This window comes from Dendrobates tinctorius, unplaced genomic scaffold, assembly GCF_039654945.1.
Source record: "Dendrobates tinctorius isolate UK_male_01 unplaced genomic scaffold, ASM3965494v1 ptg000272l, whole genome shotgun sequence".
Taxonomy (NCBI): Eukaryota; Metazoa; Chordata; class Amphibia; order Anura; family Dendrobatidae; genus Dendrobates; species Dendrobates tinctorius.
In genome coordinates, this window is record NW_027361939.1 from 13,604,697 (window position 1) to 13,676,785 (window position 72,089).

General features: G+C 45.2%; 1 protein-coding gene across 1 annotated transcript; it reads right to left on the reverse strand.

The window, feature by feature from the left end:
- Positions 1 to 4,892: 4,892 nt before the first annotated feature.
- SEMA4C (semaphorin 4C) lies at positions 4,893 to 40,125 on the reverse strand. The gene is made up of 15 exons (XM_073559550.1): positions 39,856 to 40,125; positions 16,572 to 16,701; positions 16,138 to 16,289; positions 15,983 to 16,045; positions 15,056 to 15,154; positions 13,926 to 14,022; positions 13,713 to 13,829; positions 11,904 to 12,055; positions 11,329 to 11,504; positions 9,355 to 9,499; positions 8,664 to 8,886; positions 8,463 to 8,578; positions 7,667 to 7,824; positions 7,230 to 7,297; positions 4,893 to 7,142 (listed from the first exon to the last, which is right to left on the reverse strand). Exons 2-15 carry the CDS (start codon positions 16,663 to 16,665, stop codon positions 6,298 to 6,300), a joined length of 2,505 nt encoding a protein of 834 aa, XP_073415651.1. The 5' UTR covers positions 16,666 to 16,701; positions 39,856 to 40,125; the 3' UTR covers positions 4,893 to 6,297.
- Positions 40,126 to 72,089: the final 31,964 nt, after the last annotated feature.

The window sequence follows — 72,089 nt, forward strand, 5'->3', positions numbered from 1 at the left end:
TAGTGTGGGCTCTTCGGATGCTTCCGGATTATCAACGACAAAAGGGGCGGCAAATATTTTGACCGCCCCGGGCGCCACAAACAGTTGCTACGCCACTGACTGTGCTCTGCACCGCACATCACGTTCCACCGGAAGTGACGTGCTGTAAGCTGACCGCTGGAAATGACTGCTGACCTCATTTCCGGCGGTCAGCTTATAGCATGTCACCTCAGGAGGAGGTAATCGTTCGGGACTCCGCAGGAGGACAGAGAATCAGCGGCGGGGCATCAGCGCTCCATACAGCGTTCCATTTTTTTTTCCTGTTTATAATTATTGTTTATGAAACAGTGTGATCAGCAGTGCTAAATGGGTGCGGTTGGGGTGTGGATGTGGGCGTGACTACTAAAATGGGTGTGGCTAGGGGGCATGGCCTAAAATTTGCCACGGTGTGCCGCAGCCTTTGTCCCTCTTTGCCTTCTTCAAAAGTTGGGAGGTATGACCATCTTATCTGCCCCTAATTTACCCAAGGCTGTATTGCTTTTAATGCTATCAATAAGTCTCTCAAAACACAAAAAAAAAATCCTCAATAAACCATCATATACAGGCAGCCAAAAGTGTTATTCCTCATCACTTGGAAGAGCAGTTCTCCTACCCTAGTGGAATGGTTCACCGAGGGTTCACTCCTCAATAGGATGGAACACCTTATTCCACTATCACCTGCAGATGTTGATAGATATTGTGTGATATGGAGTGATTGGATTGAATTCCAAGAAATCAGAGGCATATTATCTTGCTCCAAACTGATCTCCCTTGTCATGAAGTAACATAGTTATTAAGGTTGAAGGAAGACTTTAAGTCCATCTAGTTCAACCCATATTCTATCCTAACTTGCCCTAACATGTGGATCCAGAAGTCCGGAACGTAACCATATTTTACCAATTTATATCCTGTTCTGTGAATCCATGTAGAGGAAAAGGTCGCACTCAACGGGATGAAGTAAATCTCTTTTTTATTGACACATACAATTACATGTCAGGTCAGAGTTAAAGTGGCATGAGTGCTACGGGCTGACAACGGCTGTTTCGCGCTGTTTTAGAGCTTCCACGGACCTTTTCCTCTACATGGATTCAAAGATTTGATTGCTGCGAGGTCAAGCACCCGGGAGTTCCAGACGACTGCATGCTACCTGACGCATACCACCAGCCGGCATATGGTAACAGCGGTGCCGTCCGCTTTTTCTATATTGTTACGTCTATAGCCTGTTCTGTACCCGTCCCACTGATATGGAAGAACAAACACTTTAATAGAATATGGATGTTGATCATGGAATACTTCTCCCAGTCTTCTGTATTTTTCGTATGTCAGATGTTGGAGCTTGCAGCCTATAAGTCAGCCCTAAGGTATATGAAGGAACTCTCCTTAAAGTATAACTAGCATGTGAAGCAAAGGTCTCTGCAACAGTGCCCTAGTTTAGCCACCATTCAGGTGCACTCATCAACATGAAAGCTGTTTGGGTTAGAGGACCTGCTTTACTAAATCGCCTTTCGTGTAACATTCAGGTCCATCGTCGCTTTACCTGGCGAGCCTTGTTGGTTTCACTGGGTATGGTGTAATACTTTGGACATTTGCTGGATTCCCTTCCACATTACAAAGTACATCTGATCTAATGTGACCAAATCATCAGGGGATACTTTCTGACAAAAAACTGATTGTTCAAATCACGCAACCCCTTTAACCTATAGGGAATTACTTGGTGTATAACAAGTAAAAATGTACATCAATCTACCCCCCAAACACACACGGTCATGTGCATCCCAGTTTTATCACTGCCTAGTGAACATGAGAGGTGTCCCAACCTACAGGGGCCCATCCTAAAATTACCTTTAAAGTGGTGGCACATGGTAAGGAGACACCAGAGCTGTAAAAATCTGCTCTACTAAGAATAGGGGCCTGCAGCTGCAGAGCTTTGTGATGGGGGTGCAGCAGGGTCAAATTAGCACCACTTATCACTTTGAAGTTCTCAAAAATGCTCAGCCTGACCTGCAACATGTGGAAGGTTTAATACTTCAGCTGTGTTCATTTGGGGCATCAAGTGGTCGCTCAGCTTTTCAGCTTTTTTTTTTTTTTTTTTAATTTGCTGTCTGAAAAGAACAAAGGAATCATGATCTAATCAGAACTTGACTGATTAATGTTAATCCTCATGGCCATCCGATTTTCTGAAAACAAGGCTTTATGTACACAGAGTCCTTATGGTTCAGAATCTATGACGTGTCCACCTTTCTGCATACCACTATATGGCACTTCCTCCCTGCACCTTTTCCACTGTAAGCAGTGCTTTACAAGGTTAAGCCCATCCTTGTTGTTGGGTATTTTTTTTATGGAGCTTGTAAATTTACAATGTAAATTACACTTTCCAATAGAGCTTGTTAGCACTACACTGAAGCTGGCTAGGATCACCGGAGTGCAGTTAGCTCCTGATCTGCTAACCATCTGTGCCGTTACGCTTCTCCGATGCGGCATCGTCAAAACTGCCTCGTACGGAGTCCTCTCGTCTAACGAGCCATAAATCTGAGTGCACAATATACAGGGCAAGTGTTGGGATGGGATCACTGACAAACTTTTCTGAATTGTCAAGATCTGTCTAACATGGCTGAATATTCGGTTATACAATAAATACTCTTCAGAAGTGGGATGTCCAGTTACCACCTATCAACAGGATAAGTGATAACTTATTGATCAATGAGGGTCCAACCGCTGAGATCTGCACAGATTGGAGAATTTTTAACCCCATCAGCAGATGGAATGTCCAGCAGCAGCTCCATTCCTTCTGTATGGGGCTGCCGGAAAAAACTTCGAAGCCTCATGGGGAATAAATAGAGCAGAAGTTGGAAAAGCGCTCTGCTTCTCCATTCTAAGGGCACAGTCGTATAAATCGGACCGAGATGGGAAGGCAGTGCACGGGCGGGCCATTGGCTCTAACCGGAGCGTTGCAGCTTCATGTATTTCTATGCAGCTACAGTGGCTTGCTGAAGTATTCACCCACTTGTCTTTTTACCCAACCTGTGCTTAAATATTTTTGTAATCTGATGTGTGTGATGCATCAGCAATAAATAGTTTATGTTACTGCAGTGAAAATATAGGCATAAATTAAAATTTATGGGATCAAATAACTAAAATTGGCATGTGCATATGTACTTAACCCTGTTTGCTATGAAGCCCCTAAAAAAAAATCTGGTTAAAGCAAATACCTTCATAAGTCACATTCTTAGTGAAAGGAAGTCCACCTGTGTGCAATCTAAGTGTCACGTGGTCTGTCAGTATACACACTTTACCTTTTCTGAAAGGCCACAGAGGCTGCAGCACCATAAAGCAAGAGGCACCACTAACCAAACACCATGAAGACCAAGGAGATCAACAATTTTGTCAGCAACTTGTTTGAAGTACAAGTTAAGGTTGGGTTATAAAAAAAAATATATATCTCCCAATCTCTGATGATCACCATCAAATACTTTATCATCAACATGGAAAGAACATGGTATCTCAAACGTGTCAAGAGACGACCACCCACCAAAATTTACAGCCTGGGCAAGGAGGGCATTAATCAGACAGGCAGCACAGAGACCAGAAGTAATCGTGAAGGAGCTGCAGAGTTCCAAAGTAGAGACTGGAGTATCTGTCCATACAACCACACTAAGCCGCATACTTCATGGGAGGTGGCCTTTATGGAAGAGTGGGCAGAAAAAAAAAGCCTTTACATACACACAAAAACTGGGAAGCTCGTCTTGAGTTTGCCAAAAGACATGTGGGAGACTTCCAAAATGTATGAAGGAAGGTGCTGAGGTCAGATGAGACAAAAATTGAACTTTTTGGCACCAAGATAAATGCTATGACTGGCATCAAACCAATAGAGCTCATCACCCACAGAACACCTTCCCCACAGTGAAACATGGTGGTGGCAGCATCATGCTATGGGGATGTTTTTCGGTAGCAGGGACTGGGAAAAATGGTCGAGTCGAGTGGAAGAAGGATGGTGCGAAATACAGGGATATTCTTGAGCAAAACCAATTTCAGTCTGCCAGTGATTAAAAGACTGGGATGGAGGTTCACCTTCCTACAAGACAATGACCCAAATATACTGCTAAAGCAACACTTGAGTGGTTTAAGGGCAACGTGTAAATGTTTGAGTGACCTAGTCAATGCCAATATTTTAATCCAAATTGAGAATCTGGTCAGACTTGAAGATAGATGGTTTCCTCTAGTGAACAGCAAACTTGAAGGAGTTGGAGCAGTTTTGCCTTGAGGAATGGGCAAAAATGCAAGTGGCAAGAAGTGGAAATCTCAGAGACTTATCCAAAGAGACTGGTGGCCAAAGGAGGCTCTACAAAAGTACTGACTTTAGGGGAGTGAATAGTTATGCACACGGAAGTTTTCACTTACTTTGTCCTCTTTGTTGTTTTTTACATTTGTGAATCAACAAATGGTCACAGTTGAAGGGATTTTTTTTTATATGAAATGATGCAAAAAAAAAAGTGAAATTCCAGGTCGTCAGGTAGCAAAGCAGGGGGGGGGGGCAGTAAATAATTCCGCAAGCCATTGCATGAATCTCAAATCAAGAGAGCCGCCGGCCAGCCCGTGCACTGCCTTCCGATTTATCCGTCCGTCTAACTGTGCCCTAGCGGTAATAAGTGTGTTCCTTCTTCCAATTGGTGCGGGTCCCGGCGTCAGATCGCCACTGATCAGCAAGTTATCATCTATCTTGTGACTAGGTGATAACATGTTTTCACAGGAGAATTCTTTCATCTAGATAATACTGGAAAACCAATCAAATTACATGGATTTCAATACTGTAAAATGTTCGTATAGCAAAAGGCACATAAAACGAAATCGGCGCAGAAGATTGGGGGGAATTAACATTGTTTAAATTTCCATTTTTATTTTCTCAATATAAAAATACTTATTTACAGGAAATAAATATATTTCAAAACAGACAAATAAATTACACAGTGAACTACAGAATGAGCAGGGGGACAAGGGAAAGAGAGCGTGAGAACAGAGGATCCTATTTACAGAAGAGAATGGAAAAAAAAAATATATATTTTTAGCGTGCAGACCCCCAAGGAGGTTTGGATTTAAAAAAAACGTGAATATGCATATACACAAACACAACTCTCTCGTCCCTCCCTTCCGCCACTCGCAGACCATGTGAAAATTAAAATACAAAAAAAAAAAAAATAATAAAAATTAATGGCATTTGGCAGCGGGAAAAAATAAATCCATGCAAGATCTGGTCTGGTCTATGGATTTCTGAAATGTTCTCATTTATGTTTCACTGTGGAACGATTGACGGGGCTGAGGATACGGAACTGCACGGACACCAAAGAAACAAAATTCTAGAAGGATTGATTGTTCCTGCTTCCAGAAGGACGATATAAAACAAGGAGGGTAGAACTATTAACAGATCCTCACATTCATTATCATGCGTCTAAAAACAAGTCATTTACACGAACACTCAGCAACCAGGCTGGGGCTGCATCACGATTACGTGATTCGAGCAGTCATTTTACATGTGACCCACGTGGGGATGAGGGGGTTAAAAAGGCAAGGTTTGAGCAGGGGAGGACCTAAAATAAAGCCAAACGCTGCCTCCAAGTAAAAAGTGGATATGTCGGAGTCTTACTTTCTTCGGATTTCATACGCACGCACTCCTTTCACTTGCTGTGACACATCAGCCGGCTAAGTTGTAGCTGTTCCTTCCACAAAGGATTGGGGGTATGAGAAAGCACTGTAAACGTTTAGTGTGAAAATGCTATACAAAACGGTAGTGATCTTATTGCCATACACCGGGAAACCTGCTGCAAATCAAGACCGGCAACTAAGTGGTTAAACCATTGATCCCTGCACAGGAATGGACAGAAAGAGTAAACAGGTTGCCAAGTCTTCTGTCTGGTATTGCTCTTCTGGCCAAGGTTTTCAGGAATAGGAGGAGACTGGTTCCTCCATGGCTGTCCGGATCCAACATCACCCTAGAATGCATCAAATCTTACAAGAAAGAGTCACAAAATACTGAAGTTTTACGAGTCACAGAATTGGGAGAAAAATGTGAGAAAAGTACAATGGGATGAAAAGAGAACCATGATGGTCTTCTCCTCGCTTCCATACATCTGCAGTGGAGACAACGGGTGGAAAGAGAAATTAAGTTTTGGCCACATCCTTCCCCCAAATCTCCAGTCCCTGAGGTAGTACAACATAAAAATTAGGTAAAAAAAAAAACTAAAAAACAAAAACCAGTGCAAACTGTGCAGGTGGCAACTTGGGCTGTCAGACAGACGATTCCTCTGGATTGGAGTCCGGCAAGGTCTGCCTCTGCTTCAGTTTCCACCTTAGTTCTTCATTTAGGTCCCCAAGTGGTGGGCGCTCTTCGTTTATTCCTCCACCTAGTGTTAGCCGTATATATCCATTACTGCTGGAGCCCCGGACGCCGGACAGCAGCATATGGTTAGGTGAATGAAGAGGTGGTGAAGGAAGTGGTTGACCAGGGATGCCATTGCCAGATGGAGAGGAGGAACTGGTGCTGTTCTGGCACAATGCGTGGCCTGGGACGATCTTTAGTGATCCATCAGAATAGTAATAGGAGGAAGGATCCCAGAGCTTCTCATCAGAGTCTGCACTGGGCAGGCACTTTGCAATTTTGGGTTGTGATGGTAACTGGATGGGATACACAAGTGTGTTCTCCAGAGTTTTGGAACCTTTCTCCATCTCATCTTGTAGTCTTCTCCTCAGGTAGACTACTGCCAGAAAAAGGGCCAAGCAAACAGCCCCAAGAGCGATGACCATCATCCAGACCAAACCCAAACCATCCATAGGAGCAGAAGACTCCAGAGTCAGAGACGGGGAGGCCACCACATTTAACTGGTAATGTTTAGAAGCAAATTGTGCCCCCTGTTCAACCGAAATGCAACTGTATGTACCAGAGTGGTGAACATTAACTCCGAGGATGACCAGAGCCTGGAGTGTGATGTCATAAAGCACAGAGTCATTATCTTCCTGCCTCAAATCCTGACCATTGAACTTCCATATGGGTTGGGCCAGGTTGGAGGTCAGCTCACAAGGGAGAACCACATTTGTCCCAATGGCCACAGTGAGATTTATTGACGAAGGTTTGGCTGAAATAGAAAAATTGAAAAAAAAAGTCAGAAAATAGTTCTGCTTTCCCCAACAAATCCTAAATCTGACGGAAGATAGAAACTTACATAATTTCATGTACTGAACTTCACACATGGATGTATCGAAGCTCTCAATGTCTTGTAGCAGAACATCCCTGCAAAGACAAACACGTTAGTGCGATGTTTCCTGACATAGGTATGAACATGGCTGGATAGCGGAAATGCAACCAAAATTCTTAATATACAACAACTTTAAGGATGTGATTTTCCAGGTGGTTGAGTCGCGTGTAACCGAAGCCGAAATCAATAGTGAGCGTTGTGCGACCTACAACCAGTGACAGAAAATCCAATATATATGATACATTTCCGACACCATATGTTGCCATAGGAAATCATTGAACCTGATGTTGCAATGCTATGATCTCAAGTGCAAAAGTCGCTTTGCAGCCCTAGCCGAATATTGCATCCTCAGTGCACGGATATACCAACCCAACCGTCTGACCCTGCATATGGCCGCTACTCACCCATCTTGTTGGTCAGACTCAACGCAGCGGCTGGAGCTCAGATTCCAGGCACAGAAGGGATCCCGAGCAAGGATGCAATCAGCACAGGAGCGATATTTACTGCAGTCCGCCATGGGAAGCCGCACTAGCCCAGATGGAGAACCAACGAAGAGAAAAGACTGTGAGAGAAGAGGAAACGTCAGCCCAATCTATAGAGATAGGAAGACTGTTTTACCGCAGGAGTAAGTGCACATGGGTATTTGGGGTGGCAAAAAGCAGTTTACTTTGTTGAACAGTCCCTAAACATGAATAAAACTTGAGGCAAAAAGTGACACGCTGCAGATTCAAAAACCAACAGCCTCTATCAATCTACTCCGAATTTTCTCGCTCATTTTCCACACGAAATGTGTCCCATTTGTACATGCCCTTAGCACCAGGCCAGCTTTGAGCTGTGCATCCGTATCAATTGAAACCCTGGCAACTGTATAATAGCCTAGGGGTGTCAAACTTAAGGCCCATGGGATGAGTCCAAACCTCCACATCATGGTCCGTGAGGTCAGAACACAACAGAACCAGCTCTCCGTATGAGGAAAATGCAGAGCTGGTCCTTCTGAGTCCACCGCCTCTCAGCTTCTTTTAAAAAGCGATGTGGAGGTTTGTGTCGGAGCTCAAAATCCAAGATGGCATTCAGACAGACTGCAATGCGCTGCTCTTATAGCCCCTGGCTAGATAGAGATGCCACATTGACAGGGAGTAAAAATTCTAAGGCGAAAAGCCTGATGAAAGCTTCAGTGACATTAACAACTGTAATCCTTACTTTCCGAGTAGACAGGACCAAGCTGTGGACCGGATATGGCTTGTCAAACATTTGGATTTCCTCAATTAAATGGACACTAGATCCCAAACGTACAGCTTTGTTCAGCCAGCCATTTCCTGCAAAAAAAAAAAAATCATAATGAGCATCTTCCAGAATGATCGCAGACACTCCACCGATTGAGACGACATCAAAAACGCTAACCTGTTCCGATGAAGAGCACATCGTACAACTCGCCGCTCAGCCCTGTGGTCCTGTGCACTGCAAGAGTTGTGAAATTCACTCCCTTCCTGACCAGCAGAGGGCGGCCTTGGACAGACTGAACGGATTCATCCATCAGGGGGTGCTTCTTGGCAAAGTTGAGCGTGTTATCGGGGAGGTCCATCGAGCTGTTCATTCCATGATGCCGGTGGAAATTTGTGATACACTGAAACAAAAGAAGTTTCTTTGAGAAAAGAAAAACTGAAAAAACAAAAACAAACGGGAACCACTATACCAAATAGAGACTTGCATGCCACGTTCTACAACCAGTGACATTTCCTTGTTTGCTGATGTCACCACTACGCTAGAAATTCATTATTTATCTTTCCATCTCCGTGACTTTGTGTAAATGGCATCATGGATGCCTATAATTAGCTACAATACCCAGGTACAAGGTGCCTAGAGGGGTAAGGTGGTGCCGCTAATAATCAGAGGGAGGAATAGGTTATACAATGGCGTTCCCGGACTGTTTTGTGCTGAATTTTTATTCCACCAGAAATAGTCCTTTGTGCTTTAGAAATCTCTCTCTGGCTTGGTCTCCAGGGATCGGCCTGCGCAGCCTCTGCGTGCAGTTCATGCGAGGTTAGCGGATTGCATTACACACTTAGTATGGCTTTAACTGCTCTAAACTTACAGATCCAGGTCGCGGACTGGGCACCGTGTCAGAGTAGCGACCCCATTTCTGGGCTTGCTCGCGGTATTCTTTGTAAGGGCCATCAAAGACCTTCTGAATGTCCTGGATGGCGTACTGGCAAACCGCAGAAACCGAAACATCACCCCTAAGAAAAAAAAAAAAAAAAAAAAAAAAAAAAAAAAAAGGTGTTTATATGTATGTAATAAACAGCTAGCTGCTTCAGCTATAGGCTATTCATACAGCCCTACCAGGGCACATAAAGAACCTGCATCTTGTCTTCCTACACAAGTAAATCACCCATCAGATGGCCAAAGCCGATCGATTTTTGACAGATCAGCTAAACGATGTGTACAGGGGTGTCCAGTACTCCTGATAGCAGATCATATTGGTTCGCAACATCCTCAATCCTTTCTTCCCAAGGCAGTTACGCTACTGCAGGTCCTTCAGCCAACAATTCTCCTCTACACACTTAAAACATGTGCATGCTGAGAATGTTTGAAGCTTAAAAAGGAGTTTTCTGGCTTTGGGAAGACTGCAGACTTGTTAATCGTCACACACTCACATCCTGCATACTTCCGGCCACATTCCAACTAGACGTGCTCAATACACTTGCATTGAGTGAGGATGTGCACGTCTAGTCGGCTCGTGACCGCATGCATGCAAATTGCATACTTTGCAGTCACGCACCGGCCGCAGGCTCCAGAGAATCTTCACAGTGCGTGCAATGTGAGTATTCTCAAGTCTGCAGTCACTCTGAGGCCGGACAACCCCTTTAAAAGACCCTGTATAGTTTACTTTCTATTGATGGACAAGCAACTATACAGCCAATACCAACTACTTCCATATGTAAATATGTGCCGACAAGTCTGGGTCGGCCTCCACTGAGCTGGGGCATAATGGTTGCCAAAGGTCACAGTGGTCTCGACGGCCGTTGGGCAGTCCTAAAAAGGGGAATGTTGTGGAAGGCATGCAGGATCAGCCTGCCTCAATAAGCAATGTCCAGACCTCAGGTGCAACAGGAAGAAAAACCTCACTTTGACTGCAGCAGTTGATGAGGATTACAGCTCTCCATAATTCAGTACACTGGGCTTACAGCCCCTCATTGTTTGATGACCCCGGCTCTTCTCCAGCAATATGTAGCAACTCTCCTCACTCCCGCTGCATATAGTGCTATACATGCACTAAAACTTCTTCTCTCCGCCTAGACCTCGGCATCCATGGCACCTCAGACTAACAGGAAAGTACCTCAGCTCTCTTCCCACCACTGACAACTAAGGATCGTGTCTAGACGCCCATCGTCTGACAGTTGGGCATATCATGAACCAGGCAGGACACTATGTCCCAAGCGGCTGCACAGATTTCGCTGTAGTCCTGCCTGCGACCACAGTAAGGGCACTGGCTTGCCTCCTCCATCTCCAGCACCACCCAATCCCAGGGTTGCCTCTACTGGGCTTAGCACTTTTCCTGCAGGAGCTGCTACCCACCAGACTTCACAATAGCCCTTACACTAATAGCTCGTACGTGCAGACATTTGTGACACCCGTCTTTGCAGGGTGTCACAGACAGGTTCTCTCTAACTCAGCAGTGATAATGTAAAAAGACTGAGATGGTACAAGTTCTCCATAATGGCCTGGAGGGACAAAAATAGACATCTAGATGTAGGTCACCAACTACAAGAATACAGGTATAGTGATTTGTGTTGTAATAGCCTCGATTATCTATTGCACGTGGACCTGCCAATGGGTGTGGGGAAATCTAAATTTTCTATGCTGCACAAAAACAACTAGGTAAAGGGTAATCCAATAGTGATTCTTGGGTTGTGATGAATTACCTAGCACAAACACAGTGAAATGTTCTTTACATCCCCATCTGCCTTATCTCATGATGCAGAAGTTTTGCGGCGCCCGCATATTCCACCATTTGTCAGTTTTATGGTGCACCGGGTGCTTTTGTGTTTTTTTCTTATTGACTTACCAGCGTGCCTGAAAGACGGCGTAGAACTGCGTAGATCGCCAATGATCCGTCCGCAGGGTAAACACAGACTGTAAAAGGTTAAAGTGAAGCTGAAGCTCTGGAATGGAGCACACTAGTCGGGCCTTCAAGAAACTGGTCCACTTCCTCTGTAGAGTTCGAGCCCCTCCTAAGTCTCCCTGAAAGCAAATTACAGTATGGCGTAAGAAACATCTTAATAAACAAGAGGCCACAACGGGAAGAAATCTTTAAAATGAATGATCCATATGGCGAAGCAATAGTACATCAGCTTCTGTATTACACAGCAGGAGGAGCACTTCAGGTCACTGCTAATGGATCTCCATTTCCATTCACTGCCATTATGGGGGAAGGGACGTGACAGCCGCTGCATTAGGAAATTGAATGGAAGGAGTCAATATAATTTGCATTCTAGGTGGTTTGTAATGATGTAATGGGGGACGGACGGCGCTGGTTATAGTCACAAAGGACATAAATATTACAGAAAAAATAATAAACAGAATATAATAAAGTAGTGACCGGGACAATCAAACAAAATGAAACGGGCAAGTGTCACCAACCTTACAGACACGGGCCACCCGGGACACCACCTGCTCACTATAGCAGTCATATTCCAGGGCTCGTTCAGTGAAAAAGAAGTAGATCTTGTCATCGTCGCCCATCTTACTATCCACGCTCTCCGGCATGTGAGTGGAGCCCACAAACTTAGCCTCTAGAAGAAGGAAAGCGACATACTGGCAGATTAGATTATGTGCAAGGGAGTAAACATAATAGAAAGGCAACTAATGTCCATGCGCCATTACTAGGCTGCTCCATTTATAGCATATCTGCCACACGTGTCATAAAAGACTAATCGGTGCGGGTCTAATAATAATAATCTTTATTTATATAGCGCCAACATATTCCGCAGCGCTTTACAGTTTAACAGTTGCAAAACACAAGTCATAAGTAACAACGCTAACAATGCAATAATTAAAGTAAAATAAGACGACCCTGCTCGTGAGAGCGTACAATCTACAATGAGGTGGGGGAGATACAAAGTACAGGTGTGTATTTACAATTGTATATTTACAATGACGGTCCAGCCATCTTGAGGGAGTGAGGGATGGATGGAGATAGTGAATTGGCTACACACGCACACTTACACATAAAATGACTTTGATTAGTGAATGTGATAGGCCGCTCTGAACAAATGTGTTTTGAGGGAGCACCTGAAACTATGAAAATTGTGGATAGTCCTAATTTCTTGGGGTAGAGCATTCCAGAGGATTGGCGCAGTGCAGGAGAAGTCTTGGGTCAGAAGTGGGAGGTACGGATTAGTGCAGAGGTTAGTCAAAAGTCGTTTGCAGAGCGCAGCGGTCGGTTAGGCCGATAGACAGAAATGAGGGAAGAAATGTAAGGGGGTGCCGCACCGTGGAGAGCTTTGTGGGTGAAAACAAGTACTTTGAATTGGATCCTATAATGAATGGGCAGCCAACGTAAGGACTGGCGAAGAGCGGACGCGTCCGAGTACCGATTAGCCAGATAGATGACCCTGGCTGCTGCATTAAGTCTAAGGCTGGGTTCACATTACGTTGAGGCAGTCCGTTAGACGGACTGCGTTTTGTCAGGCGCATCGCGACGCATGCCGTAAAGCGGCACGCGTTCACGATGTGCCGTCATTCAGTGACGGAGCCTCGGACACGGGCTGCAGCGTCTGAGGCTGCGTCACCGCTAGCGCTGATGAATCAACAGCGCTAGTGAGTATAGCATAACGCGATCGCGTTATGCTATACCGTTTAACCAGCCCGTCAACGCTATACGTTGAACAGGCTGGTTAAACGCAATGTGAACCTGGCCTAAGTCATGTGGATGTGCCAGAAACACCCATGGCGCCCTCCGGCTCCCACAGGTGTCATGCACAAAATATTGCCTGTGCAATAATCTGGAAGGGATGTAAATCAGAATTTTTTTTTATCTTGGGGTGAGGGGTTTAAGTAATTTTTGTGTTGCGTTTTTCTTTCTGCATCCGCTGACTATACACAAAATATGTTTGATACTCTGGCGCCAATTCAAAAGAGGCTTAATTTTTTGTGCCATTTTAGATTTGTAAAAATAATAAAAAAAAAAAAAAAAAAGTAATAGCAATCCTTTCAATGGTCTTTTAATTAAATATCTACTGAAGCGCAACTGCACAAAAATGTTGAGGTTTGGAAAAGTTGCAAAGTATAAATCAGCAACAAAAAAAAAACAAAAATAAAGATAAATTACAAAAAGGGTAAAAAAAAATGTAATGAAGCATTTGCAAAAAAGGTGTCCATTAGGAGAATTTCTATATTAAAAAGATTTAACAGTAAATGCAATGATAACGTGGCCCCAGTCTTACTCACCATTCAGCCACGTGGCCAGGTATTCTGTCTTTATACTGTTATGCTGCCCCATACTCCGCTGAATCACCGGCTCTGTACCCAGGAAGTTGAATAATGTGGCAGAGTACAAAATCCCATCTAAAATAGAAATAATGGACACTTACTATATATAATTCTGCCTTACTAGTCCTCCCCGCACCAGTCTAAAAGGGAATTTAGGATCTCTTTACTCACCGACGACAAGCCCCGTGTGGCCCGTGGATGGATCATATGGACATTTTCCCCTTCCATCCTCTAAGCTGACACTATCCAGAGTGAACGTCGACAGCTCCTGGGCAGGAGGAAAGCACGGCTCGTCAGGAGGCAGCCTGGCATGGAGCACACTTATTCTCTAGATGGAATGCATCTCTGACAGCGACACTTATTAAACAATACCACAAGGATATTGGCTGCCGGCCCTGTGTGCAGGGTTCATGACTGTATTCAAGTCAGGGTTTTTCCAAGAAAGTGATACCATTACACAGTAAACTCTCCGCAGTCAGCGTTAGAATCCAAACGTTTGAGCTAAGGGGGTAACAAATCTGAAGACGAGAAGAGAAGATTGCACCGTTTCTCAGCCCCTCTCTGATGTACGCCCCACTTCAGTATTCATTCATTTCATGGTCATCCCCATTACTAGTATTTCTCTCTGTGTAGATACATCAAGTAAGAGACCCGAATGTGGATATTGTCCGATAACCACGGCACACGTTTTTTTTTTTTTCCTTATTACATATATAATCCATTATGGATCAAAAATTACATCAATTTGTTTTTATTATAAACTGTATGCGATTATGCACCCTGAAATAATCTAAGGATGCAAAATATGCTGTCACTTTGCTGTGTAGACTGGGACAGAATCAGCAGAGAGGATGGGTTTAGTGAAAGCAGTATTATATGGCTGAGGTTTAAATAAGGAAGAATATTACAGAGTAATAGAGAGTATAGAGTAATTACAGAGAATATTACAACTTAGATAGTCAACGACAGTATGTTCAATGGGGAGAGGGTAGAAAGCCGCCGGCCAAACACTTCTGTTGTTGGCTTATTTCCCAGTGATACAAAGGGATCAGGCATGTTGAAATCCAACCTGCCAACTCTTTTCTGTCTTAACATCTGTCACTAGGTAGAGTTGGGATACCGCTATACACCCAAGATGGTCAGCCGATCTCCCCAAAAATGAGTTTTGTCTAACATACACATAACGTGTATGGTCACCATACACAGATTAGGCAATTCTTGGCCTCGGGGAGAGAATACAGCATCACTTCTTAGAGACCATGATAATCCAGGACATTTCTTTCTACAGACATAAAACTTACTATATAAGCACACTTGGGCTGGAAGGCGTAGGTCCCACAGGTAAGAAGATGGGTGTCATTATACTTCTGAAGGATACGGATGTAATTGAAACACTCCGTCTGCAAGAAATAATGTTAAACATTAAAGACATTGTCAATTACTTTAACACCGATGACCAGTTTTTAGGATAGAGTAAAACGTGGCACTACCGTGAAGGTACACAAGTATGGTCCCCAGCCAAAAAATAATGTAAAAACTTGGCACTCAACTAAATGTTCAAAAGAACTTTAATGTGGTCCACGATCAGTGCATCAATCGCACAAACGTTTTGGTCATGTCCTGACCTTCTTTAGTGCCACAACCATTGTAACCATGAAGCCTTTTGTCTATACAAGTGCCTTACATAAGCAGTCGGAACACTGAAGAAGGTCAGGACATGACCGAAACGTTTGTGCAATTGATGCACTGATCGTGGACCACATTAAAGTTCTTTTGAACATTGAAGTTGAGTGCCAAGTTCTTTTACGTCAGTTTTCAGGATAGGTCATCACTGTCTGATCGGTAGGGGTATGACACCCGGAATCCCCACCGATCACCTGTTCTAGATGCCAGAAGTGCCCAGTTAATGAGCTTCTGCCGATTGTGGTTGCGGCCGGGTAGTGCTCATCCACCCCCTATTGATGTGAATACGGGGGCGTATGTGCAGCACCCAGCTGTGTCACTATACAGCAGAGGAGCAGCTCCATAACTGAGCACTTCTGGCAGCCACCGGCACCTAGAACAGATGATCGGCGGTGGTGGTAGGGGTGCGACCTCAAAACAATCAGATATTGATGACCTATACTAAGGATAAGCCAACAATGTTAGAGTAGTGGACAACCTCTTTAAGAGAGAAAGTGTTCACTATAAGGAGAAAAAAAAAAAAAAAAAATCTATTTCTGCTTTACCTGATTGCTCTTTCCCTTATTGACACACTCCAGCTTCCTTTCCCCGGGGGCTTCCCATATAATCTAATGGGGGACAGACGCACATTATATCATTTACTCTTCACATATGAATATATAGATTTCAATAGTAAAATCTGTACATATAATTAACCTACCGGTGGCCTCAGCTCCTTTCCAATGTTGTCAACGTCCAGGGAAAATACAATTTCCCGGGCACCTACGTAGAGCGCCCCCCGACTTTCATCCAGCGTCAGAGTCAGGTAGTGGGAGATGCCACCACGCCAGGACTGCCGGTTTTCAGAGAAACCTAAAGACATGTAAATGAGGTGGTTAATGACACTACTAGATGCACAGCATCTTCCATCCATGCTTCTCCCAGCCACGTCGTCTATCGGTCACACGGGGGTAGAAGAGATATAATTACACCATGACATCACCTCCCTAAGGATGACGAACTGCACAAAAACAGGTGACATCAGCCCAAGCCAGGAGGATCACACCGCGGCACAGTGTCATCGGCTTTCCTTTGTCTGCTGACACTCTTTAGGAAAATTTGGTGGAGGGGTGCAGTAGTAACGCGTGGTCTCACCTGAATACCGCACCGTTTTGCGTGGCATCTGATTCCATGCTTTGACTTCGATGCTCATTAAAAGGGCCAAAATACACAACCACCTTGGAATCATCACCTCGTCCGGTCCTCCGACTTACACTCTGGGAGTCTACAAAACAGGGAGCGTGTGTTAGAAGGACACATGGGTCACATTATTCATTTTTCATAACAGCATGGATAGAGGTCAGCCAAGGTTCAGCAAAATTAGGAGGTACGGCTCCATACGATCTATACATTTGTCATAATCCTTCTACCACCCCCTCCTTAATTCTAGAAAATCCACTTCTATTTTCCAGACCGCTGTATCCATTACAGAAAGAAAACCCGCCAGATTCTCATACTCCAGCACTGGGTGAATGTACTTTACTGATGGAAGCTACACGTCACTGTAGGGCCCCATTAAATGACTGCGGGACCCCACTCTTGGCACGAGAAACAGCAAGAGGGGTCAGGAAGTCCAAATAACGATTAGGCAATTGACTAGAAGTTCCCTCTAGTCCTCCATTGTCCGTAAGAAATAGCCCCTCAACCACTAATACTCCCCCCATTTATATGCTGGAAGTTTTTTGTTTTTTTTAATTTTAACTGTATGCCTCCTCCTTTAATTGTCGCTGCTCCACTAACTCTGGAATGTTTTTCCTTCAATACCTCTATTCTAAAGTTATTCCCCCCCCCCCCCCCCCCAGAAATATAGAACTAAAGTTTTCCGTTCAGCCAACTGGGCGTATACCACAGAATGTCTGTGGGCATTTGCATTTTCTCTTCTGATGCTGGCCAATCAGAAATTGGCCGCACCCACATACATTGTGCTATACGCCCAGTTGGTTAAAGGGAAAATTTTAAATCTATATTTTCTAGGGGCATAACATTAGAACAGAGAATCACAGAAGAAAAAAGGAGGCCAGTTCCAGAATCAGTGGAACTGCGACAATTGAAAGAGGCATTCAGTTTATATAAAAAAAAAAAAAAAAAAAAAAAATCTATTGAAAGAAAGTTCCTTGGGGGTTAATTTGCAATTTAATAGGGTTCTAAACCAGCTTGGTGCCGGCACTTAGACCCCTGATGCCGGGTGGAAATCAACTTTTATTCCTCCCGGTAGTGTTCGGGTTTCAGCCACGTGGGTGACAAACACTGACTGTTATCAGTCCCTAAAGATGAGCTGCTCTCAGAGCCAGGGAGCGATTACAGCCGCACTCTCTATACACAGAGCGGTAACTGAACTCGCACCGATGCCACTCCCAATGACAGAAACAGGAACACTACCAGGAGGAATAAAGTTAATTTCCTCCTGGCAGCGGGGCTCTCAGCGCCGGGCAGGTTCAGAACATTATTAACCTGCAGATTAACCCCATATCTCCAAATATATATATTTTACCTCATGTGATAGGCTCCCTTTAAGTCCATTACATAATCTAAAATCACTATTTCCAAACCCGTACAGATTCGCTGCCCAGGGTTACACAACAAGGGCCCATATCTTATAGTAGCAGTGCCACTCATGGTCCAAGTGAATATTACCATTCAAAATGCAAAGTAAGGTACAGAATCAATGACCGGCGTGCCGGCATTTGGATGCCTCAACACCAAGGGTTGGCCTCAGCCTGTTAAACAAAGATCAAAAGTACACAGTTTGGCAGACCGCTCTTCCTTCCAACCCCAACATACAGATGACTGCTCGGCTCAGCCAAACACATGTTCTCACTGGGGAGAGGGACCCGATCCACCTTCCCGCTTTTGTCAGGGGAGGGTCACCCCCAATACAACATTAGCGCATGGTATAAAGTCTATGGCGGCTACTCGACAACGTAGATATCTGCAAGTTCAAGTAGATTGGATTTTTCTTGCTCAAACGTATTGCCCCCTGATGGTATCCATGTATGGCTGGTGGTGAAGAAATCTTATTGGGGTGCTGGTTCTGGTAATTGGCATTTTAAACAAAATCTCATGCCCATGCCCCAAACTTGGTTTCCATTAGGGAACCATGGGACGGGTACTCAGATTGACAATTTTGGATGGAACTACTCAACATACCAATGCTGGTATGGAGATCATGTTCATATAAAGATATGGATGCCAGTACAGAAATTATTTTGAGGGTCTTACGAGAGATTTGTAAACGCACCAGAGTAGCCGGGCTCTGAACTTGGTGGGAGTGAATGCAAGACCGCAAGCTTGGCACGAGTTGCGAAAGTGAATTAGTCACTGGAAAGCAGCTTAATCCACTCGGGGGAAAATGTGGACGTGTGCAGATCCTCCAAAACACACTTCTGTATACATAACATTATCATGCAGGTCATCACTAGCATAGATTGTGCGGGGAGGAGAAGAAAAGGCGCTTACCATCTGAGATAAGTGGATTACGATGCCAGGCGTGCCCACCGTACAGAACGATACGCTAAATACCACCATTACGTTGTGTAATGAAGCATTTCTGCTGAACAATATGGATTAATCCAGGAGATTTGTGTATTAAATTACAGATCTGAGACATTGACCCGTTTTGACAAGGTTATGACTATGAAGTTGCTGATGCGAATCTCTGTAGTGGCAGTTAAAGCGTTAACAGAGTGAGTCAATATACTGTAGAAAAATCAAGGAAAAAAAAAAAAAATTGTGCTGTGCCAAAATCATGGAGGAGGATGGAGCAGCAGAAAGGGACGAGGGTGGGAGTGTAGACAGGATACACTTCCTGGGATCGGAGCAAAGAGGCCGCAGAAAGACACTTCCTCCTGTAAGAAACACAGCTCCATCCGATCCTGCCCTTCCCCCGGTATGGCCCAAATATACAATGAAGGGGCGACGCTCACAGGGACGCTTCCTGCAAATAAGGAATCGGAATTGCGAATTTTTGCCTGTCGGAGGCAAAATAGGAAGTGCTTGGCTTTGTAGTCCCAAAAGTAAAAGGATGGTTGCATTAATCAGGACGACGGATTCTGCTAAGTTGAAAGAGACCATCCTGGACTCGCACCGTATCCTGCCCCACGTGTCGGCAGGTCATCACATGTGATCGGCTGCAGCACTATCGTGTCTAAGTGGCATATGATCGCTGGAGGCTGAGGCAAGGAGACTGGAAGGGGACCACCCTTCTCGGTCAGCATAAATCTCTCCGTTTCGGTCTCAAGAAGAATGACGACGACCATCCAGATGCTGAACAAGAAAGGTTTATTATCACTGACAGCAAGCAGAGAGATCTTGAAAAACTACATTATGCGTTTGTGACAGAATATACAGAAAAAAAAAAAAATTAAAGACGACTTATCAAGTCAGAAGTGGCCAATTTTTGCAATTAACGAATATTCAGTAGAGCAACAGGGATTATATGTGGCCTAAAAAATGACTGTTTTCAGCAGCAGCGCTCTCCATGTATACAGGGAATGTGTTCTTGGCTGTACGAGGACCAGATTGGATTATCAGTGCCTTTATTCGAGCGCTGCGTAACTCATTACAACGTCAGTCGGTGCTCGATATGGCAGAAATGTGTTGTGTAAAAGCACAGGACTATCCACCCACACCATCTAAGAGCACAGGACTATCCACCCACACCATCTAAGAGCACAGGACTATCCACCCACACCATCTAAGAGCACAGGACTATCCACCCACACCATCTAAGAGCACAGGACTATCCACCCACACCATCTAAGAGCACAGGACTATCCACCCACACCATCTAAGAGCACAGGACTATCCACCCACACCATCTAAGAGCACAGGACTATCCACCCACACCATCTAAGAGCACAGGACTATCCACCCACACCATCTAAGAGCACAGGACTATCCACCCACACCATCTAAGAGCACAGGACTATCCACCCACACCATCTAAGAGCACAGGACTATCCACCCACATCATCTAAGAGCACAGGACTATCCACCCACATCATCTAAGAGCACAGGACTATCCACCCACATCATCTAAGAGCACAGGACTATCCACCCACATCATGTAACAGCACAGGACTATCCACCCACATCATCTAAGAGCACAGGACTATCCAGCCACACCATCTAAGAGCACAGGACTATCCAGCCACACCATCTAAGAGCACAGGACTATCCAGCCACACCATCTAAGAGCACAGGACTATCCACCCACATCATCTAAGAGCACAGGACTATCCAGCCACATCATCTAAGAGCACAGGACTATCCACCCACATCATCTAAGAGCACAGGACTATCCACCCACATCATCTAAGAGCACAGGACTATCCACCCACATCATCTAACAGCACAGGACTATCCACCCACATCATCTAACAGCACAGGACTATCCACCCACATCATCTAAGAGCACAGGACTATCCACCCACATCATCTAAGAGCACAGGACTATCCACCCACATCATCTAAGAGCACAGGACTATCCACCCACATCATGTAACAGCACAGGACTATCCAGCCACATCATCTAACAGCACAGGACTATCCAGCCACATCATCTAAGAGCACAGGACTATCCAGCCACATCATCTAAGAGCACAGGACTATCCAGCCACATCATCTAAGAGCACAGGACTATCCAGCCACATCATCTAAGAGCACAGGACTATCCAGCCACATCATCTAACAGCACAGGACTATCCAGCCACATCATCTAAGAGCACAGGACTATCCAGCCACATCATCTAAGAGCACAGGACTATCCAGCCACATCATCTAACAGCACAGGACTATCCAGCCACATCATCTAAGAGCACAGGACTATCCAGCCACATCATCTAAGAGCACAGGACTATCCAGCCACATCATCTAAGAGCACAGGACTATCCACCCACATCATGTAACAGCACAGGACTATCCACCCACATCATGTAACAGCACAGGACTATCCAGCCACATCATCTAAGAGCACAGGACTATCCACCCACATCATCTAAGAGCACAGGACTATCCACCCACATCATGTAACAGCACAGGACTATCCACCCACATCATGTAACAGCACAGGACTATCCACCCACATCATGTAACAGCACAGGACTATCCACCCACATCATGTAACAGCACAGGACTATCCACCCACATCATGTAACAGCACAGGACTATCCAACCACACCATCTAAGAGCACAGGACTATCCACCCACATCATCTAAGAGCACAGGACTATCCACCCACATCATCTAAGAGCACAGGACTATCCACCCACATCATCTAAGAGCACAGGACTATCCACCCACATCATCTAAGAGCACAGGACTATCCACCCACATCATGTAACAGCACAGGACTATCCACCCACATCATGTAACAGCACAGGACTATCCAGCCACATCATCTAAGAGCACAGGACTATCCAGCCACATCATCTAAGAGCACAGGACTATCCACCCACATCATCTAAGAGCACAGGACTATCCACCCACATCATGTAACAGCACAGGACTATCCAGCCACATCATGTAACAGCACAGGACTATCCACCCACATCATGTAACAGCACAGGACTATCCAACCACACCATCTAAGAGCACAGGACTATCCACCCACATCATCTAAGAGCACAGGACTATCCACCCACATCATCTAAGAGCACAGGACTATCCACCCACATCATGTAACAGCACAGGACTATCCACCCACATCATGTAACAGCACAGGACTATCCAACCACACCATCTAAGAGCACAGGACTATCCACCCACATCATCTAAGAGCACAGGACTATCCACCCACATCATCTAAGAGCACAGGACTATCCAGCCACATCATCTAAGAGCACAGGACTATCCAGCCACATCATCTAACAGCACAGGACTATCCAGCCACATCATCTAACAGCACAGGACTATCCAGCCACATCATCTAAGAGCACAGGACTATCCAGCCACATCATCTAACAGCACAGGACTATCCAGCCACATCATCTAACAGCACAGGACTATCCAGCCACATCATCTAACAGCACAGGACTATCCAGCCACATCATCTAACAGCACAGGACTATCCAGCCACATCATCTAACAGCACAGGACTATCCACCCACATCATGTAACAGCACAGAAATATCCACATCATATCTGACCGGCCCAGTCGGATTTTGCTGCCATGGACTCATACGCTTTAAAACAGAAGAAAAGCCAATATATTTTTTTTACTGCCTGTTTCAGTGGAAATAAACATTAGTCATAAAAGGCAGTCCGATATCCCTTTAAATGTCTGCTGCCATAATGGTTTCCGTACAAATTATCTGCTCGTATAAAATATTCATAGACACTGAGCTGGGTTAAACAAGAATGTTACTACATACAGGGAGCCAACATCAACCGGCTCCTCAGATCTAGCACATTGTATATTCTGCGCAAAAAATCGGAGGGCAGCGGGTACGTTGCGGAGCACGCTGAAGCCCACCGTGACAACCAAAACCTGCTGATCATTGCACAGATTTGCTAAAAAACAAGACATGACATGGTCATTCAGGTTTTGGGTGTATCTCTGGATCTAAGGTAAGGGGACAGCACTGTCTCCATCAGGCTCCATTGCAGACAGTAATGGCCAGGAGGCAGATTACTGTAACAGAAACCTCCCTAGGGGGAAGGGAGCGTGACACTCCAGATCCGTTCTTCCAATATTATGACCTCTTACAGAGCATTTTAGTCACTTGCTTGTAAATGTGAGCGGAAGTAAAGAATTATCTAGAACACGAACAGATTTTTAGTATTGGATTTATAGTTCTTGAAAAAGGTGATCAAAATAATAGATACTAGAAGAGCAGCTAGCATATGGATGGTAGGGGGGAGCTCTCAATTTTTTTTCCCCCCCACATTTATGGACTGTCCCTATTGGGGTTCGGTGTCCCGATCCACTGGGGAACTTGGCCCAGTGCCGATCACACCCGCTATGGCCTCGATTCAAAAAGTGTTACACCAGAATTCTAGAATAAAAACTCCTCTAAATGTCGCAAATCAAAAAATTGTGACTTTTCGCATTCTTACATCAGTCCCGTCCAGCTTTGCCAAACTGACGAAGGCCACCCAAAATTAATTACAATTTAGACCATAAAGGAGGAGACGCATGGCAATTGAAAAATGAGCCAAATTCACTAAGAGGAGAACGCATCTTAAAAAAAGCCCTCCTCCCATCAAAAGCTTCATCCTCTTTATATATTGCAGTCATCATATTATATAGCACTGTGCACTCACAATTGCTAATTTTTTCCCTTCTACACAGTTAATTCTTCTCTATTCCATTAGGTCTATGGCATCACGTGATAAAAGGATTCAGCTGGTCAGCTTTTAAAGTTCTTTGTAGAAACAGGAGGTCAATTTTCTCTGCACAAGTCATCAGTGACTGCAAAAGTCTATGATGGATGGGAGCAGCTGGATCAAGAGTTGAAAAGTGGAATGATTTCTGCTGGGGAAAAAAAAAAAAAAAAAAAAAAAAAAAAGACTTCCTGATTCTTCATAGAGCAGAGAAAAGAGGATTAACTAGGTAGAAAGGCAAAATGAGCAATTGTAAGTACATAGGTATATATAATTTGATAACTGCAATATATTAAGAGGATTTGATGGGAGAGCTGCTTTAATGTATCTTACTTCAGAGCTCCTTACATCAAAGGGAATCTGAAACCAGGAAATTGTAGTCCAATCCGCAGGTATCACTCTTGTAGAGCAGGAGGAGCCGAGAAGATGGATCTATCGTTTTGGGAGAAAAGATTCAGTATAAACTGTGTTTTAATCATCCTCTGCTCTGTGGGTTTCAGTTCAGTGGGCGGTCCTATCAGTGACCGACAGCTACCTCTGAATGTACACATATATAAAGAAAGCTGTCAGTCACCGATCGGACCGCCCACTGGACTGAAAAACCACAGATTTAAATGAGCAAATCACAGGTTAGACTGATTTTTTTTTCTTCCAAAACGAGATATAAATCTGATCAGCTCCCCCTGCCCTATAACATGGAGCCTGCAGATCGGACTACAATTTCATGATGACAAGATCACTGTAAGGCCGGGGGTCACACTTGCGAGAAACTCGCACGAGTCTCAATACCCGGCACTGCCACCGGCACTCGGACCAGAGCGTTCAGCTGCATAGAAATACATGCAGCCCCACACTGCGGACCCAAGAGCCGGGTATTGAGACACGAGACTCGTGCGAGTTTCTCACAAGTGTGACCCCCGGCCTAAGGCTGGTATACAAAACTCCAATCTTGATGAATCAGGTCTTACGATTTATACTGCAGCGACATGGACGCAAGTCTTGTTACTACAGTAAAAAGGCTGTGATCCTCCTCCAAGCACCTACCCCCAGGGGTGGGGAACATGCGTTGGGGGGAGCTGCACTATACCGCGTGTGTGTGGGGTTGAGCTGCAATTTATTTAAATCTCTGGATCAAAATAGTTACATTTTTAAGTGAATATATTTATATGGCCCCCGAAAGCCATTATAATATTCCAAATGGCACATGGGGGGGGGGGGGAAGGAAAGAAAAAAAAAAAAAAAAAAAAAAAGGGAAAAGGTTCCCCACCCGTGACCTACCCTAATGACCAGGGCTGTGGAGTCGGAGGACATTTTGATATTCCAGTCAGAGGTTTGACTTACCGAATGCACAGCCCTGGCAGGGCTTTGGAGTAGAAGTCGTGATTCAGAGTCAGAGAGTCCATTTTGGTGGAGTCGGAGTCATGGAAATTGAGGGGTCGGAATCAGAGGTTTGGCTTACTGACTCCACAGCCCTGCTAATGACTGCCATCAATGGTGAAAACCCAAGACCCTTCTTTGTTTGTCGAATTATCATGCTAGGGTGTGTGACCCTAAAACAGTCATCATAGGAAGGCATTTTACCAAAATTACAGTCAGTAGTCCAACATATGATCCTCCTAATGGTGCATTTACACCAGCCGATGCGAAGCATTAAATTACCTCCAGTCGGCAGCAAGTTTGCTGGAAGCAGTCTATTACTAGGCAGTTTAAACAGGCGGCAACACTTCAGATGTGCCTGGTAATACACCATTCAGTGCACACGGGCTGCCACTGTTCTCGGTAGCACAGGTCCCGTTTACACCACAGGTTGTTGCTGAGAACGATGATCTTTTAGGCAAACCAAAACAATTTTATATATACATACATACACACCGTATATCATTTCACCATACGAATAAGTGTTTTATTTGTTCCTCAAGTTATTGTCAACCCGTTTAGACTACACTATCGAGAGTGCCTGGTGTACAATGTAAATGCACCTTAAGCCCAGAATGGCTGATTACTAGGAATAAGATTGCTTTTCATATACCGTACCTCAGCCTGTTTACACCACACTTAATCGGGAAATGAGCCTTCAAACAGTGCTAATCCACGTAAAGGGCTCAGTTTCATCAGTGCTTTGAAAAAAAAAAAAAAAAAAAAAAGATTTTTATCAGTTTTTCCACTGATGAAGGGGGGGGAATCCACAAAAAATGAAGGTTTCTCAAGATTCTCTAAACAGTCCATATACAATGGACAGCACATGGACGGCAATCAGATTGCTGTCAAATTTTTTCCAAGGACCTATAGACTGCCATTGAGGAGTTTGAGCCGAAAACAGTCAGCAAGAATACAAGGACAAGTGCACAGCGCGCCATTTACTAGAATAATTAAGGGTGCAAGACGTGAAAAAACATGAATAGAACTCATGAGAAAAAGGAGCGTTTGAATGAACCATTAGGTTTTATTCTTAGAGTTTTTGACGTGAATCAACTCTTCAAAATGGCTTGTAAAGCTCATCCTATTCATTTAATTTGTCAGCTAAAATGATCTTTTGGTTCGCTGAAGACAATCGTTCTCAGAAGCACATCCTGTGTAAACATCACTTGTGCTGCCGAGAACAATGGCAGCCTATACGCACAGAACTATCGATTACCGATTGTTCTGTGCGCATATTAAAAGGTGGTCGTCTGTCTAAATAGGATTTAAGCGACCACTGATCAGAAAACAAGTAGCCAGTCGGCGGTCATTAGGTGCCACAAGTCAGGTGGTATAAACCCACCTTTAGAATTTGCGTATCCGCAAGCATGAACTTCTGAGGACCCCAAATATTCAGGTCTCAGATATATACATAGGCTTTGAAGAGAAAAAAAAAAAAAAAAAAGACCCCACAAACCTCACCAGAAGAGAGCCCACACCAACTACTGTCCCAGACATGAATCGCCATTATGAAAAATCCAAGTTATCGATTCAGCAGATCAGAGTGGGACGCCTGGTTCAACTCATCATACATAACCAGAGTCCAATGACAAATTCATATCTGCTATAATCTATGACAGAGTTTAGCGCAGACCGGTCTCGCTTTTCCAGTACTGCAAACTCAGAATACATCTATATATTATACACCAAGTCTATCCAACCAGGAAGAGGGCGCAGCGCCCAGGGCGACGCTTTCACTCGGCACGCCGATTATCACCGGTTGATTGAGATTATTTGTAGCCGACTCTCCCATATACCGTAATTAAGAGGATTTCACCCTGTAGAGTAATCACGAGAGCGGCTTAAGGAAAGACGGGAGAGGACTCTGCACAGTGTCATACGATAAACAAGAGGTTTGAAAGCATCTGTGTATGGAGATGACTATTATTACACATTATCACCATTTACAATAAACATTGTACCAAAACCCCATACAGACAATAGCTGCCATTATTCCACCACAGTAATCATCTCCTAGGGTGTGGTTCCCCATTATACCCGCTGGCTGTGAAGACCTGAAATAAAGGCTTTCATCTCAGTGCCTGTGCGTAAGCATAACCGTATCTGCTGGACAGTAACGCATGGTGGTATAAATGTGCACATAGCCATGGTCCTACCGAACCCCTCAGCTCAGCCAAGCAGTGAAGGAGGAGAAGGGAGTAGAGTACAAGCCCCCCATATACATGGGAGAGACCCCGGCCCTAACTGGCCCATATAAAGGAATGCTTGATCAAAAGCTCCCGTGTTGTCCAAGAGCAGATGCAGCTTATTTACAGGGCGAGCAACAGATCAGATCCTTGTCTCCCCTGATATAACACAGGTCAACGAAAAAAAAATTTTTTTCTGGTGTCCAAAATATTTTAATGAATTTGGGGTATTTTTGGGGTGCTGATTCTGAATATGTCATCAGTTTTGCCAGATTGGCTCAAGTTTTTGAGATTTTTGGTATCTTATTTATAGCACTTGTTGGTAAATGCGACGCATCATCTCATTAATTTCTTTGGATTAGTACTTGAACTGAGCAGTTCTCAATATAGTTTTGTGTTAATTAGTGTTCTAAAAGTTTGTTCATAGCTTGATTTTTGCACTAACTTTATGTTGTTGTCTGTTTTCCAGTGAAAAGCATGAACTCATCATGAAGAAGTTGTCTTAACGATCCAGACTCATTCTGTTACATTTGTGGTGAATATACACTGCCAAAACATAGAAGAAACATAACACACTTCGTAAAAAAAGTGTATTTTGCCTATTTTGGGGTTATGCTTGGGGACCAAGACAAGTTTTGGGCACCACACATAGTGTGCAAAGCATGTATCGAATTATTACGAAAATGGAGCAAAGGACAAAGAAAAAGCTTCAAATTTGGTGTTCCAATGGTGTGGAGAGAGCCAAAAAATCATCATGATGACTGTTATTTCTGTGCAGTGCAAGTGCAAGGATTCAATAAGCATAAGAAACGAAAATGGGAGTAACATGGAATCTGCAAGAAGGCCTGTCCCTCATTGTGAAGATGTGCCTGTACCTGTGTTTACCATAAATAACAGTCATCATGATGATTTTTTGGCTCTCTCCACACCATTGGAACACCAAATTTGAAGCTTTTTCTTTGTCCTTTGCTCCATTTTCGTAATAATTCGATACATGCTTTGCACACTATGTGTGGTGCCCAAAACTTGTCTTGGTCCCCAAGCATAACCCCAAAATAGGCAAAATACACTTTTTTTACGAAGTCTGTTATGTTTCTTCTATGTTTTGGCAGTGTGTATTCACCACAAATGTAACAGAATGAGTCTGGATCGTTAAGACAACTTCTTCTTGATGAGTTCATGCTTTTCACTGGAAAACAGACAACAACATAAAGTTAGTGCAAAAATCAAGCTATGAACAAACTTTTAGAACACTAATTAACACAAAACTATATTGAGAACTGCTCAGTTCAAGTACTAATCCAAAGAAATTAATGAGATGATGCGTCGCATTTACCAACAAGTGCTATAAATAAGATACCAAAAATCTCAAAAACTTGAGCCAATCTGGCAAAACTGATGACATATTCAGAATCAGCACCCCAAAAATACCCTAAATTCGATGAAATATCTTTGGCACCAAAAATGCTGTTGACCAGTGTAATCTATCGGGGAGACATGGGAGGTTCCCATACACCACTGCATGATGCCACCTATATAGGCAAGTTTGGCCAACTTTAATCTTTTGCGAATAAGGGCCTTCACCCATAGCAAGACATTTCTAAAAGCACTTACGGTACTTGACCAGAGGATAAATTGGTTTGGCTTGTAGGAACCCAATATGCCTCTCCTTTTTTTCCTCCCGCAATCCTTTCTATTGGTCATTTGGCCAACAGCAATCTTTCCCAACTTCCCTATACACAGAAAAGCCAACAGTGTCTTGTCTCAACGCCAAACAAAAAGGATAAGCCATGGAAATTCAACAGGCCGAATCCTTGGCTCTTAGAATCCACATACACATTAGATGGTTGACTGAGGCTGACTTACTGGGTGTATCTCTAGATGGTCAGCCAGACCCACCGAAGTCAGTCAGTTCAGGCAACATTTATCTGAGGAGTATGGTCACATTTAGGGTTTGTTTACATGGACGCCATGGTTGATCTTTACAATAAATTATACACAAGACTCGACCCAAGAGATGAAGGCGATATGGAATAAGGATTGGGCACGAAGAATTACAACACCCAATCCTTTTTGTTTTCGCATGAGGAAGCCACCGCCAAAGGTATCTGGCAGCAGTCTACTCCGCTCTGCTCCTGAAAAACACTTGAACATTTGGTGGAGCCGATTGTACATGTTTATGGGGGAGTAAGGAGAGATCGCCTTCAAGGAAATCTGCCACATGTAAGCATTATGTTAAGAAAACTAATGTTATCGCCCAGCTATCAATTTAGAGATATGTGATGCTCTGTGCTTTTGTGGCAGCCATGTATTAAAAAAAAAAAGGGTCAACAAGAAGGACAACCATGTTGACAGTAGCTTCTTGGAAAACGGATGGTAAAGTATTTTGTCATATTGTTCAGAGTGAAAATTCACAAAAAAAAGAAGTGTTAAAAGAGTGTGATAGAATAAGGGGTGAAGTTCTGCACTTCTTCACTACGAGGTGGAGAATGCCGTCAAAACGCTTATGTCCTAAGTAGGCTACAATACACATCAGGAACAGGTTTAGCAGACAAGGTCCAATATTACAGGATTTCCACCTTATCAATGGCTGTTGTCTCCTCCACCCCTTATCCATTAACAATACACCCCTCCCCCATCCCAATAGCTTCAAATTGAGCCTAAAGGTCCCGTCTCACATAACGAGATAGTTAACGAGATCGCTGAAACGTCACAGATTTTGTGACGCAACAGCGACCTTGCCAGCAATCTCTGTACGTGTGACACATAGCGGCGACTGGCCCACCCGCTGGATATCGCTGGTCGTGCTCGAATGTCACAGGCCAGTTTTTGATCGTTGGCGTCCCGCTGGCCACCATGCATCGCTGTGTTTGACGCCATAACAACGACGAGCGACCTCGTTGGTGACGCAGAACTCAGGAACACAGGCGTGAGTCATCAGAATAGTTGCTGTGTGACAAGGTCCCAATGACCGCCGAGGTCGTTATACGGATCGCCGGATGGTTGCTGTGTCGTTGACTAGATCTGCCTGTTTGACAGCTTACTAGCGACCATGTAGTGATGCACCAGCGATCCAGGTGGTATCGTTGTCGGGATCGCTGGAGCGTCGCTATGTGAAACGGGACCCTTTATGGCAACGCTAGCTGAGGAGGAAGCTGGTCCGCCTCAAGTGCCAGGTAATCCCACAGCTGTGACCCCCCCCAACTTCAGGCAGACGACAAACCGACATCCTCAATGAGGATCTCATAACAGTAAGGAATCTGACACAAGGGCTGCAAGACTGACGTCAGCCCTGCAGATGGGAGAGGGACAATACAGGCGGCAGGTGACGGATATACACACGCCACCCCGTACCCAGCATCCAAGCCCAAACGTGATCAATGATGTATATTAACACTGTGAAGACACACAGGCCTCCACAAACAAATTTTCATGTAAGAAGTCCTACTAGTCTGGCTACCAAAAAGGCAAATTGGCTTCCAAAATCATCTACATGGCTTCTAAAGTCCACAATGACCCATCGATGAGAAACCAAAAGGGAGTGTTCCCATCTAATAATGTTATGGCATATTGCTAGGATATGCCCTCACCTAATTGGCCTAATTGGTAGGGGTCCTAGCTTTGGGACCCCAACAGTCCTGAAGTAGCCATGTAGATTTCGCCTGGAAAAAAAAAAAAAAAAAAAAAAATTGTTGATGGCTGGGAGCAAGCGCTGGAGGGGTCCCAGCAGGCAGACCCCCACTGATTAGGAAGTGATGATGCATCATGCGGTGGAAAAAAAATCACTTTATATAAAAAAATCCACCTTGTAAATCTGTTAGCGCTAAAAGGAAATAGAGTTTCCCGTTTTAATTACTCATTACTGTAGATTTCTGGCTCCCGAATTAATATTTGTTTCAATCTTCCTGTGTGTTGTTTCAAGAAGAGGACGGCAGTGTAGTAATACTAGCAAGGGCTAAGGTGATGCAATTATCTGTAGCTTTTGAAAGGGGGTTGTTCCTTGCTCAGAATAAGGGGGGGGGGGGGGGCGAAAAAAAAAAACAAAAAAAAAAAAAAAAACACACACACAACTTGGAAATTTAACCCTTACTATAAATCCCCTGTACGCAGAGATTAACAGTGTACAGCTCATTGCTTAGGTTACCAGCCACCCTACAGTCCGAGTGGCCGAATATCTTGACAAGGAACACGAGGAGTTAGACTACCCTTTGAATCTTTTGGACTTTGCACTTTTTTTTGGTCCCAGGGCCAGATTTTCTGATTGTACCAATCCGAGGTATATATCGAAAAGCACAGGTACAAACAGTCAATCATCAGGGAGGCAAACTACTCCCAAAATGCAAAAATCAGGGGACCAGGAGGGGTGCTCTCTCGACAATACACCTTAAGAACACTCCTTTAAAATTTTGACTGAAACACAATGAGTGGATGGAAATACATATACTAGCTAAGGGCTGCCCGGGCATAGGAACTAACTACGGTTAGTTATAACAAGTTTTAATGATATAGATATATAAAGCTGAGTGTAGAGCCCCGCCCACTCCGCATAGCCACATTCACTATAATATCCCACATCATCCCATCAGCCGGAGCTAACTGACTACTACCCCTAATATCCCACATCATCTCACCAGCCAGAGCCGCCGGACTACTACCTCTAATATCCCACATCATCTCACCAGCCAGAGCCGCCGGACTACTACCCCTAATATCCCAAATCCCGTCAGCCAGAGCTAACGGACTACTACCCCTAATATCCCACATCATCCCGTCAGCCAGAGCCACCAGACTACTACCCTTAATATCCCACATCATCCCGTCAGCCAGAGCCACCAGACTACTACCCTTAATATCCCACATCATCCCGTCAGCCAGAGCTAACGGACTACTACCCTTAATATCCCACATCATCCCGTCAGCCAGAGCTAACGGACTACTACCCTTAATATCCCACATCATCCCGTCAGCCAGAGCTAACGGACTACTACCCTTAATATCCCACATCATCCCGTCAGCCAGAGCTAACGGACTACTACCCTTAATATCCCACATCATCCCGTCAGCCAGAGCTAACGGACTACTACCCTTAATATCCCACATCATCCCTTCAGCCAGAGCCACCGGACAACTACCACTAATATTCCACATCATCCCTTCAGCCAGAGCCACCGGACTACTATCCCTAATATCCCACATCGTCCCTTCAGCCAGAGCCACCGGACAACTACCACTAATATCCCACATCATCCCGTCAGCCAGAGCTAACGGACTACTACCCCTAATATCCCACATCATCTCACCAGCCAAAGCCGCCGGACTACTACCCCTAATATCCCACATCATCCCATCAGCCAGAACCACCGGACTACTACCTCTAATATCCCACATCATCCTCTCAAAGCCACTGGACTACTGCCCTTAATATCCCACATCTTCCCGTCAGCCAGAGCCACTGGACTACTACCCCTAATATCCCACATCATCCCTTCAGCCAGAGCCACCGGACAACTACCACTAATATTCCACATCATCCCTTCAGCCAGAGTCACCGGACTACTATCCCTAATATCCCACATTGTCCCTTCAACCAGAGCCACCGGACAACTACCCCTAATATCCCACATCATCCCTTCAGCCAGAGCCACCGGACTACTACCCCTAATATCCCACATCATCCCGTCAGCCAGAGCTAACGGACTACTACCCCTAATATCCCACATCATCTCACCAAACAAAGCCGCCGGACTACTACCCCTAATATCCCACATCATCCCATCAGCCAGCGCTAACGGACTACTACCCTTAATATCCCACATCATCCCTTCAGCCAGAGCCACCGGACTACTACCTCTAATATCCCACATCATCCTGTCAAAGCCACTGGACTACTGCCCTTAATATCCCACATCATCCCGTCAGCTAGAGCCACCGGACAACTACCACTAATATCCCACATCATCCCGTCAAAGCCACCGGACTACTACCACTAATATCCCACATCATCTCATCAGCGAGAGCTGCCAGACTACTACCACTAATATCCCACATCATCTCATCAGCGAGAGCTGCCGGACTACTACCTCTAATATCCCACATCATCCCGTCAGCCTGGGGTCAGAACCAAAGCGCTGGATGGATTTGCCCTGACTTCCATACCGGAGATCCCTTTAAGAAAGGCCTGGGGTCAGTACCAAAGCGCAGAGTGGATTTGCCCTAACTTCAATACCAATGATCTCTTTAAGAGGGAAGATGTGCCTATGGGATGGAGGAAGTGTGATGGGGATATGGACAGGGAGGGGGGGGGGGGGGATTCATTTCTGTCATGTGCTCTCTGCTCCTTTCTGGGGGGCCGCAGACAATGGCTGGGAGCTTATGTTCTCAGAGATGCTAGATTTCTCCCACCATGTCAGTGTCTGCTGAGGTGTTGGCAAGTGGGAAAACTTGCTAATAGCAACCAATCACAGCTCAGCTTCTTTTGAACAGCTCTGGTGAAATGAAAGATGCTTCGTGAGATAAATATAATATTAAAGATATATATATATCTCTCTTTTTTTTTTTTTTTTTTTTTTTTTTTTTTTTTTTTACACACACACACAATGTATGTCATTTTCCTCCAGTTTTGGAGAAAATAAATCACTTTTTTTCCCTTTTTTTAAATCAACCAAAAATCAGGCAAGAACCTGATTTTTGGTTGCTGCCCGGGCATAGTAACTAACTGTGGTTAGTTATAACAAATTATAATTATCCTCCATCCCATAGTCCCGTGCCCATATACCCATCATATATATCCTTCATCCCATAGTCCAGTGCCCATATACCCGTCATACATATCCTCCATCCCATAGTCCCATGCCCATATAACTATCATATATATCCTTCATCCCATAGTGCAGTGCCCATACACCCATCATACATATTCTCCATCCCATAGTCGAGTGCCCATATACCCATCACACATTCTTCATCTCATAGTCCCGTGCCATATACCCATCATACATATCTGCCATCCCATAGTCCCGTGCCCATATACCCATCATACATATCCTCTATCCCATAGTCCTGTACCCATATACCCATCACACATCCTTCATCCCATAGGCCCATGCCCATATACCCATCATACATATTTGCCATCCCATAGTCGAGTGCCCATATACCCATCACACATCCTCCATCCCATAGTCAACCATTATGACATCATAATGAGCAGCGGTGTTGCAACCTATGACGACATCAGCGTCGCCATGTCAACCATTATGACATCATAATGAGGGGCGGGGCTTGACACACTTTTTCCCCATTATGTAGATAGGGGCAAAATTGTTTGGTGAATTGGAACGCGCAGGGTCAAAATTTCGCCTCACAACATAGCCTAGGACACTCTTGGGGTCCAGACGTGTGACTGTGCCAAATTTTGTGGCTGTAGCTGCGACGGTGCGGATGTCTATCCCGGACATACACACACACTTGAGCTTTATATATTAGAAAGAGATATATATATATTACACATACAATGTGTGTCATTTTCCTCCAGTTTTGGAGAAAATAAATCACTTTTTTTTTCCTTTTTTTAAATCAACCAAAAATGAGGCAAGAACCTGACGAAAGAGAGGCGAGGTCCACATGCATGTATATGGTCAAACAACCATGGACCATACCCAAAATCTAGCACATGGAGCACACGAGGTGAAGTACATTCTTAGCAATAAATACATATGGCACCTACAAAAACAAGCAAGACAGTTTGCGTATATACTTAGGTAGTGCCGACTCATTGTTTTCTTTGCACATTTTAATAGATATGGCACCAAAGCCAAGGAATGACGCAGATGGTCGGCGTCATATCCTGCAGCACGCTCATCTATTAACTCCTCCATTCTGTATATTCCCATAGGACAGCAGCAATGGCGACAGCCAAGATGACTGTATAAGATGTGGACCTCAACAAGCAGATCCCTATATCTGGGAGTATATACTATATCCACGCCGTACACTTGTAAATGCAATCTTAGATGACTAGTTTCCATATACCGTCTAGATCCATTCTTCCGGCAGGACGGCAGAGTTATGGCTCTAGATCAATATGGGAGTCTTCCATCCATCGATCTGGAGACTAATCTATTCTAGTTACTTACGTAGAGCGAGATATCACTGGGAGCTTCTATGAATGAACTGGAAAGGAGGAGACATCTTATTTCAATCTTTTCAGAAACCTCATAACAAAGGTTGATAAACTCTCCAGAGCGAGCAGCGGTCTTGGAAGTCCATGGGAGCTCATTTCCGAGTGACAATGGCGGGTGGAGGGGGTCCTACAATCGTTCCTCTTCCTGTCGTACATTACATGGTGGCACTTCTCCCGTTTACAGGAGACAAGCAGAGACCCATTTTTGCCCACATGAAGTGATTTTAAATTACCTGGCAATGATCGGAAACATTTGGGTGATCATCCTCCTATGTAAAAAGGCCCTCAAAATGGTTGTCCACCCCCTGAGGAAATTTTTTTTTTAACAAACCCTGCAGCTTACAGAATACTAGAAAAGTAGAACGTCCACGCTGTTGAGACTCGGATCCGTGTAAATTCCAGCGGCTGTCACATGACCACAAGTACACGATTTGTGTAGTCACATTCCAAATAGAGTCTCCGCCGTTTCTCTCAATGTTCTATTGAGCATTGCGGTCATGTGACGAATGCTGGAACCAGAATCGAATCCGGGCAGCACGGTGGCTCAGTGGGTTCGAATCCCACCAAGGACAACATCTGCAAGGAGTTTGTATGTTCTCCCCGTGTTTGCGTGGGTTTCCTCCGGGTACTCCGGTTTCCTCCCACACTCTAAAGACATACTGATAGGGAATTTAGATTTTGTGAGCCTCATCGGGGACAGTGATGATAATGTGTGCAAAAACTGTAAAGCGCTGCGGAATATGATAGCGCTATATAAAAAAATAAAGATCATTATCCTAAGGCCGGGGTCAGAAGTGCGAGAATTTCACACGAGTCTCTCATCTCAATACCCAGCGCTGCCGCCAGCACTCGGGACTGGAGCGTTCAGCTGCATAGAAATACATGCAGCTGAGCGCCCGCTCCAGTCCGAGTGGCGGCAGCAGTGCCAGGTATTGACCTGTGAGTTTCTCGCACATCTGACCCCGGCCTAACAGTGTGGATATTACACACTGATAGGATGAACAAGGCCACTGATCGACCAGGAGTGAAGGTGGCCATAACAACTAGCACAAACTCCAGGGCTGTGGAGTTGGAGCCATGGAAATTGAGGAGTCAAGAGTCGGAGGTTTGGCTTACCGACTCCACAGCCCTGGCAAACTCTTAGGCTATCTTCACACGTTGTGTTTTTTTTTCTGCAGGCAAAACCGGCTCTCTTGGAAGCTGCTTACAAAAAGCAGGTTTTGCTGCGTTTTTATTGTCTCTTGTGCATGCTGATAAAGTTTTCTTAATTTAATTATCCACGGTGTCTTACAGTAGCAGCATTGTAAATTAAATTTAAGAGAAAACTTGCAGCGTAAACTACCGATGCAGCATCCCATCAACCTGGCCAGACACATTAGATCATTCAGCTGACGGACATATTTCCCGACTCTCCCATACTCAGGAACGAGATCTCTAAATTAGGCTGCTTACCGTGTTGTTTTTGGAGAAGACTCTCCAAATCCGCCTCATTGTGCACATACCCTAAGGATATATGCCCAGTCCTTTTACTGAGATTCCTGAGCACAAAAGGTAATCTTGTGAGGTGGATTTGGAGAGTTTATGTGGAGTTTGAGAACATGAAGGAGAGCCACTGCCAGACTCCTGGAGCGGCTACTGAAATTCAACAGGATCCTACTATCCCCCAACATTGTCCCCCCGACACACAATCAGAAATCCTCCATATGTTGGAACATGACACAATCGGTGGGTTCAACAGACTTATTTTATATGTAAGGGGTCTTTTTAAAACCTGTATCCATCACAATGAATTTCACATGCAGCAAATACGTTGCGGCAATATCTGCCCGGTCCCAACGATCTGAAACGGACAAGCAGAAAAGCAAGTGTGAGCCGCTGACACAACAATGGCACTCGCTAAAGTTATTTTAGTTATTCCTCAGAAGAGTAAATTAAACTAATTTAGGTGGTGTTGGGCCTTAGAGTCTTGAAAAATCAGGAGAAATTTCAGATACTTTCCTGAGCTCCTTCGGGTGTAAGATCGGAGCAAGTGGACAAGTGAGGGACAGCAGTTTTTCTTGCCAGCTGCGCCAAAAGGATGAGGGAAGCGGGAAATTGGCGTTTATCTGCAGCCGGCACTGATTTTTTTATTATTAATAATTCAGATAAGATACCAGTCCCACATGGCCACGTCTGCATTACTAGGAGCACCCGGCCTGTGCGGGCAGGAGTGAGTCACTCGCCATCTCCATCCATACGGTGATCACTACAGATGGGCGCGGAGGATACGGCACAAGGAAGAGACCGTGAACTGACAGCTGTAAACCGGCTCCATGGATTTCCCCTGAAAACGCCGGCTTATACTGAGGATACATCATAGAGTCTCGGCACCAGGTGGCCCCATACCGGCCCTACACCCAGGCATGAGGTCATCTAATGGCAACGGAGCAATCTGCCTGACAAAACCCGTTCTATTGACCAGTAACACAAGCCAGAGCGATGGCCGGCCGGTGTAATTTGATGATAATTCACCGATGCAGTCATCCCATCTGGAAAATTAGTTACATGATCTGTCATTGAAATCAGATTAGCAGCAGCGCCAATGCCCCCAGCTGCCGGCGGAGTGATCAGAGGCCCGAAGCCCGCGGTAGTGAGTGCCGTGTAGCCACATCACATCTGCTCTACACCAACTCCAGCCTGGCAGGGATGGAATCACCGGAGTTCTGCACAATGCCAGTCTGCCTCTCCGCCGTCACAGCCCTATAGATATAAAAGGGGCAGATTAGCAGCCAGTAGTCAGGTTGGAGCTTGTCGGGAGAAATTATTAGAGCACCTGAGGTAAAATAAGTCTTCCCACAGCTGGCACAGTCACACATTGCCACCCTGCCAGGCCACAATATGTGAGGAGCCAGCCTCAGTTGTGGGTCAGATCTTGCAGATACACACAACCCCCCTTACACATACACGTGCAAACCTCCCCCCTCCATACACCAACCCCTCCCCCATTACACTATATACAAATCTCTCCCCTCCTCTTTATACTGTCCAGACTTCAGCAAGTCAGCAAGAAACCCTCCCAGCCCCCAACATGGAGCACAACTCCACACAAGTGTGCGGCGCTGTGCAACCACCGCACGACGACGCCAGAGACGCGCAACAGTGTGCATAGCGCACAATACACACCACGGCGGATACGGCACAACTATACAACTCCAACACTATACACACCACGGCGGATACGGCACAACTATACAACTCCAACACTATACACACCACGGCGGATACGGCACAACTATACAACTCCAACACTATACACACCACGGCGGATACGGCACAACTATACAACTCCAACACTATACACACCACGGCGGATACGGCACAACTATACAACTCCAACACTATACACACCACGGCGGATACGGCACAACTATACAACTCCAACACTATACACAATTGTGCGTGATTATAGCACTATACCGTAACTATGGCAAACACACAACTGTGTGTAGAGTGCTGTATTTATGATTGTGCGTCTGTACAATTATGGGTACTTTATTTTGTCTAACTTGGGCGGTATCCACAATGGTGTCTATTGTGTTGGACGCAGACACAATCAAAGACGCACAACACACAGAGTTGTGAATATAGCACAAGACAAATCTATACACAGTTGTGTCTGATGATAGCGCTATTAGGGCTCATTCACAAGTCTGATTTTCGGCGTTTTTCACAGACAGTGTACGAGTGCCATCACAGGTAACACAAAGCATAGTGCGGGACTTGTATAGTTGTGTCCTGTGCCGTATTCATTGTGTTGCACACTTGAGACTTAGGCACATTGTGTGTAATACAGACACCATCGTGGGTACGGCACAAGTCACAATTTGTAGCATAACTCAGGGGAGGAAAATCACCGTATACACTAATTGTGTGTGTACAGGGCTAAAGTGAGCGACACAATACAGACACACCGCTGTGGATGTGGCACAATTACTTGGGCGCAGTTATCAACATATACACAGTTGTTTATAGGGCTCAAGTGTGCAACACAATACAGACTTGCAGGACTATATACAAGGGGGGCAGCCCTGCATCGCCCACCAGCACCCAACAGGGGGGCAGCCCCACCACTGCTGTACCACTACACAATTGTGTAAGCAGTATGCAACTAACAGATCCGATCCTGTGCATGTGAGCAGCGCTACACACACAGGCACAGTGCAGCAGCACATAGAGATGCTGGGCAGGATGCCATAGCCCCACACCTCCATGCACACACTGCCAGGCTCACCTGCTCCCAGAGATCCCTTTCCGATCTACTGATCCCCTGTGAGCACCCAGTAATATCCTGTGCAGGCTGCACTCCTGATGCCGGATCTCCTCCTCTGGACACACAATTTGCAAAGCCCCAGATGCGCTGATTCCAGGGCAGAGTCTGTCCCCGCAGTGTCCCCAGATATTAGGTGTAGTAGTGCTGCATGTCACTGCCCAGTCCTGCACTGGATGCACTACAGCCTCCTCCTCAGCTCTTCTCATCCTTCTCCTTAATCCCTGCCCTGTTTTCTGACGTCAGAGAGGGGGATGGGGTGAGCTGTGCCTTACTAGACTTTCTATATGTATAATGGTTGTATTGTGCTGCAGGATGCAGAGCAGGCACAGGGTCAGGGGGCACATCACTGATCTGCCCAGGCCTGGGGCTGCCCCTCATGGGTGCCCAGCTCCCAGCAAGGACAGTGACACTTTCTGCTCCCAAGTATTTCATCCTCATTTGCTTTCTTTTTTTATTCTGATCACCTGTAAGGGTGTGTGCACACGCTGCGGATTCTGCTGCGGTGTACAGTACCATAATATCATATAGATATCAAAAACCGCAGTGCAGACGTTTTTCTCCGCGCGGATTTGCTGCAGTTTCTGAACCGCAGAAAGAAATGACATGTCAATTCTTTCTGCGGATTCTGCTGCGGTTTGCCATCTGCTCCATTGTAGAGATGATAAACCGCAGGGCAAAACCGCAGGCCAAATCGCAGGTAAAACCGCAGGCATTTTGACCTGCAGATTTACATGCGGATTTTACAAAATCCGCGGCCAAATCCGCAGAGTATTCCGCAGCGTGTGCACGTACCCTTAGAGTTACGTTGCCACATAGGGGGAAGTAGCAGATTTTCTGTCCGGATCTTGGGTTGTGCATGAGATTTTAAAAAATAATGCAAAAAAATATTTGCAGAATATATGGAGACTTGTTGCAAATTTTGAATCCTCAGCCTCTCACTTCAGGCCTCATTCAGACGTCACTGATTTTTCTCGTACGCAAAAAAAAACAAAAAACAATTTTCATTTTTTTCCATGCAACAAAAAACTGATCTAAAGCTTCTAACAAATAATAATGAAAAACGGACAGCACTAGGACGCCATCATCGGACATGACTTTTTTTTGCAGGCGGCTCAGGAAAAATACTCAGACATGTGAGCAGCACCATAGACTATAACGGGTTAATGTTCTATCCATGAAACAAGAGTGTCTGAATGAGGCCTTATCTGTGGCTGACCGGCTAAGGCTCAGTTCACATGCGTGTGACTGGCCACGTTACACACAGACTGAACCCATACCGCACCCTTATGTGGCGCCCCTGAGGGTTCAGTCGCCACAGAGGTACTGCACCTCATCCAGAGATGTGGTATCCCACTTCGCAGGTAAGGTGGAGGCACCTGACAGCACTCTAACACCTGCAACCAACACACCCCCTAAAGTAGCAGGGCACCCTGGATAACCCCTGCTTGGGTCATAAAGGGTGTTGGGAGGTGGGTGGAGCTTGAGGTTTAGAGGGAGAATAGAAGGGAAGTTAAGTCAGTATTCCCCTAGGGAAAGAAGTACGTAGACAGTCTTTCCGTAGGGGAAGAGGCGTGAGGACGTGTGGAGCAGCTCCTGGTTGGGAGGCACTGCTGGAAGGGACAGTAACCAAAGGAAGCTCCCTGTAAGAGGGAAGGGATCCTAGCGGCACGGAGCAGTGGCTATACTGCCCATGGGGCTCGTTCCACGCTGACGGCCATCAGGTGGAGAGATCAAGACGCAGAAGGGTCTCGGCCCCTAGCCTAGTGGAGGGGACAACTGACTCAGCTAGCAAACCGACAGTTATGGCACCTTTAGGTACCTCAGTCCCTAACCACAGTTATCTTCGCTGGAAAGTCAGGGTCCACGGCTGCTGGCCTGGGACACTGACTTTGAGGTGTTGTGTAGGAAGAGGCGAGAAAGCAACACAGTGAGATGGCCAGGAAAGGCATATACTGAAAGGAGTGCTGGAATGGTGTTCTCCATCTGCCTGGGAGTTGACTGAGCCCCTCACCTGAGGGACGCAGTACCAAGCGGGCATCTGTGCACACCAGAACTGTGAGTAAAGCTTTGGAACTGCACCCAGCTGTGTTCTTTGAATTCTTTCCTCAACACTCATTCAACACTGCTACATCTACCTTCATCAATCATCAGAAAATACAACATCTTTTGCATTACCACTACTGCCCTGGGACAACAGCTCTACCTGTGGAGAGCCATTCCAACTCTGCTGCATCACACCATCAGTCCCAGAGGATCTGCACTGCAGCGCTGGTCATCTCTGACCAGAAACCACAGGTGGCATTACGAACACTTTACTAACACTCTCTTTATTTTTCCTCTGTAAATATTCCCCTTTTATTGGACGCCCAGGGCCACGGTCTGGGTCACCGCTGCTGTGACACTGCCCCTTTTAGAAGTGGCCCGGTACCAAGTACCCCACGGCCCTGGCGGGCGCTCCACTTACCCGTGGCCGAATCATTTTCGCAATGATATCTGAATTCACTGTGAATTTCTGCAGCAAATTTGCACCAATATCAAATGTAGTCATGGATTTAACCCTGCATGAATATACACGCTACTGATTTATCAATCCGCTCCACGAGTCAAGTTTCTGCAACCTACAGATGAGATTTTTCATATTCCTCTTGCTTAGCTGGTCCTGTATTACGCTGTCATTTTTTTTTCACTTCTGCGTGCAAATCTGTGCGAAAGTCGCGCTAAGGCTATGTTCACACGCTGCGTTTTTGCAGCAAATTAAAAGCTGCTTTTTACAGTACCAGCAAAAAGCTTTCAAAAAGATTTCACAAAACTCATGCACACGCTTTTTTTTTCTGACTGAATCGGATCGTGTCGCTTCTTTAAGAGTTTTTTCGGAGTGTTTTTTATTCACACATGCAAAGCAATAAGCTTTCGGTTAGTTTTTGATGTTGCAGATTTTCTGCACCTATTAGGTGACTTGTGTTTTTTTATTGCGTTTTTAGTGCATTTTTTTTCATGCGTTTTATCACATTTTTGATTGCTTTTTGTCTCTCCTTGTTTTTTTTTTTTTCTTTGTTTTATACAGCGCTACTTTATTTTTGATACTTTATGGTATTTGTCTTTGACAAAACTATATTGATAACAGTCTTGTGCGAATTACATGCGGTTTTGATGCATTTCAACCCTCAGAGATGCACTAAAATGCGTGTGCGTTTTTTTCCTGAACATTTTCTGCATCTAATGCCAGTCTATGGGAGAAGAGAAATCTGCATGTAAAACTCAGCGAACCCGCAAGAGAAGAAGGTCCGTTCTCTTCTGTTGTATCCCCTGAATCATTTCTGCAGCAGAAAAAGCGCATCCACAGAAAGCAATGAGAGCAAAAAAAAAACAACACAGGTATCGGGTTTTGCTGTTTTTTAGTGCCAAAACCTTAACGAAGTTGCATCGTGTTTTTTTTTGGGGGGGCACTAAAATTTATCGGTATGCACAAGAGACAATAAAAACATAGCAAAAATTCAGCAAAAAATGCTTTTTTGAAGCTGCTTCTCTACTGCCAAGAGAGCAAATTTTGCCTGCGGGAAAAAAACGCAACGTGTGAACATAGCCTTATTCTCTCAACGGAAAATGCAATTTTTTCAATTAAATTTCTCCCTTGGCTGCAATTTACTATAAAGAAAAAAACAAACCACGCTATACTCACCCATCCCAGGTCCACAGGCGTCTGGCCAGTGAGCTCAGCGGCTCTGGACGGGGCATTCTGCGCACACACATTATTATTTTTATGTAGTAATGTACAGACATACATCGCCATGAAAGCAGATTACACTTTATGGCTCCTATTTGTCATTTGCAATTTTTTCCGCATTTTTTTTTTTTTTATTGTCTTGTGGTATTCGTTGCCTTTTTAGCTCCAAATTTTTCAAAATGGCATACACGGTTCAAAAATTTGAGCAAAGTCTACAATGGTCTTTATTTTTGCCTGTAACCATTGTTTGTGGCTTTTAAGCAGTGCAAAAAAGCCACGAGTTTCACAAAATGTTGCGAAAATTGCTCAAAAATGTCTGACATACATAGTCTCTTCATTGGGAGACTCGAGTACATTTGTGACAAATTTTGCAACTTTTGAAAAAGTCCTAAATGATAAATTCAGTAAAAACAAGAGGAAACGTAAAACCCCTCCCATAATGGCAAACAAAAAAAACAGACGAACATACATACAATAGCCTTTAAAAAAGGTGCCATTACAAAAAAATAAGGCGCAAATGAAAAACAGCAAAAAGGTACAAATGTTATTATGAGTTGGGTGTTATGTCAGGATACCCTAAAAGTGCCGATACACCATGGTCAATCTGGTCATTAAACAATCCTGGCCAATGACAGATGGGCCGGTCCTTCGGTGATCCGTCGGCCATCATCTCTCTGCTCCATCAATTACTCCGTCTGGCTGCAGGCTGCTTGCATCCCACTGATGGTTGGTGACGTGCCGGAAATGTGAGGTGGTCAATGGAATCCTCATTGAGCTGCCTGCGTTGGCCAAAAGCTCGACTAGCTGGAAGAGGACATGGAGACTGTGGTGGATGGAGAACCAAGATTCAGTGAGTATAAGATTTATTTTTTATGGGCCATCATACTGTGTATAGGGTGCAGTGGGGCCATCATACTGTATATATCAGGTTGTGGGGCATCATACTGTGTATAGGGTGCAATGGGGCCATCATACTGTGTATAGGGTGCAGTGGGGCCATCATACTGTATATATCAGGTTGTGGGGCATCATACTGTGTATAGGGTGCAATGGAGCCATCATACTGTGTATAGGGTGCAATGGGGCCATCATATTGTGTATAGGGTGCAATGGGGCCATCATACTGTATATATCAGGCTATGGGGCATCATAATGTGTATAGGGTACAATGGGGCCATCATACTGTATATATCAGGCTATGGGGCATCATACTGTATATATCAGGCTATGGGGCATCATACTGTGTATAGGGTATAATGGGGCCATCATACTGTATATATCAGGCTATGGGGCATCATAATGTGTATAGGGTACAATGGGGCCATCATACTGTATATATCAGGCTATGGGGCATCATACTGTGTATAGGGTGCAATGGGGCATCATACTGTATATATCAGGCTATGGGGCATTATACTGTGTATAGGGTGCAATGGGGCCATCATACTGTATATATCAGGTTGTGGGGCATCATACTGTGTATAGGGTGCAATGGGGCCATCATACTGTATATATCAGGCTATGGGGCATCATACTGTGTATAGGGTGCAATGGAGCCATCATACTGTGTATAGGGTGCAATGAGGGCATCATACTGTGTATAGGGTGCAATGGAGCCATCATACTGTGTATAGGGTGCAATGGGGCCATTGTACTGTATAATGTAATTTAATGTCTATCATGTTATGACCAGGGATACAAAAATGTTTTGCCACAGGTAGATCCTTTCTTTTTTCTCTTATTGTGTGACTATGGGAATTCATCCTTGTTCTCAGAACTACAAGATCCCAGGTACTTTCAGCTGCATCATATCTAATGTGGTGTACTAAATGTCCAACTGGGGGTCTGTATGTGGGGGAGACAGGGCAAAGCCTTAGAACAAGGATGAATTCTCATCGTCACACAATAAGAGAAAAAAGAATGGATCTACCTGTGGCAAAACATTTTTGTATCCCTGGTCATAACATGATGGACATTAAATTACGGTACTTGTATTAAAAGGTAACTTCAAGTCTCAGAGAGAGAGAAGAATCTCGGAGTACAAATTTATGGAAACTTTCGACACATTCAGTGCAGGAATGAATGTGTCGCATGGATTTATGTCTTTTTACATCAATTAAGGAATTTGCTCTTCAGACCTTCTGGGGGCATCACAACACAGAACCAGACCCCATCAGAGGACAATAAAACTTTCAGGCTCCTTTCTATGAATTGCTCCAATATTTATGTTTCTCCCTCTCCCATAATGACTATTCCGCTTCACATCACTTGTCTTATCTATTGAGTATAGCACGGTGGCTCAGTGGTTAGCGCTGCAGCCCTGCAGCGCTGGGGTCCTGGGTTCAAATCCCACCAAGGACAACATCTGCAAGGAGTTTGTATGTTCTCCCCGTGTTTGCGTGGGTTTCCTCCGGGCACTCCGGTTTCCTCCCACACTCCAAAGACATACTGATAGGGAATTTAGATTGTGAGCCCCATCGGGGACAGTGATGAAATGTGTGCAAACTGTAAAGCGCTGCGGAATATGTTAGCGCTATATAAAAATAAAGATTATTATTGAGTTATTTCTGTGCTGTCTTGTGTATAAATATGTTATTCCTCAGATGTTGTATTAGTCTTGCCTGATGAAGAGACCTGAGTAGTCTCGAAAGCTTGCAATGTGTTACCATCTTTTCAGTTAGCCATTAAAAGGTATCAACCACTGAGGACTCTCAATTCTAAATATTCTTCTATCTACTGTCTAACACGGTACAAAGATATACACTCACTGGCCACTTTATTAGGTACACCATGCTAGTAAGGGGTTGGACCCCCTTTTGCCTTCAGAACTGCCTCAATTCTTCGTGGCAGAGATTCAACAAGGTGCTGGAAGCATTCCTCAGAGATTTTGGACCATATTGACATGATGGCATCACACAGTTGGCGCAGATTTGTCGGCTGCACATCCCTGATGCGAATCTCCCGTTCCACCACATCCCAAAGATGCTCTATTGGATTGAGATCTGGTGACTGAGGAGGCCATTTGAGTACAGTAAACTCATTGTCATGTTCAAGAAACCAGTCTGAGATGATTCGAGCTTTATGACATGGCGCATTATCCTGCTGAAAGTAGCCATCAGATGTTGGGTACATTGTGGTCATAAAGGGATGGACATGGTCAGCAACAATACTCAGGTAGGCTGTGGCGTTGCAACGATGCTCAATTGGTACCAAGGGGCCCAAAGAGTGCCCAGAAAAAATTCCCCACACCATGACACCACCACCACCAGCCTGAACCGTTGATACAAGGCAGGATGGATCCATGCTTTCATGTTGTTTACGCCAAATTCTGACCCTACCATCCGAATGTCGCAGCAGAAATCGAGACTCATCAGACCAGGCAACGTTTTTCCAATCTTCTACTGTCCAATTTCGATGAGCTTGTGCAAATTGTAGCCTCAGTTTCCTGTTCTTAGCTGAGAGGAGTGGTACCCAGTGTGGTCTTCTGCTGCTGTAGCCCATCTGCCTCAAAGTTCGACGCACTGTGCGTTCAGAGATGCTCTTCTGCCTACCTTGGTTGTAACGGGTGGCAATTTGAGTCACTGTTGCCTTTCTATCAGCTCGAACCAGTCTGCCCATTCTCCTCTGACCTCTGGCATCAACATGGCATTTCCGGCCACAGAACTGCCGCTCACTGGATTTTTTTTCTTTTTCGGACCATTCTCTGTAAACCCTAGAGATGGTTGTGCGTGAAAATCCCAGTAGATCAGCAGTTTCTGAAATTCTCAGACCAGCCCTTCTGGCACCAACAATCATGCCACGTTCAAAGGCACTCAAATCACCTTTCTTCCCCATACTGATGCTCGGTTTGAACTGCAGGAGATTGTCTTGACCATGTCTACATGCCTAAATGCACTGAGTTGCCGCCATGTGATTGGCTGATTAGAAATTAAGTCTTAACACACAGTTGGACAGGTGTACCTAATAAAGTGGCCAGTGAGTGTACATCTTTCATGCATCACCAGTATATGATTTGCAGACTTGTGGTGCTGACTAGAATAAAACATTGAGTAAAGAGGATGAGAGTCTAATCCAAGAGTGTGCTTACGATCAGATGACAACTGCTGAAAACGAGTAGAATAGCCAAATCCTAATTATGTGTATACCACAGCTCCTGGGCAGGGGAGGTAGCAAAAGAAAATACTGACATTACAGCAGGAGATCACAGAGGATACATTTTGTGAGGTACAATATTGTTTAAAAACAGTCATTGAAATATTTTACCTCACAAAGCGAATCCTCTGTGGTCCCCTGCTGTAATGTCAGTATTGTCTTTTGCTTCCTCCCCTGCCCAGGAGATGTGGTATGCTCCGTACATGGTCAGACACAGACAATTTTTAAAATGAACTTTCGTTTGTGGGGAAACCCCTTTAAAGTGACCGGCTTCCTCTCCCTGTAGACACGTCGCGCATCTGACGCCGGGATCAGCAGAATTATTCACTGCGCCTGCGTGGAATTTGCATATGCGCAGTGCGATGGTGTTCCGCTGGTGGTACCGTGCAAGAGGCTGTGTGAGAGTGTGCATGAGAGTGCGTGTGTGTGGTGCGTACGGCGTATAGAGTGTGTGTGTGTGGTGCGTATAGAGTGTGTGTGGTGCGTACGGCATATAGAGTGTGTGTGTGTGGTGCGACGGTGTTCCGCTGGTGGGATCGCGCAATAGGTTGGTATCAGCAGCAGTTTCCATATTGAGACACCCATCACTTGGGTGTCCCAATATGGCGGTTGGTGAACTTCCTCCACTTGGAATTCTGGGATACGGTGACATCTGGACAGAACAGGAAATGAAAACATTACAAGGCAATTATATAAATAGATGATAATCCTGCTTTCCTCCTGTCGGGGTAATATTTGCAGTAGAGCCCTCCATCTGGAAATGAGAAGACATCATGGGCCTGTGTGCTTTCAAATGCCAGAGCTGAATTACGGTCCCAGTCCAGCCGTCCGATAGCTGTCTGCCGAATATTATTTCTCCCAGCCCTCATATGCAGTGAGTAAAATAAGTTTTTGCTACAATGCCGATTTTGCAAGTTTTCGCATCTACAACAATCTAAACATAAAAAAATTCTGTCTCTCCCATCCTATTGGTTTTTCATTAAGAACTCCTCCTACTCTGCACTTATCACCTGTATTAATTGCACCTGCTTGAACTTGTTATTTGCATAAAAGACACCTGTCCACAGACTCAATCAGAGTCCAACCTCTCACCATGGCCAAGACCAAAGAGCTTTCTAAGGCTACCAGGGAAGATCAGTGAAGGTTCAATGGATAGGAGTTGGACCTCCACCGATACGGAAGAATGGGGCTACTGAATGGCACGTCGGAACATAGCGGTGACCACACATGCACTCATCGTCAGATCCATTCTCTAGGGAAAAAGGTGTACTCGTCCATGTCCAGTAATACCACAGAGAATGAACGGAGCCTCACCCAAGTCTCAGGATCCATGAGGATCCCCGTCATTGGACCGCCATCAATCCACAGGTCATCACCTATGCTTTGGATCGGTCTCATTCAGGGAGATATTCTCTTTAACTTTGCTAAAAAGGCACAAACTAAACACTGAAAAGAATTAACATATGCAATGCAACATACAATCAACTCAATGTTCCTATGTTTAGGTTTTTGAGAGTTTTTTAACTGCTTCAGATTTCCAAAAACATAAAGCGGTTAAAAGAAGTGACCTGATCGTTCTTCAGTGGGCTTCCACTTAGAAGACCCTCTCTTATATAATTATACAAGATAATAAAAAATTCAAAGATGTCGCTAAAAGCAGTCAAGAAGTGACTGAAAATAAGCAAAAAAAGATGCTTCAGAACAAAACACGCTGGCGCGTCCTGAATTTGTCAAAAGACACAAAGATTATGCTACAAAACATCTGGTAGTGATTCTCCACATGATACCATACCAACTCTTTTTAAAAAAAAAAAAGTTGAGAAAAGCAGAACCTCCACCGATTCCCGGCCATTGCCTTTACGACGCTTCCCGGTCCCCGGTCATCTCTGATTCTTAGTTCCCCTAGATCATTGAGACGGGTAACTGCTGTGGTCAGTGATCGGCTGGGCAGGCATTTTCTTGTTTTTCCCGTGTGTCCATAAACGATCTGGAAGTAGATCCCAGCAACGACCTTGTAAGGGTCAGAACGAGTGTGGTGCTGGAGCAGTGGAGATGTGTAATCCTTATTCCACTCAGATCAGCCCAACAACCCCTTTTAAACTTTATGAGATTTTAAAAAGGTTGCTTTATAGAGGACCTGTCACTTGCCATAAGCATATAATTTTTGGATCTGGTCTTTCCTTTATTCCTGTGCCTCACCATTCCTGAAATATGACCCTCTATTCCTTGCATATAAATCTGATCTTTTTTAGTCAAGTGGGCGGATCCTCCGCTCTTCTCTATAGGAGTCATCTTGTAGACTACGCCTCCTAGATTTCCCTACAGGGAAGAGAATCCCATATCTCAGGGACAGAGAGGCGCAGAAACAAAAAGAAAACAATGTCAGATTCAGGAGAACGGCGACATTTACACCAGATACAAACAAATTACATTTTTATGGCAAGTGACGGGTCGTCCATAAGAAACAATGGATCTCTTGTCCATGGGCTGTGTCTGGTATTGCATCTCGTTTTCAGCTAGGGACAAGGACACTGCTGTTTTTAGAAGAAGGCAGACATGTTTTTTTCTAGCTTTAACTCTTGATTATTACTAACGGCTCCCTGATTTCATACATAAAATGTGTATTGTCACTTCTATAGGCTGCGGTATAAAAAGGCATAAAGCATCCATGAGCAGGGCATGATTTCACTTTAGTTTTCCTGGGTGCTTTAATGGTCATTTGTTATGGGCGCGGATTCCATCTCCTTAGGACGTAGTCATATGGCGGCATTAATGTCATGTTGTGGCAGCACTGACAAGGAAAATGTCAATATGAAATTCTAGCTTATCCAAGATAAATTGCCTCGTAATGCAGATATATAATGTCATGTTAATTTTATGCTGTACATTCAGACACTGACGTGACATATGCATACGCCTCTATCACTGCAATAAAAATCAGCAGCAGAAAATGTCATTTTCTTTCCAGTGGAAACAAGGAGTTTCCATCCTTCATACTGAGGTTAATATAGGGTTGTAAACAGACATTCGGAAAATATGGCGACACAAATAACAATGTGCTATCCGATCCCCGGCTGATGCATGCTGATTAATTGGGAAAATAAATGGACATAGAAAATAAAGGCTGCTGTGAAAATATTCATCACAAGAAGTGTTAAAACCTGCAATACATCAAAACAGAGCTAAACTATCAGGAAGTTAAAAGGGTTATCTAGGCCTGGGACTCAAGTCTGCAGGCACTTGTGACTACAGACTTGTGAATCCTCACAGCGCTCACACTGTGCACTGTCAGGATTCTCCAGTGTCGAGAGCAGCGGGTGCGTGACTGTAAGTATGCGATACATACATTTGGTCACATGCCAAATAGTCGTGCCCAGCCTCGCTCAATACAAGTATATTAAGTGAGGCAGGACATGTTTAGTTGGCATGTTGCCGAAAGTATGCAATGACACCGGTGAATCTTGACAGCGCTCACTGTGCTGGCTGTGAGGATTCACAAGTCTGCAGTCATATAGAATGACGACAGGCTTGAGCCCCAAGCCTGGACAAACCCTTTAAAAGCCTGAAAATATCCCAAATTGTAATTGTTTACAGCATCATAGACCTTTATATTGCTGGGGGCCAGAAGTGAGAACTACTATATACTGTATATCAGTACCAATAATCACTTTTTGTGTTGTCACTGTGTCATTCCTATGAAAAAAATGAGCAGCTACATAGTGGTAATAAGGCAATCAGGGGTGATTGCAGGATGTCCCACCCGTAAAAACCTGCTTTGCCCTGGGGACCAACGTAATGAAAATATACCAACCTAACAAAGCAGTCACACCGCATAGATAATCTAAAGAAGAAATACCAGAGGGAAAATCACAAGTCCTTTGGGGAAGACTAAAATTAGAAGACTTAGAATATCTTGTGTGATGAGACCCTCAGCCAGATGCTGTCCGGTAGGCTGTACGTATGGGTAAGACTAAAGATTGTCACAAAATTTGAGCAAGGCAGGCAACATATTTGGTAAAATATTAATAAACATGTCTGTCACTTACACAATTCTCAGCATGTGACGTGGGGTGTGCCCGCAAGGGTTAATTTATCTCCTATTGCTCAATCGAGCTGTAAAGTGAAAAAATAAATCACACACCGACATATTCAGCACACCCCGATTGCCACCACGAAAGCACATGGGTCATGAGTCCTGTGAGGCAGTGACCGGTGTCATATGTGAGGGTCGCTATGTGTCCCCAGGATGTGTGAAGAAGCATATGGAGGCCGTGGGAGTGCATTGCATGACATTGGTATTGTCGAGGCATTGCGAAGGAGTATAGACAGTCACCATCAACCCTCCTCTTACCCAATTAGCCATCTAATCCTCAGAATCCCTCAAATAAAAACCAGGACACCAAATTTCTTTGAAATGTTATGGCCACAGCATCCTTTTATTAAACAAACAACAAACATTAAATAAAATACATTACTCTGGGAGGAGTTCTTGAAGCTCCCAAGAATCTGGTGAATAACCCAAAGTGAACAAAAATAAAACACCAATTTTACTCCCAGCCGTAACCCTACTAGCTCGGGAGCACAAAAACCCCAAAAGTGTTACCATTATTCACAACAAAAATCAGAGGATCCGACCATCCCTGCCGGAACTCCTCTCCACAAATTCACCAGATCCACCATGTTAAAAATCCCAAAATGGAGGACCCATATGCCAATGGATCCCCCAGGCCAATTTCCACCAACTTCAAGGACTGACCCCAACCACCAAGGCCACAATGACCCAAAAGAAAGAACCCCTTGGAACAGCAAAATAAAACAAACAAAAATAGGGTGGGAGGGTGGGATACGTCGCCTACCCAGAGAGCGGGACTGAAGGGACCTCACCCCCAACCCCACCCTATAAACCACCCCATAAGGCCAACCCCACTAATTAGCATACTCTCCACCCTCCACCCCACTGTCATGTCGGTCTTCCAGTACGCCGTGGGGGGAGGGGGACGGCTCCGCTCCGGCCTTTCCTGTCACAGGCATAGTTGTGATTGCAAGGCAGAATAGAAGTAAGTGTTGATCGTGGGCAAGTTATTTGTCCAAGGCAGATTTAAGAAAACCAGCCATGGGCTTGTATTTTTGAAATGGACTACAGGATGGTAGTAGTGCAGTCCATTTTCTCCCTCGGCCCCGGGTTTTCCATGTGGCTGTGATGTTGTCACATCTCCTGCTGTTTGTGGGCTGTTGCCCTTGTTTGCATTCTTTGCCTAGTAACAGTGATGTAGGGGAGAGGAGGAGTCGGGGGCAGGGACGTGGAGAGGAAGGAGGAAGTAACGAATAAAAAAAAAGCACGGCCTGGCAGCCAAGCACCAGCACATCAGCGTACGTCTCTGAATTCTTTATCGCCGACATCACGACACTACAACTGGCGACGAGGAAGCGTTCATTCATCAGCCACAGGTATTTCAGTCCCACGAACAGTCTACAAGGCTATCAGCACTCACTATGGCTTGTCTACCCGCATTTCCTGCTTTTGATGTGCATCAGTCCCAAGCAAACCTGGCAGTATCTTGGGATAAAGGCTAAAGCGATTCGAGATATTTCTGCAAGCCATGAATGTCTCTGATGATACCCGGAAAAAAGCCATGCTATTACACTACGCAGGGGAGCAGGTTTACGATATATTCACTACTCTGCCGAATACAGGGGAGGACAAGGACTATGAGCTCAGCAAAGCTGCGTTAAGCAAGCACTTCTCCCCTCACAGAAATCCGGCATTTGAAATTTTTAAGTTCAGGCAGTCAAAGCAGTCGCCAACAGAAAGCATGGCTGAGTATCGTGTCCGGCTACGACACCTTGCAGCGCACTGTGAATTTGCGGAAGTAGACAAAGAAATCCAAATGCAGATCGTACAAGGATGTATTTCCTCCAAGTTAAGGAGACAAGCACTCAGAGACCCCACCATGACGTTAGCGAAGTTGCTAGATACAGCGCGTATAAATGATGCTGCAGACAAACAAGCTAAACTGATAGAGAACATCGAGCATGAGCCAGACGCGACATCTTCTATAGCAAAGCTTACACAGAAACCAAATGTGCCTCGCACGCAGGCAGCCACATGTTACAACTGCGGTGGATCGTATCCTCACCAGAATGTCTGCCCAGCAAAGGGAGGAACTTGTCATAATTGCGGAAAGCAAAATCATTTTGCAAAGGTGTGTAGATCCAAGCCACAATCTCCTCATACCACCGCACAACCTAGGCCACCGAAGATCCAAACACTGCAGATTAATGACGAGTCCCACAGCACCTATTTATTCTCCGTGACGGAAGAGGGATCTAATACTGTGCACGCAGTTACTAATCCAAAACGAGTAATCCTAGTGAATGGCAATCCAATAGAAGCCCTGGTGGACACAGGGGCATCAGTCAACGTCATCAGTCATACAGTCTACAACCAGCTCCTAAACAAACCTACTCTACAAAGTACTAATATAAAGATTTTTCCTTATGGCTCAGCAGCTGCACTGCCCCTGTGCGGAAAATTTCAGTCAGAAGTTGCAGCTGAAGGAAAGTCCATCACTGACACCTTTTATGTGGTAGAATGCTCTGCGGACACACTTCTCAGCTGTACCAGTGCAATATCTCTGGGCCTTGTGAACCTTGTCAACAGCATTACAGGTCCTTCGGCCCACCACATTATGCAGAAGTACCCAAATCTCTTTAAAGGCCTAGGTAAGCTAAAGGATGTTCAAATAAAATTGCATATAGATCCGTCAGTACAGCCCTCTATTCAGCCCCACAGGCGCATTCCATTCCATGTCCGCAAGCTTGTGGAGCAAGAACTGCAGGACCTGGAGGCGTCCGATGTCGTCGAACGCGTTGAAGGCCCGACCCCCTGGGTTTCACCAATCGTTGTTGCACCTAAACCGAAGCAGCCAGGTAAAATCCGACTATGTGTGGATATGCGCCACGCCAATCGGGCGATCCAAAGAGAAAGGCACATCACGCCCACTATTGATGACATTCTCGCAGACCTGAATGGTGCGAAGGTATTTTCAAAAATTGACCTAAACTCAGGCTATCATCAACTTGAATTACATCCAGACTCCAGGTACATTACAACTTTTAGCACGCATGTGGGCCTGCGCAGATTTAAGAGATTGAACTTTGGCATCTCATCGGCCGCAGAAATTTTTCAGAATATCGTCAGCCAGGTTCTGTCTGGCATTGCAGGAGTCCTCAACGTCAGTGATGACATTCTCATTTATGGCACAACCCAAGAGGAACATGACAATCGCCTAGAACAAGTGTTTCAAAGACTCCAAGCCTGCAATCTCACTGTCAATCCGTCGAAATGTGAATTTAACCAAAAATCATTAACTTTTTTTGGATACATCTTTTCTGAACAAGGAGTTTCAGCTGACCCACAGAAAGTGGCTGCCATAAAATCGGCTAGCCAACCGCAAAATGTGTCAGATGTTCGCAGCTTCCTAGGACTGGTCACATACTGTGGGCAATTTATACCTGACCTAGCCACTGTTTCAGAACCTCTGCGAAAGCTCACAAAGAAAGATTCTCCGTGGACATGGGGTACTGAGCAGCAAGCAGCTTTTGACGCATTGAAAACCAACCTAACCAGCGACACTGTCATGGCCTACTTTGACCCGTCAAAACCCACACAGCTACTGGTGGATGCTAGTCCAGTAGGCCTAGGGGCAATTCTCACACAAGTGTCTAGCGCAGGCGACATATCCACAATCTCATATGCCAGCAAGACACTAACGGATACAGAGCAGCGATATTCACAAACTGAGAGAGAAGCCCTGGCAGTTGTGTGGGGGTGCCTTCATTTCCATTTATACCTTTTTGGACATCAATTCACAGTGATAACTGACCACAAGCCACTCATTCCAATTTTCAATAAGCCCTCGTCAAAGCCTCCACCGCGTCTTGAACGCTGGTTGCTCCGCTTACAGAACTATCATCTCCAGTTGAGATACGAGGCGGGAGCTGGAAATCCCGCAGACTATTTCTCGAGACACCCAGCACCACAACCCACCACAGACGACATCCCCGCGACGATTCTGGCGGAGGAGCATGTCAACTTTGTCGTCGCCCATTCGGTACCGAAAGCTATGACCATACAGGAAATTAAGCAAGCGCTGGATGCCGATCACCAGCTTCAATTTGTGATAGAGACGGTTCGGTCCAAGAACTGGAGCAGTTTTCTCGCTGAGGTCCGCCTTCACCCTCCTGATCAGGCTGGGTACCTGGAGGTTTTCTTTAACGCGAGACATTCACTATCAGTATCAGACTCAAATATGCTCTTAAGAGATAATCGCCTGGTGATACCTCAGAAACTTCAGAGCAGGGTACTGGATCTGGCGCATGAAGCTCATCAAGGGGTCGTGAAAACGAAGCAGCTACTTCGGGAGAAAGTGTGGTTTCCCGGACTTGACAAAAAGGTAGAGGCACTCGTTGAAACATGCATACCGTGCCAAGCCACTACAGTTGCCCATAGACGTGCACCATTACAAATGACACCCCTGCCAGCCGGCCCATGGATAACTGTTAGCATCGATTTCTGCAGTTTACCAGATAGCTCCTATCTGCTGGTGATCATGGATGACTTTTCAAGGTTTCCAGTCATCGAACATGTTTCTACAACCTCGGCCAAGGCTGTTTTACCAAAATTAGACAAGATCTTCTCAGCATATGGCATACCTGAGATCGTGAAATCTGACAATGGACCGCCTTTCAATAGCACAGACTTTCAGTCCTTCGCAACCTACCTGGGTTTCACACACCGGAAAATAACTCCTTGCTGGCCTCAGGCCAACGGTGAAGTCGAACGATTCATGCAATCGCTCAACAAGACACTAAGGATTGCTACCATGGAGCACAAGGACTTACAGCAAGAGTTGAACGCATTCCTCAGACAGTACAGGGCTACACCCCACTCTACAACGGGAATACCACCTGCAACGGCACTGTTCAACAGGCCCTTACGGGTCAAACTTCCAAGCATTCCAGCAATCTCCATCCAGACCCCGATTTCTATCAATGACTCCATATCAAAGGAAAAGATGAAACGGTATGCAGATAAGCGCAACCATCGAGGCAGACAGCCGGCAATACAGGTGGGCGATTGGGTCCTGGCACAAAGGTTAAAAGCGACTAGCAAGTTTGTGTCACCGTACTATCCGGAACCCTTTCAAGTTATAGACGTTAAGGGCACTATGGTTACTGCCCGGAATCAAAGTCGTCAGGTCACACGGAATGTGTCCCACTTTAAAAAAACTCTGGGGCCACGTCCCAAAAACCACGCCTAGTGAGGAAGCGGAGAGTGACGACTCCCTGCCAGAGACTGGAGATGCCGTAAGCCTAACAGGGGATGTCTCCGGGGATACTCAGGGCTCATCTGGTGATGGGCTGTCTCACCGCTATCCGACTAGGACCTATCGAAGACCACCTGCCCACCTTACAGACTATGTTCTGCAGTGAGACTTAATGTTTGAACGACAATATTCTTCAAATGTTTCAGTTTTTTTTTTGTTGTGAGAAAAGAAGAAGTGTGATGTTGTCACATCTCCTGCTGTTTGTGGGCTGTTGCCCTTGTTTGCATTCTTTGCCTAGTAACAGTGATGTAGGGGAGAGGAGGAGTCAGGGGAGGGACGTGGAGAGGAAGGAGGAAGTAACGAATAAAAAAAAAGCACAGCCTGGCAGCCAAGCATGAGCACATCGGTGTATGTCTCCGAATTCTTTATCGCCGACATCACGACACTACAGTGGCCTATGGCCACAGGTTCTTGTGTAAAAACCCTGCAGTAAAGGGGTTGGGTGTGCTAGTTTTGGTCTTGCAAGCAGGCAGAGCAGAAGGCTTTGCAGAGCTCAACCTGTGTGAGGCAACACAGGGCCAAGTGGAGCCAAAAGGCCTGGCACCCTCAGCATACACGACAGTGCAGTCGACCACAACAACCACCCGGCTGCGATCCGGAGAATACCGCATGCTGTGAACTGTGTGAGTTTGGACATTAAACACGTTTTGCTGTGAACTTTCCTGTGGTCACTACAGTCCCCAAAATAGATTACTGTCTGATGAACAAAAGGTCACACAATCTCACACAGGCTATTGATTCTTTAGAGCATACAAGGATGAAACTTATTAAAGATTTTAAGCTTTAATATAAAAATATGCAGTGCTTATAATAAAAGATATAAAAGGATAAAAATAAAATTACACAAAAATATACAAAACAGTTATAAAATAAAAAGGGGAAAAATAACAAATATCTAAAGGTTTCCATCTACTGTTATTTTCTGTTTCCTTGAGGGAAGGAGAAATTAATTATGGATCACACCAGCATACGCAGCCCCCACAGGTGAATTTCTTTTGTGTCACCCAGCTTTTTATAGTCCTAACCATAGGCTCATATTTCCAGGATGACCCAGGTTGGACCATTTGAAAGTTACTGTTTGTGACTGAGTAACAAGGTGGCACGGGGTGGTAATTATGGCCGAGTTACTTAAAGCTACAGTGCACGAACAGAGTCCACTAAGCAAACAGTCAGCGAGCACCTCGGTCCCTTGCACAGAAAATAGACAGGAGAGATGCATCTCAGACAATTTACCTCTTCTCCACAGTCACTGCAACACGAGCAATAAGGATCTAGGGACACCGCTAAAATCCAACAGGGATAACAGTTTATTGTAGAGTAGAGATCAGGTAATAAAAGTAGAAAAACGTGAGAAAAAAGGTAGTTACAGTTATTCAGGTAAACTTCCTGCTCTTTCTCTTGTTCTTTCACTATTGTAGCAGCAATGACAGCAGCAACGGCAGCCGCAGTAACAGTCACAGTCCTCAAGCCGTTCCTGGACGCTTATAGTCCTCGGCGGGGCACTACTCAGTCCCGTTGCCTGTTTCACTGCCCATGGGTCTGGAGCAGCAGTTTTTACCTCACCCTTCTGGGGGCATAGTCAGCTCCTGGTTACTGCAGAGCACCTTGCCCTGGGCAAGCCTGCCCAGGCAGGCACTGAATGGAAGCAGGAGCTTCCTGCTGCCTTGAGGCTGCTAGTCCAGCCCAAAAACTAACCCTTTGCTGTCCCTTACCTACATGCAGACAGCAGTTAACATAGTGAACACATGACAATACATAGATAATTAAAGGGAACTTCACATACTAAAACAGTGAAAACACAGTACGGCAACAATACTCATTGACATTTTACAGTAAGACATTAACACATAGGTGGACCTTCCGGGTACCACATAAAGTGCATGGGACCAGCACCTAGGAGAGAGGGGAAGCAATGAGGTTCTCCGCCACCTCCATGCAACTGGATGAAGGGTTAATTTGTGGTCTTGAACTTCAAATATCCTAGGTCTCCCACCACTGCTCTCTATACAGTCAGTAGAAAATATTCTGCCTAGTACAGACTATTTGCTAACCCCCTTTGAAGCTAAGGGTCCAGGAACTGAGCTGCCATGTTTGACACCTCTCAGCATTCTCCCAAGAGACCCCCCTGTGGTTCTGAGTTCCTGCCATAAGAGTGTCATGATCCAGGACGGGATTTCGCTTTGACCCGTCCTGGTTAGACTAGGGGTTAATTGTGCTGCCTCTCTCTGGCAGCAGGAGGCTATTTAGTGCTCACTGGACCTGGGTCCGGTGTCAGTTATACTCCTGCCCTCGGCTGAGTTAAGTGACCTCTTGTATACGTGTGCCTTGTGCCTGATAACTTGCTTGCTTGTTCGGTTGTGATCTGGTTCTGTCCCTGTTACGAGTTCTGCCTGACCCTCTTGTACTGCGCTACCTCTCGTGTATGACTCTCTGCTTGTGACCCGACTCCTCTCTGCTCGTCCCCTTGGTACCACGTCGCCCTCTTGTGTATGACCTTTGGCTCTGTCTGACTACCCGTCTGTTTGTCCCTCTGTACCTCGTTTGCCCGTACTGCTGTGACCTCTGTTTTGCCTGACTCTGAGTTGTTTGTATGGTGTCCTGTCCTATCTGAATACAGGACGCTAAGCCCCGCCCCCTTGCAGTCACATGACCATAGGTCCCGAGCAGACTATTCAGTTTCAGTGTCCGCAGGTCATATGCCTCTTTACCTTCCAGCGCTGACTGGACCCTGACACTATTAGCCTGAAGCACGCATGGTCACCTCTGCTGCCCTGCTCCCCAGGTAACTCTTAGCACTGCTTGTGTACTCAGGACACGCGCACTGGCTCTATGAGCAAGTGCAGTGCGGTGTCTCTGACATTATAACTGACCCATACCATTTTTTTTTTTTCTCTGCTCCCATTCACCTGTGTGTGTGATGAATCCTGTGCACACTCTTTCTGAGCAGGTTAAGCATCTGACGTAGATGTCTCAGAAACTCTTTGGAGAACAAAGAGTCCTGGCTCAGTCTCAGCAGCTGATCGCCGACACTGTGCAGGGGGTTCTTTCATGGGGGGCTCGGGATGTTACATTAATTTCCCCTGAGTCTCCAGTGAAGTTACCAGATACCTTTTCTGGAGATAAAAATGACTTCAGAGTTTTCAAGGAGGGCTGTAAGCTTTTTTTTTCCTTAAGACCACACTCTTCTGGGGATGAAAATCAGAGAGTGGGGGTCATTATGTCTCTGTTAAGGGGAGCCCCCCAAGCTTGGGCTTTCTCCCTTCCTACCACGGCCCCTGAGCGTTTGACTGTGGATGCATTTTTTGAGGCCCTGGGGCATATTTATGATGAGCCTGATCGGGTGCGTATGGCTGAGGACAGGCTGATGAATGTTTGTCAGGGGAAACACTCAGCCGAGTGGTTTTGCTCAGAGTTCAGACGCTGGGCTGCTGAGGTCTGCTGGAACGACGCCGCTCTCCGGGGGTTGTTCCGTAGAGGCCTGTCTGAGCATCTGAAAGACGCCTTGGCTCTCCACCCCCCACCTGATGCCCTGGAGGAAGCTATGACACAGGCCGTCCGAATGGATCGCAGGTTACGGGCAAGGGGAGTGATACAAACCGAGACATCATTATTCTCCCAAGGAAGGGGAGCCAGTTCTTCATTGAAAATCACGGCGATGGGAACCATCAACCTTAAGGAGGAAGAAAGGAGACAACGGCACGTGAGAAAATGCTGTGTTCACAGTGGCGAGTCTGGACATTGGAAAAAGGATTTCCCCTCCCGGCCACTAACCAGCAAGCGACTGAGCCCGGGTGATTATCGTGGAGGTCACCCAGGCTCTCAGGTACCCTTTTCTGCATTTTCTAAAATGTCATTTCAAGTGGAACTTTGTTGTGGGGGTGTCTCCACATCCACTTCTGCCTTCGTGGATTGCGGTTCATCATTGAACTTTATTGACTCTGACTTGGTGGCCAGGTGTAAGTTAGGGACAGTTAGGTTGGAGACTCCGATTCACCTTGTTGCTATTGACAAAACACCACTGGTTAAGAATGACATTGTGTTTTGTACTGAAGAGTTTCTCCTTAAAGTGAGTTCCTTACACCAGGAACGTATTTCATGTTTTGTAATGAACAACCTGCCTGCGGGACTGGTGTTGGGGTTCCCCTGGTTACAGCTGCATAATCCTGTGATTAATTGGGAATCTCGGGACATTGTTAAATGGGGTCCCTATTGCTCTGAGAAATGTCTTGTTTCTGTGTCTTATTTTTTGTTCAGGAACTGTCCTTTCTGGGGTTCATCGTGTCTGCTGAAGGGTATCGCATGGATCCTAATAAGGTGCAGGCCATTCTCGAGTGGGTTCAACCGTGTGATTTGAAGGGTCTGCAACGTTTCCTAGGGTTCGCTAATTATTATCGGAAATTCATAAGGGGGTTCTCACAGGTGGTTAAACCCCTCACAGACATGACTCAAAAGGGGGCCGATATCAAGAATTGGTCAACCGCAGCGGTAGCGGCATTTCAGTTTTTGAAAAAATGTTTCATGTCGGCCCCGGTTCTTATCCAACCGGACCCCTCTGAACCATTTATTGTTGAGGTAGACGCCTCAGAGGTGGGGGTGGGGGCGGTATTGTCCCTGGGACCCGCCACTTTGACCAATTTAAGACCTTGCGCCTTTTTCTCAAAGAAGTTCTCCCCTGCGGAGAGAAACTATGATGTGGGGAATCGGGAACTTCTGGCCGTAAAATTGGCTTTTGCAGAATGGAGGCATTTTTTGGAGGGGGCTGTTCATCCTATAACGGTAATCACGGACCACAAAAACCTAGCTTACATTGAGTCAGCTAAAAGGTTGACTCCCAGACAGGCTAGATGGTCACTTTTTTTTTCCCGATTCAACTTCTCGATCACTTTTCGACCAGGATCCAAGAATATCAGAGCGGATGCATTGTCACGCAGTCTTGATCCGGTGTCCCCCCGGAACCTCCATCCTCCATTCTTCAGCCTGGGGTGGTGGTGGCAGAGGTTTCTAATGTGTTGGAACGGGAGATTCGAGAAGCCCAGGCTCTTGCACCTCCAGCTAAGCCGTTGGATAAACTTTTTGTGCCAGCTCAGTTTCGTCTCAAGGTCCTCCAGGAGTTCCATGACTCAGTTCTGGGTGGACATCCAGGGATCTCAGCGACCCGGAAGGCCATTGCTAGAATATTCTGGTGGTCTTCTTTAGCCTCTGATGTTGGGGAGTATGTGTCTGCGTGTGAGGTTTGTGCCCGTGCGAAAACTCCCCATAACCGGCCGGCCGGGGAATTGGTACCACTGCCAATTCCTGAGAGACCATGGACTCATCTGTCCATGGATTTCATCACCAACCTTCCCCCTTCCAAGGGTAATACCGTGGTCTGGGTCGTAGTGGACAGGTTTAGTAAGCAGGCACATTTTGTACCTTTGGCAGCTCTACCTAATGCGGAAACATTGTCCAGATTGTTTGTGGAGCATGTGGTGCGGTTGCATGGGGTACCCCTGAATGTGGTGTCTGATAGGGGAGTGCAATTTGTGTCCAGATTTTGGAGAGCTTTTTGTAGGAGGTTGGGTATTGGTCTGTCCTTTTCATCCGCCTACCATCCAGAGACTAATGGGCAGACTGAGCGGACCAATCAGTCTCTGGAGCAAATTCTGCGTTGTTTGACCTCAGCCCGACAGGATGATTGGTGTTCTGTGTTACCATTGGCTGAGTTTGCATTTAACAACCGCACTAACCAGTCTACGGGTACATCTCCTTTTTTTTGCAATTATGGGTTTCATCCTCATTTTGGAGAATTTTCCCGCTTGAATTCTGGGTGTCCTGGGGCGGACGAGACGATCCAGCGGTTGGGGGAGGTATGGCGGGAGGTCCAGAATAACATTACGAAGGCCCAGGACAAATTTAAATTTTTTGCGGACAAAAAACGATCCGTGGGTCCAGTGTTTCAGGTCGGAGATAAGGTATGGTTATCCACCAAAAATATAAGGCTCAAGGTCCCCTCTGCGAAGCTTGGACCCAAGTTTATAGGTCCCTATGTAATTACCGAAGCAGTTAACCCGGTGGCTTTTCGGTTGAGTCTTCCGCCATCTCTAAGGATCCCTAATGATTTCCATAAGGCCCTTTTGAAACCTGTGAGGTCCAGTGGGGAGGGATCATCATCTTCCCCGACACCGGTTCTGGTAGATGGGCAGGCTGAGTAAGAGGTGGAACGAATTGTCGACTCCAGGTTGGTCCGTCGCGCCCTTCAGTACCTGATACATTGGAAGGGCTATGGTCCTGAGGAACACTCGTGGGTTCCTGCTCGATCAGTTCATGCGGATCGGTTGATCCGAGCCTTTCACGCCAAGTACCCTGAGAGACCTGGGGGTCCGGTGGCCCCCCATTGAGAGGAGGGTACTGTCATGATCCAGGACGGGATTTCGCTTTGACCCGTCCTGGTTAGACTATGGGTTAATTGTGCTGCCTCTCTCTGGCAGCAGGAGGCTATTTAGTGCTCACTGGACCTGGGTCCGGTGTCAGTTATACTCCTGCCCTCGGCTGAGTTAAGTGACCTCTTGTATACGTGTGCCTTGTGCCTGATATCTTGCTTGCTTGTTCGGTTGTGATCTGGTTCTGTCCCTGTTACGAGTTCTGCCTGACCCTCTTGTACTGCGCTACCTCTCGTGTATGACTCTCTGCTTGTGACCCGACTCCTCTCTGCTCGTCCCCTTGGTACCACGTCGCCCTCTTATGTATGACCTTTGGCTCTGTCTGACTACCCGTCTGTTTGTCCCTCTGTACCTCGTTTGCCCGTACTGCTGTGACCTCTGTTTTGCCTGACTCTGAGTTGTTTGTATGGTGTCCTGTCCTATCTGAATACAGGACGCTAAGCCCCGCCCCCTTGCAGTCACATGACCATAGGTCCCGTGCAGACTATTCAGTTTCAATGTCCGCAGGTCCTATGCATCTTTACTTTCCAGCACTGACTGGATCCTGACACTATTAGCCTGGAGCACGCCTGTCACCTCTGCTGCCCTGCTCCCCAGGTAACTCTTAGCACTGCTTCTGTACTCAGGACACATGCACTGGCTCTATGAGCAAGTGCAGTGCGGTGTCTCTGACAAAGAGTAGGCAGATGTTATATCCTTTGTGTGGAGACAGTCACTTGGATGAAGCCTTAACTTCTTCTTTTACTGATATTATAGGTTACCTTACAATTATATATTTCCTTCACAATGTCATACAACTGATACATGTCGCACCCATGCAACATAACTGAATGACGGTATGGATGGGAATTCGAGAGATGAAACTATGGTGGATCCGTAAAATAAAGGGGCTATAGGGGAAAGTTATCAATCAATTTGCAGTGTCTAAAATTGGCACAAATCATTGTTTGCGACAAAACGCTATCAGCAAAATTTTAAAAAAACGTGAGTGTAGTCAACATATTTACAGAGTGGAAAGACAAAATTTTAGACATTTTTTGCGCAAATCTTTACCACAGCAGGAATAGATTTTATTTTCTGTTCAAAGATTCACCAAATGTCTTAAGAGGCGAGAGGATAGGTGATAGCAGGTGGTTCCACCACTTATCCCAGCTACGAAAGTCTAACATGTCCCAGTTTCGTACATGTGCATCACAGCTCTATCCATTTTCTATGGGACTGCCGGAGATAGCCCTGAGCCTTACTCAGGACCTAGTGGATGGGGAATAACCCTTTAATGTACAGTTTGTAATTGATTGATCCATCTATGTTGTTGCAAGTCATTTTTTCTCTTTAAGCATTATTTTATCATAACTTTCAGCCAATGTAGATTACACTTTTTTTGTGTTTTAGATTTTCTATGAACTCCGGATCATATTGACCTTGACACCAGTCAGAGATCATCTGATCGTTAATGTAAGATTAGTAGGGGTCTGACTTTCAGTACTCTAACCAATCAACTGATTGAAGGGGCCACAAGTGGCAGAGCTCATACATTGTTTAGTGGAAGAGAATGGTACTGCATACGCTCTCCCATACAAGTGAATGGAGCTGAGCTGCAGTACTGAGCACAGTCACACTTGTGCCTGTGTAAACAATGTTGGCAAGGCCACTTTTATCTTGCAAATCGCCACAGGTCCTGAAGGTCAAACTCCTACTCCATACCATGATCAATGTTTTTTGCCAATTCAAACAGGCTGAACGAGCGTTTTGATCATTTTTACGGTGTTTGTTGGACTGTTTAGATGGCACTATAATCGGGGATGTCCATGGGAGAACAGCCGCCCACCTTAAGAAAATTACATACAATAAAATGAAAACCAGACACCAGAACCTGGGGTAAAACAACGTGGCTTTTATTTAGGGGTGACCGAAATAATAATTACTAATAATAAAGGAGGACTGAATAAAACGGAATACCTCGGCTGGCTGTCATTCCAAGGATGTCTTCTAAGGATAAAATCTGAAATATGCCTGAATAATAACTCCCTGCTATAGATGCTTCATTATTATTATTACTATGCTTCAGTACTACTATCAATCTGACAATCGATCTTCATCCACAGGTATGTGTTCTGGCTGCAATACCATCACCACCCATCTTTCCTGAACCACCAATCACCCTGTATCTCTCTATCACTGGTATGTGTTCTGGCTGCAATACCATCATCACCCATCTTTCCTGAACCCCCCAATCACCCTGTATCTCTCTATCACTGGTATGTGTTCTGGCTGCAATACCATCATCACCCGTCTTTCCTGAACCCCCAATCACCCTGTATCTCTCTATCACTGGTATGTGTTCTGGCTGCAATACCATCATCACCCGTCTTTCCTGAACCCCCAATCACCCTGTATCTCTCTATCACTGGTATGTGTTCTGGCTGCAATACCATCATCACCCGTCTTTCCTGAACCCCCAATCACCCTGTATCTCTCTATCACTGGTATGTGTTCTGGCTGCAATACCACCTTCACCCGTCTTTCCTGAACCCCCAATCACCCTGTATCTCTCTATCACTGGTATGTGTTCTGGCTGCAATACCATCATCACCCGTCTTTCCTGAAACCCCAATCACCCTGCATCTCTCTATCACTGGTATGTGTTCTAGCTGCTTTCTCACCTTATTTCCTTGATTGTAACAGACAATTTGGCCTTATCTGTCCATTCGAATCTATTTCCTTTTGCATTTTCTCTCCTGACTTCTAATTAATCGTGTCCTGTGTCTGTCCAGTCTCCCTTGCTGCTCCTCCCTTTCTGATCACACCTGGGCCCTTTCATGTGCTGTTAAGTTACTATAAATTCAGACTCAGAGGTCTGTCTGGACCTCTGTCTGGCTGTCATTCCAAGGATGTCTTCTAAGGATAAAATCTGAAATATGCCCAAAATGAGCCTGAAGTGACCAGAATGTACGACTAACCAGTGCGTTTAGATGTACTGAATTTCTTTTGCCTTCTAAATTACTCTCACCATGCTGACATATGCTCTAACAGTATTGGCTCCATTAATCTTCACTCTCCTTCGCTATCCGCAAACCCCAGCACCCGCTAACCAAATAGTAATCTCTCCTTCCCTCTTGCCTCCCCACCTGATCTCCTCTGCTGAACTGCTCCTCAACCTCAGAGCTCTCCTAATAAAATACAAAACAAGCCACCCACCCTCCTTCTCCCACATGCTCTCCCTCTCTCTGCTTCTCCTCACTGCTGGCGACATATCTCCCAACCCTGGACCCCCACAGCTCATACATCCCATTATTACCACCTTCTATCATTCCAAAACAAACACAAACACCGGAAATCTTTCCCACCTCAAATCCGTGCCCATGACAACCACCACCCTGCTCCCACTCTCTGGATCACTCTGGAATGCCCGCTCCGTCTGCAATAAACTTCATGTGATTAACGACCTCTTTACTTCTCGCAATTTTTCCTTCCTTGGCCTCACCGAAACATGGCTGACACCCTCTGACACCGCTTCCCCTGCTGCGCTTAGTTACGGCAGCCTCCAATTCACCCACTTTCCTCGCTCTGGCAACAGACATGGTGGAGGAGTGGACCTTCTCCTTTGTTCCAACTGCACCTTCAACCCAATCCAACCTCTTCCCTCCCTTGTCCTCCCCTCTTTTCAAGTCCACTCTGTCCGCATCTATTCTCCCTCCAACCTCCAAGTGGCCATCATATACTTACCTCCGAGCCCAACCACTACCTTCATTGACCAATTCTCTCCCTGGCTCCTTCACTTCCTCTCTGCTGACATTCCCACCATCATCATGGTTGACTTCAACATCCCCATTGACACCCACCAGTCAGCTGCCTCCAAACTCCTGTCCCTTACTTCATCTTTTGGACTTACTCAGTGGTCCTCCTCAGCCACCCACACAGACGGACACACATTAGACCTGGTCTTCACCCGCCTCTGCTCTCTTTCTAACTTCACCACCTCCCCTCTTCCTCTATCTGACCACCATCTACTCACTTTCTCATCCCTGTCCTCCTCACCTGTCACCCATGTCCAGCAGCATGCGCACCCCCGCAGAAACCTAGCACATCTAGACACTCGCACACTCTCTGACTCTATTCTACCACTGTCCTCCATATCTTCACTCCATGACACTGCCACTGCCATTACTTTCTACAATGCCACTCTTGCATCAGTCATCGACTTGGTCGCTCCTGTCATGCATAACAGAGTGCGACGAATCAATAGACAACCCTGGCACAATAACATCACTAAAAAGCTTCGGCAAGCATCCAAAATTGCAGAACGGTGCTGGAAGAAAAACGCATTCGCAAGATGACTTCACTGCACTCAAACAAGCAACACTTGCATTCAAATCTGCCCTCATCTCTGCTAAACAGGCCTACTTTACATCCCTTGTATCTTGATTATCCCACAACCCCAAACAGTTGTTCAATACTTTTAACTCCCTCCTCCGCCCACCACTGCCCCCTCCGACTTCCCTAATCTCTGCCGAGGACTTTGCCGCACACTTCAAAAACAAGATAGACCAAACATGGCAATTCTTTATTGCTCAACCACCACAACCTCTTTGCATACCAGACCAATGCCCAAACCCCATAACCTCCTTATCTAACATCACTGAAGGGGAGCTTGCTCATCTTCTCTCCAAATCACACCTCACCACTTGTGCACTTGACCCTATCCCATCCCACCTCCTCCCCAACCTCGCCACCACTCTTATCCCATCCCTAACCCACCTCTTCAACCTATCACTAACTTCTGCTACCTTCCCTTCTGCTTTCAAACATGCCACAATCACGCCTATCCTTAAAAAGCCAACCCTCGATCCAACAGCCACGTCCAGCTATCGCCCAATATCGCTGCTCCCATTCGCTTCTAAACTCCTGGAGCAGAATATCCACGCTGAACTTTCCTCCCACCTCTCATCTAACTTGCTCTTTGACAATCTACAATCTGGCTTCCACCCCCATCATTCCACTGAGACAGCCCTGACCAAAATTACCAACGACCTACTTACAACCAAAACTAACGGACAATACTCTATACTATAAAGAGAGCACGGCACTCAGGAATAGTTTGGTTGTTGGTGCTCAAGTCGGGTATCCAACCCATCAATCAAAAATGGCAAAAATCTTGGCACTCAATATGTGAAATATTCATACACTTTTATTTTGTGCATCCAGACAGAAAGGTTTAAACGTTTTCGGTCCAGCATAGGACCTTCATCAGAAAAATCTCGTTTACTGAAATATACATACAAAAAAGAACAAAAACAAGGCGTTAATTGCTGTCCGCATCATCACAGAAATACATACTAACAAAAGACATGACAAAAATATATGTTCCAACTTCATCAAAAATTCAAAGGAGAGAGAGATGGCTAGTAGAGGTACTATCCAAGGGTGCTTTGCTGAGTCAGGCGATGGTAACTCCAAAAGTGCTGTGCTGGTCGTCAAGGAAGAGGGATCCTATAAGTGAGTATTGTTGAGCATAGAAGGAACTACAACAGATAATAACTTGTAATAGTATGGTGCGCCCTTGTGCTTTGAAGGATACAGGTATAGCGATATCTCATACATGTGCAATATAGTGCTTCCAAGATGGCTAGGAATAGAAGTCACACCAATACCTGAAATAAATAAATCCTTGCAATGGTAGCCAAAAGAAGGACAAAGTAGAGAGTCTAAAAGCAAAATGGAGGTTCTAATTAAATGCAATAGATGTGACACAATGTATATGGCAGTCATATAGCAGCACAGAACCAACTATGTGTGGTCATATAGACTGAAAAAAGGTCTAAGATGGAATACCTGGATGGCCAGGATGACAATACTCTATACTCCTCCTTCTAGACCTGTCCTCTGCTTTCGACACAGTTGACCAGTTGAATAAGATTCTGCAGGTGAACAACTGGCTACGTCGATGGTGCCGTCAGCAACGATTTGGATTTCTGGATCACGGAATGAACTACTTATACGATGGACTACTTGCTAGAGATGGGGTGCACCTTACGAAGACTGGAAAGCATGTATTTGGAAGTCGCCTTGCTACACTTGTAAGGAGAGCTTTAAACTAGAACAACATGGGAAGGGAAGCAAAAGACCAGAAAAAGCCATACACCTGACAAATGCTATTGAGAACTCTGCTATTAGAAGTGGAAAGGAAGAACAAAGACGAAAGAATCTAATTAATAAAAATATTGGAGAAAGAGAAACCAATCACAAACTAAAATGTTTCTATACTAATGCACAAAGCATGGGCAACAAACAAGGAGAATTGGAACTACTAACACAGGAAAAGAAATATGATGTCATTGGAATCACTGAAACTTGGTGGGATAATACACATGATTGGAATACAAGACTAGAAGGATACAACTTATTTGCAAGAAACAGACTTGATAAACGAGGAGGGGGTGTCGCATTGTATGTTAGAAACGCGTATATCTGCACAGAGATTGAAGCTTCAGAGACTGGGAGTTCTGTAGAAACTGTTTGGGTAAGAATACAAGGACAGAACAATGGAAAGGACACCATTGTAGGCATTTACTACAGGCCGCCTGTGCAAGCTGAAGATATGGATGAACTCTTTATGTATCAAATGGCCAAGTTCTCCAAAAAATATGACATAGTTGTCATGGGAGATTTCAACTATCCAGACATTTGTTGGGAATCTCTCTCAGGCAAAACTAACAGGTCAAGGAAATTCTTATCCTCTCTTGCTGACAACTTTATCTTCCAAAAGGTAAGGGAGAAAACAAGGGGAACTGCTACCTTGGATCTAATCCTTATAAACAGGGAGGAAATGGTTGAGGAGGTAAAAGTGGCTAGGACCCTAGGAGGTAGCGACCATGCTATTTTAGAATTTTGGATAACTAGAGGAGGAAGACCTGTGAAGACTCAGACGTCAAGGTTAGATTTCAGAAAGGCAGATTTTAAGGGATTCAGAAAGAGAATTGGAGGGATCCAATGGCTGGATATCCTTAAAGACAAAAATGTCCAGGAAGGATGGGAAATCTTGAAAAATGAAATTCTCAAAGCACAGTTGTTAACAATTCCGAAAAGAGGGAAGAATAGGAAGCATTTAAGGAAACCAGGATGGATGAACACAGAACTTAAGCACATGCTAAAAAGGAAGAAAGAAATGTTTATAAAATGGAAAGAGGGAGGCATATCTAAAGAAGAATATAATGCTGTCTGCAGAACCTGCAGGGCACAAATCAGATTATCTAAAGCTGAAAATGAATTGAGGCTTGCAAGAGATGTCAAAAGCAATAATAAAGGATTTTGGGGATATGTCAAAAGTAAAAGAAAAGTCAAAGATGCTATAGGATTTTTACAGGATGAAAATGATGAAATGGTAAGACAGGATGTTGAGAAGGCTGAACTTTTAAATTCCTATTTTGCATTTGTTTTCTCTCAGAAAGGAAATGTAACATCAACTGTTCTTCACTGTCCTATTAAGGGAATAGAAGAATCCAGGATATCTATAAACAGAAAGATAGTGAGGAAACACTTAGCTAACCTAAATGAATTCAAGTCTCCAGGTCCAGATGAATTACACCCCAGAGTACTGAAGGAGATTGCAGAAGATATTTTTGAACCCCTCTCCATAATCTTTGAAAATTCTTGGAGAACAGGAGAAGTGCCAGAAGACTGGAGAAGAGCAAATGTTGTACCTATCTTCAAAAAGGGGAAGAAGGTGGACCCAGGCAACCATAGGCCGGTGAGTCTGACTTCTATACCAGGAAAGATCTTTGAACAAATTATTAAACAACATGTATGTCAATACCTGGATAAGAATGAAGTGATTAAACAGAGTCAGCATGGGTTTGTAACTAAGTCATGTCAGACTAACTTAATTTCCTTCTATGACAGTATCACTGATTGGGTGGATCAAGGAAATGCTGTAGATATAGTATATCTTGACTTCAGCAAAGCATTTGACAAAGTCTCTCATGCAATCCTTATTGAAAAAATGACTAAGTATGGAATGGACAAGGCAACTGTTAGGTGGATTCATAACTGGCTTAGTGATCGGACCCAAAGAGTGGTCGTAAATGGCTGCACATCCAGTTGGAAGAATGTCTCAAGTGGGGTACCACAGGGCTCTGTCCTGGGCCCTGTATTGTTCAACATCTTTATCAACGATTTAGATGAAGGAATTGAGGGTAAACTGATTAAATTTGCTGATGACACAAAGCTAGGAGGGATAGCTAATACTAGAGAAGAGAGAGAGAGGATTCAAAAAGATTTAAATAAACTGGAGAAGTGGGCAGCAACTAACAGAATGGTTTTTAACAGGGAGAAATGCAAAGTACTACATCTGGGCAATAAAAATGAAAAAGGCATATATAGAATGGGAGGAATAGGGCTAAGTGACAGCACATGTGAAAAAGACTTGGGTATACTAATAGATCACAGACTGAATATGAGTCAACAGTGTGATGCAGCAGCAAAAAAGGCAAATGCAATTCTAGGATGTATTAA

Bases quoted from the DNA above. Each gene is read 5' to 3' on its own strand.
- SEMA4C (XM_073559550.1), bottom strand. From the start codon at position 16,665: ATGATTCCAAGGTGGTTGTGTATTTTGGCCCTTTTAATGAGCATCGAA. The intron at 8,887-9,354 runs GTAAGTTTAGAG...CTTTTGTTTCAG, and splicing joins CCAGTCCGCGACCTGGATCT to TGTATCACAAATTTCCACCG. The intron at 7,143-7,229 runs GTAAGTTTCTAT...TTTCTATTTCAG, and splicing joins AGTTCAGTACATGAAATTAT to CCAAACCTTCGTCAATAAAT.